This window comes from Danio rerio, chromosome 2, assembly GCF_052040795.2.
Source record: "Danio rerio strain M-AB ecotype USA chromosome 2, GRCz13ab, whole genome shotgun sequence".
NCBI classification, from domain to species: domain Eukaryota; kingdom Metazoa; phylum Chordata; class Actinopteri; order Cypriniformes; family Danionidae; genus Danio; species Danio rerio.
In genome coordinates this window covers 39,810,719-39,882,807 of record NC_141022.1, presented here as the reverse complement: position 1 = coordinate 39,882,807, position 72,089 = coordinate 39,810,719, and the positions used below count along the sequence as shown (strand labels likewise).

Genomic DNA, 72,089 nt, shown 5'->3' with positions numbered 1-72,089 from the left:
AGAGATTTCATGCAGCTTTCAGCAAAACTTCAGTTCCTCTGACAATCAAGGATCTGCGTGTGTCAGACTCTGCTGTGTATTACTGTGCTCTGAGGCCCACAGTGACTCAAACACACTCAACACTCACACAAAAACTGATGAGGCCTCAAGTTTCAAACACAGATTTATAAAACAACGTAATTGAGAAGAACCCAACATGACATGAACCTTTAAAACTTTCATGTAAGACTGCACTGAAAACTTACACGACTGAGGCTAACATCATTCATAATGAAAAGCTAGCTCAGTAAACAGATTTGTACTGCTAGTTTTAAACCCTTGTAAGGCAGAACATTTATTTCCCACCAGTTTTACTAAATCTTTACTCTTCATTAATTCTCCTGCTTTTCTTTTGCATGTGTTTGTTTATATTAGTTTATTGCCATTCTCGTCATTGCCATGAAAATAAAATTTGTGAATTCACAATGAACGTATATAAAGGTGTGAAATACTAGAAAATGGAAATAATATACACTCAAAATGAAAATGTAATGATCTATTCATTCTTCTATAAAGAGATAAATCATAAGTACATAACAGCTTGTATCAATGCTTCAGAGACTGCTGGTGGTGTTGTGGGATATTTTGCTGACACACTTGAAGCACTTTACAGCAAATATACTATAGCTGACCTTGTCCATCTCTAATGATCTCAGTGATGTACAGGGACAAAACTGCAAATAATCCATAACAACAATACAATAATAACTTCAGGAATATTTCATCTCATTGGATCAGCTTCAGTTGATATACACTACCTGACAAAAGTCTTGTTGCATATTCAAGTATTAGGGACAACAGATAATAACTTGACTTCTAGTTGATTATTTAGTATCAGAAGTGGCTTATATAAAGGGCAAAGGCCTCTATATTACGCTTATTTTACCAAAATAAAATATGATAATGCCTTTATTTTTAATTATTTAATTAGGACAGTAAGGTCTGACTTTGCTTAGACAAAAATTTTGTCACTGAACAGAAATAATGTACAGTATAGAATATAAAGTCATGGTGCAGTGGAAAAAAATATGACTGCCATGAGCTTGGAGGACTGCATCCATACATCTCTGCAATGACTCAAATAACTTATTAATAAAGTCATCTGGAATTACAAAGAAAGCAGGACTCCCAGAGTTCATCAAAATTCTTTGGATTTATCTCCTCCTACATTTTACCCCAGACATGCTCAATAATGTTCATATCTAGAGACTGGGCTGGCCAATCCTGAGGCTCCTTGACCTTCGTTGCTTTCAGGAACTTGGATGTGGAGGCTTTGACAAGGAGCACTGTCCTGCTGAAGAATTTGTCCTCTACTGTGGCTTGTAATGTAATGGGCAGCACAAATAACTTGATACCTCAGGCTCTTGCACGCCCCCATACTGAATGTAACCCCAAACCATGATTTTTCCTTCACATAGTTTGTGACTTCTGTAAGAAATTGGGTCCATGCAGGTTCCAGTAGGTATTTTGCAGTATTTGTGATGATTGGGAAGCAGTTCAACCGATGACTTTTGATACTTTTCCAAATGATCAACTAGAAGTCAAGGTATTATTTGTTGCTCTTACAACTGGCACCAACAAGACTTTTGTCAGGTAGTGTCTAACACATTGTGTAGGTATGAAGTGCCACAAGATGGCAGTGTTCGCATTGAGCTACAGCATTTAACAACATAACAGAAGCTATAATGTGTGAGAGAAGAGGAGGAACTCAGTGTTGACAGATCTGACATGATCTAATAGTGTCTGACAGACACTGTGAATCAAAGCATTCAGTCTGACTCTTCTCAGAGTTCAACACTTCAACAATGAAGCTTCATTCACTTATTCTCTTCTGTGCCTCAGTAGGTATGCCTATTTATTTAGTTAATTGTTACTTTTGATAACAAAGTTTGATTAACCTAAGTAATAATTTTTTTAACAAATATTTTCCTTTTTTTCAGCTTCTGTCTTTGGAAATGATATCAAAGCAAACATTAGAGATGTTGTTTATGAGGAGGGTTCAGATTTGACAATATTCTGCAATCATTATCCTGGAACTGGAGATTATATTCATTGGTACCGTCAGTATGACGGCTCAAAACCTGAATTTCTAGTTCTCATCTATGGTACTGCAAATAAAGCTGAAATATCAAAAGTAGACCCAAGATTCTCTGTTAAAGTTGAGAAAAAGGCACGAAACCATGCAGATCTGAAGATCTCCTCTGCTGCAGTGTCAGACTCTGCTGTGTATTACTGCGCTCTGCAGCCCACAGTCACAGGAAACACATGAGCTCTATACAAAAACCTGTTATGAGACACCAGATAGAAACACTGAAGCAGATGAAACGGACAGGGAAAATTAAGCTGTAACTGCCACTGGCAGTAATATAATCAGAACAGTGAAAAAAAACAAGTAAATCAGTTGACTCAAAATAAATAACACATTAAAGTAAGTAAATCTTAGCACAATATAGATGGAAATGGTTAAATCTCTACAATCCTGTGCTTTAGTTGATAAATCAAGTTGGAAGATTTAAAAAGCTGTCAAAGGTAACAAACAATAAAACATCTCTATTGATTCTAATGTTCAGTACTGTTAATGTCTGCCACTGGATGGCAGAGCTCACACATTGTACATACTGCTATTTTTTATAATGATATATAAAAACTAGATAATATTATTAGAAATCAAATATTTTTCATATTTGCATCAGTTAACTTTCCATGTAGCTGATAAATGAAATTAAGTTAAAGTGAACATTAAGCTGAATTTAAGCCACACCCATATGAATAAGGAAGTGTGTACTGTATGTCTATGTCTGTTTCTCTGTGTGTGTGTGTGTGTATGTGTGTGTGTATGTGTGTGTGTGTGTGTGAGATGTGCAGTAGAGGTCTGCATTCCGAAATAAAGAATAAAGCGTGGAAGCGGTCGGTAACTGGATTCATTTTGGACGGGCGCGGGCGGTCTCACAATATCGCTCCCGACTCCCGAGCGAGCAAGCACACGTATGTGTGTGAATGAGACAGCTGCTGCATTTAGCTTGTTTGTTGCTGTTTGTTTCTGTGAGAGTGTGTGTGTGTGTTTGTGTGTGTGTGTGTGTGTGTGTGTGTGTGTGCGCGAGAATGAGAGGTGTGTGTGTATTTGTGTGTGTGTGTGTGTGCGAATGAGAGAGAGAGCTTTGTGCTGTCTGTGTTTGTGGTGATGCCTATGTGTGTGTGTCACTTGCTTGGTGCGTGTGTGTATGTGTGTGTGTGTGTGTGTGTGTGTGTGTGTGTGTGTGTGTGTCCGCTAATTAGCGGAAACGGGTGCGGCGGGTAGAAAACGAGGCGGGGCGGGCGGCGGGACAACAAATGCTGAATATAAGCGGGAGAGGTCGGGTTCAGGCTAAAAGCTGGCTGAAGTGGGCGGGAGCGAGATTCAAAATTTAGTCCCATGCAGATATCTAATGTGCAGTGACTTACATCTCAGAGACTAAGAGTCTCAACAGAGAATTGAGCTGATCTTCAACATGAACACATGCTTTACACTGATTCTCACTCTGGCCACAGGTATACAGCATTTATTTAATGAAAACATTTCACAATGCGAAAAATGTATAATTTGTTGTATTTTGTTGACAGGTTTGGTGTGTGGAGACATCATTGAACCAAATAAACAGACAGAAAAAAATAAAGAAACAGAACCTGTCAAGCTGAGCTGCTCATATACTACAAGCAGTGAATATGTTAGGCTTTACTGGTACAGACGGTATCTCAATGGAGAACTGCAGTATCTACTACGCAAAGGTGCACGGACATATGGGTTTGAACACACGTCCAATAAACGGTTTCAGTCGGCTACATCACGTTTATCCACTGAACTCACTATTACTGATGTACTTCTGTCAGATTCAGCTCTCTATTATTGTGCTCTAAGAGTAAGAGCCCAGTGATACAAAACATGAAACATGTCATACAAAAACCTGAAGCTCTTTTCTCTCTAAACTCATGAAGAGAAAACCACAATCAAAATCTAACCAGCTCTGAATATAAAAAAATCTGTGGTCACACCTGTGAGAGGTTATATGTTGTGTCTTGTAAATAAAGACACTGGATTCTAACTTTGTTAACACCCGGCTGGCCCTTTCGTGTCGTAATTGCTCCCTTTTGTTGCATCGTATAGCCAGAGCCAGCCTACAGTTGCACAACAGTAACCCTACATCTCTATTTTCTAGAGAACAAAAAGTCTCAACGGATCTTAAAGAATTATTTTGCAACTTTTGTTGCTGAATCTGCTCCTATCTAACTCCTAGAACAAACAGGTAGTTACCATTGGTGCTTGCATTTTGAACATTCTTTCTCAATTATTTAAAATTAGTGGTAGGTACCTGTAACCACAACACACACAGTTCACAGGTTTAGTCTTACTGGTTTCACTATTCACCTTTCATACTTGGTTCTGGGAGGGGATGTCAAATCTTAAATGTCCTGCTTCTCTGACTCCTGAGTGGTAGGAAGTGACTCAGAGTTTGCAACAGAACTTGTTCTGCTGTTGTCCTCTGTAGCTTCTGTTTGCATTGGTACCAGATGGTGACAGTTACGTCTTACAGTCCCTTGCTGTGTTTACAAGGTAAGACCCCAGACCATTGTGACTGGCAACAGTTATTCCGGAATCCTTAGCATCAGATACCTGGACATGATCTCCTGGCTGCAGTATGCTAAGTTTTCTGGCTCTGTGATTTCTATTGAAATGCTCTGCATCTGCATCCCTCTTTTCCTTTACTTTTTATGAAACAACAGTTGTATCTGAGAGTAGTCCAAAGCCTCCTACCTATAAGAAGTTTAGCCGGGCTGTATCCATTCTGCAAGAGGATAGCTCTATAAGCTAAAAAAGCAAGGTATGGATCATTGGCTTTTTGAGAAGACCCTTCAACATCTTGACTGCCCGTTCTGCCTCACCATTGCACTGGGGAAATCTTGGGCTGCTAGTTATGTGAACAAATCCATACAATGCTGCAAAGAATGCAAATTAGTGCCCAGAGAATTGTGGCCCACTGTCAGTAATCAGTGTCTCTGCAACTCCATGATGCGTGAATATGGACTTCATGTGAACAATGACACCGGTAGACCTGGTAGGTGGAAATGTAAGTACTTCCACACATCTGGAGTAGTAGTCTACTACCAACAGGTCTTGTTTCATGTCTTGTTTTTCAGCATCACCAAATCTGCCCATAACATTTGCCATGGCCTCTTAGGGAATTGAGTGGCATTAGAGGTTCATTTGGATTTTGTCTCTCTTTAAGGCATGTCCTACAATTCAGCACTATCTCCTTTAGCTCATGACTTGATCCTGGCCACCACACCAACTGTCTTGCCGACCCTCTGCATTTCACAAGTCCCAAGTGTTCCTCATGCCATTTTTTAGAATGCTGCTTATCATGGCTGCTGGTATAACCAGCTTTGTGCCTCTAAGCAGCAGACCATCTTGCATAGTTAAGACCTTAGTTGTTCTAACCATTGTTTTAGTATTGGATCACTAATACTGTGCTCTGTCTACCCTTCAACACAGTTTCATCACTCTGGAACAGGCACTGTTTCTCTTTAATTTCCCTCTCAGCTGTCCTAGGTACGTTGTTGTACTTGCCGATAAATTTTCCAATAGTAAGTCTACATACATGTTTGTGTCTTCCAAAAACTCTCTTTTTGCGACTCTGTTTTACAGGAGTGCCTGACAGAGTCAGCTACCCACAAGCTTTTTCCTGGCACATGAACAACAGAGTAGAATTATCACATCAATCGCATTTTGAAACTCTAGAATAGTTTGTAATTGTTCTCCATTTTAAAATGCTTGTCAGTAAGAAAGTCTCTAAATTTTTGCATGCCCATGTAAAACCCAATGCCTCTTTATCCAATTGTGCATACCTCTGCTCAGTCTGAGTTAGAGATCTTGAGGCATAAGCTATAGGCTTCCATCCTTCTTACTACCTCTGCATAAGGACAGCCCCCAGTCCATAGGATGAAGCATCAGCAGACACTTTGCAGTCTCTATGTCTGAAATCGCTAAAACAGGTGAAGATGACATTGCATCCTTCTCCATGCCTCAGATCCAACAGTCTAACAGGGCTCAGTCATGTTTCTAATAGCAGCTGTCTTCATTAGGTCAAGACTAATTCCTTCGGCAGAAAATATGTGTCCTAAGAAATGTCCTTTCTACTTCGACAGCTCACACTTCTCAGCGTTGAAAAAAATGCCTGCCTTTTGCATTTTCCCCAACACCACATGCAATCTTGAGTCATGCTCCTACTCTGTTGTCCCCCACATCAGAACATCATCAATATGACAGCCCATCTGTGACCTCTGTAGCCATTCTATTCTGAAAATGTTCAGGACCGGAAGTTATTTCAAAGAAAAGCCTTCTCAAGAAATGGCGACTAAACAAGGTTAAAAACATTGTGTACCGTACAGACTCCTCTGACAACAGTATCTGCCAGAATCTCTTATTAGCATCTAGATTACTGAAAATTTGTGCACCAGCCAGCATTCCAAGTGTCAGTTCGACTGATGGCAGGATGTATTTCTCCCGGCAAAGAAAATCATTCAACTTGGAGAAGTCAACACATCAACGTACAGCTCTTGAAGTGTAGGAAGGGTAGTGCCAGTGATTTGTTCAGCAGTCCGGACTATTCGCTGTAGTCTACGGAGGTTGGTTTTGGCAGGTGAGCCGAACCAGATGGTGATTGAAGTGCAAAGGATGGATTGGATAACAGCTGAGTAGAACTGCACAAGCAGCTCCAGTGGCAGGTTGAACTTCCTCAGCTGACGATATATATATATATATATATATATATATATATATATATATATATATATATATATATATATATATATATGTGTGTGTGTGTGTGTGTATATACATATAATTTATGTTATTTATGTGTGTAATTTGTATATTAATTAATTTTGTCATAATTGTGTTACAGGATGTGATTCTCAGTATAAAGTTTATCAGCACAAAAAGACTCAATCTGCTTTTGAAGGTGATACTGTAACCATTGACTGCACATATCAGACATCTGTTACAAACCCGACTCTATTCTGGTACCAGCAGAAAGTCAATGAAGTCCCCAAACACATGCTCAATAAATTCTCTACAACTGGAAACAGTGAGGAAGAATATAAGAACAGATTTCATGCAGCTCTCAACAAAACTTCAGTTCCTCTGACAATTCAGGATCTGCGAGTGTCAGACTCTGCTGTGTATTACTGTGCCTCCGTCAATGAACAGCAAAAAGTACATCATTATCCAATTGCAGTTTTGATTAGTCTATTTTTTTATTCTCAAACTCTTTAAATAAAAAAATATATTCAAGTTACTTTATAAGGCTTCATTCACTTAACAGGACCTTACAGTTCACCTAAACATGACAATTCTGTGATTAATTACTAAATTAACAAAAGTCTTAGGAGTATGGAAACAACAGTTCATTTTTGGGTGAACCATCCATTTAATTGTTTACATGCTTTACATCATGTATTTAAATTTGCTGGTTTCAGTGGATTAATAATCACAACAAACTTCATTACCATTGAAATCAAATTGTGAATATGCATGCACTCAAAAGTGTGACAGGCCAAAAGAGGGCGATGTTTACCCAAAATTAACCTTAGTTCAATGATTTGTTCTTCATTCATTCCATTTTTTTTTTTTACATCAATAGTTCACCCCCAAAAAATAAATCTGCTGTGGATTTATTTACCCTCAGGCCATTTGTATATTTAGCATATTTAGAACATTAAAGAACATCTTAAACTTGGTGATTCATAATATATCCAAGAAACTGAACAATATTTTTTTTTAATTATATGTGTAATCTATAAGTAAACCCGCACGGAATCTGCCCATTATTTTAGCCCACCGTTAAGTCTATTTATTTACTTTAGTAAAAGTGTGAAATATATTTATTCAGTTTTTGATTCAATTTCAGTAATATTATTGACTAATATAAAAAATGGTAATATGAATTGCGTACACTACAGTTTGTAAAGTAACATTTTCTGTCTTTTAGTAGATATATCACTCAAAAAATGGTTACTGCTGCTTGTTTAAGCTACCTGTTTATAATGAGCTGAAACAACTACATTCTTATAATACCTTTGGCCAGTTTATTTATTTTACGCTCACCTAAATGTGTAAACCATAAAGTTAACCTAAGCGTTTTGTGTTGAGACAACATGTAGGAATTGTGTTGGTCCAACTACCAGGTTATTGCATTTGTAGTTTCCAGAATTAAGAGAGGGAAATGTTGACAATAAAAGTAATTTTAAGTGTTTAAAATTAATAGAAAGAGGTGTTAGAGTTTAATCTTCACCATTGAGTTTCATACAATGTTATGTTTATACAGAGTTATTTTTTAAGTGAATGAGAAACTTGCTTTGTTTACAAAATACATGGATCTAATTGGTTTTACACTGTATTAATATTATATAATATTAAATGAAAGTTAAAAAGTATTATTTTCTTTTTTATTTAAGTTTTTAGTAATGATACTGCCAAAATCATTCCATATAAATCCGCAGATTTTTTACAAAACTCTGCAGAAATTGCAAAAAATGTCCACAGATTTTGTCTGAACCATAAGACATGTCTTAATATTGCTTCATAAGTACATAATATAGTATAATATTGCGCATAATATAGGTTTGTTTTGCCTGTACGTGCTTTTGACTCTTAAAGACCAGCAGTCATATTTATAGCCATCGACTGCTGATTATGAATCACCAAATACTGTGGTTCCATTAAAAAAAAAAAAAAAGTATATGTATAGTTGAAGTCAGAATTATTAGCCGTCCTGAATTTTTGGCCCCCGTCTATTTTTCCCCCCAATTTCTGTTTAACGGAGAGACGTTTTTTTCAACACATTTCTAAACATAATAGTTTTAATAACTCATTTCTAATAATGAGGTTTTTTTTTCTCTTTGCCATGATGATGTACATAATATTTGACTAGATATTTTTCAAGACACTTCTATACAGCTTAAAGTGGCATTTAAAGGCTTAAAGGTTAATTAGGTTAACTAGGCAGGTTAGGGAAACTACAGTAGGCAAGTTATTGTATAATGAGGGTTTGTTTTGCAGACTATCAGGGAAAAAAGTGTAGCTTAAAGGGGCTAATAATTTTGCCCTTAAAATGGTGTTTAAAAAATTTAAAACTGCTTTTATTCTAGCCGAAATAAAACAAATAGTACTTTCTGCAAAAGAATAAATATTATCAGATATACTGTGAAAACTTCCTTGCTCTGTTGAACATCATTTGGGAAATATTTAAAAAAGAAAAAAATTCAAAGGGGGGCTAATAATTTTGACTTCAACTGTAAATAATCAAGTTTCAACTGGTTTTTTTTTCTTTTTCCTTTAGATCTTTAAAAAAAGAAAAAGTTAAAATCAAGCCAGTTAATATAGATTGCTATCCACTCTTATGAAAAAAGCACAAAAAAAATTTAATTATAAAATTCTGCAAAAAATCTTAGTGTAAAAGGGATGATTATTATATCTAAATACTTTGCAAACAATGTTCATCATAGCTCACACATATAAATGTTCTGTAAATATGAATTTGATGATGACAGAACAGACAGACGAAGCTCCACCTATAAACTGTTTGAGGTCTTGTAAATCAGAAATACAAAAACAACACATGACCTAGGACCGAGTGAGTTTGTATGTCTATTGTGATTTCAGCTGATTTGAAACACAACAGCTATAATGGCACACCAGATGAAGGTGGTTCTCATTCTATTCACATATTCGTGGGGTAGGTGGCTATTGGTTTCTAGATAAACTATTTCTCTTATTCAAAGATTTTGCTGTTTGAGAGTTTATCCTAAATTTTTTTTGTTTATTTTTTTATTTTTAGGATTTGTTTCCCCAGATAGCGTTGAACAGAAAACAAGAGTTCAAACTGCTGTAGAAGGTGAAAGTGTAACAATCAACTGCACTTATTCAACCACTGATACATTTCCATATCTCTTCTGGTACCAGCAACAAGTAAACGAAATCCCTCAATATATGCTGAAGAAATTTCCTGGTTCTGGTGAGATTGAGAAACAATTTAAAAAGAGATTTGATGCCGATCTCGACTCCTCTACAACATCAGTCCTGCTGAGGATCAAAGAGGTGCATGTGTCAGACTCTGCTGTGTATTACTGTGCTCTGAAGCCCACAGTGACTCAAACACATACAACACTCACACAAAAACACTGCAAACACATAGCCTGTCTGTCTGTGTTTGTATATACAGAAAGAGAATGAGAGAGAAAGAGAGAGAGAGAAATCATATCAGTTCACTCATTTCATATTTAAAAATGGTTATATTTTTGTATTTACATTAGAAACTGATTTATACTACTTTTTCACATGCAAGATTCCTTCAGGAAAGATGCAAGTCCTCTACAAGGAACATGCAGAAATCCTACAGATAAAAATGACTACTTGTCCACTACAGCATTCATACAGGGAACATGCAGGAATTCCATAGGAAGGATGCAAGAATCCTATAGGAATACAGGAAACATGAACAAATCCATCAGTGAACATGCAGGATAGGGAACACGCAGGAAATACCATAGGCAACATGCAGGAATCTGACAGAAAACAAGCAGGACTCCTACAGGAGATGTGTAGAAATCCTTCAAGATGCATGCAGGATTTCTACAGGGAACATGCAGGAATCCTGCAGGAAACATACAGGGAATGTGTAAGAATCCTACAGGAATCATACAGGGAATGTGTAGGTGTCATACAGGGAACATGCAGGAATCCTACAAATAAACAAGCAGGACACTCTTATATTGTAAATATTGTTTCATTGTTAGGTAAATATCACATTCATACTTGTAAGATATATCCTATTATAAGCCATCTTTTAGTATACTGTACAGTATATATGGGAGGTTGTGAAAATATTGCAGAACTTAAAAAAAAAAGATATGATGAAAATATTAAATATTTTTCAAACATATGATGAAAGCGTCTCAAATAGTTGGATGTCCCCTGTCTTGTGTTTTCAAAAAAAGGTAAGAAAGAAACAACTACTATATTATAGAGAAGAGGGTGATACTCAGCATTCACACATCAATCTGCTCTTCACCTAATCTATTCTTGAATTATTCCAAAAACACTCCTCAATGTTGTAAATATCTTAAATAAAATCATATGATTGATTTCATCTGTTCATTTAAAGGGTGATCACACAGTTCATATCATGTGACAGTGACTGCAGGAGGAGCCTGTGAAGCTTTAAAGAAAGGAAAAGTGATCATTCAACCTCACAGTGCAAACATGATGTTTCTTTACGCTCTTGTTCTCGTGTTACTGACAGCAGGTAAGTCAAATTTTACTGATGTCTTTTAGACATTTGTATTTAGACAAATAATGCTCTTGATATATTTTAGTCTGACTTTGCTGCAATGTTCCTAATACAAATTCAGTTTTTTGAAATGTTTTATATTTTACCATTTACAGCTGACACATTTGCACAGTCAATAACACCGCTGGAAAACAAGATAGTTAAATCTGAGGGAGAAACTGCCTCTCTGTCCTGTAAATATGAAGGGTCAGTAACTAACCTGCACTGGTATCGTCAGTATCCTGGATCCAGACCAGAGTTCCTCGCATACATTTATGAGCATGGAGCCACAAGTAAACCTCTTCCTCCTCGACTTTTACCTAAAGTTGATAAAAACAGCAAACGTGTGAGTCTGGAGATCTCTGAAGCTGAAGTGACTGACTCTGCGCTGTATTACTGTGCACTGATGCCCACAATGACAGGAAACTCATCTACACTCTACAAAAACCTCCTGAACAGTAACATCTTATGATCCTTGAGTTAAGTTCACACTTTCAGAATAACTCTAGTGAGTTATCAAGTGAAAAACAACACAGAAAACCCACATTATATGATTAATTAATAAAAAATTATAATCTGGATATGCTGATATTTTTCTATCCATGATTTTATTCTACATTTGTTCTTATTTTAGATCTTTCCCAACACAGTAAACCTTTAAAAAATACTTGTTTTCAGTTACCAAAATACACACAAAAATCAGGCCTTTATGCCAATGGATTTATTCATTCATTCATCTTCCTCCGCCTTAATCCCTTTATTAATCAGGAGTCACCAGAGTGAATGAACTGCCAACTTATCCAGCATATTTTTTACACAGCGGATACCTTTCCAGCTGCAACCCAGTACTGGGAAACATCAATACACTCTCAAATTCATACTCATAAACTATGGACAATTTAGTTTATTCAGTTCACCTATAGCGCATGTGTTTGGACGATGGGGGAAACCGAAGCAATAGGAAACCCAAAACAATAAGCAAACTCAGAACACAGAAATGCCAACTGACCCAGCCGGGGCGCAAAGCAGCAACCTTCTTGATATGAGGCGACAGTGCTAACCACTGAGCCACAGTGTCGCCTGGCGCTAGATTTATTGAGCTAAAATAAATTTAAGCCAAATCATTGTTATGTCTATGTTAAACTTGTAAATGTGTGTAGTTGTCCACTAGAGGGTGTTAAGGAGTTATCATTTCTGTTTTTTTCATTCTGAACTGAGCAGCTACTGTCTCCTTGACACACTTCTGTTTTTCCAGTTTGTGTCTTTTTGCTTTTTTTTTTTTTTTTTTTTTAAGAAGATATGCCACAGGAAGTACATTTTAAAGGTTGTAATATAAATAAATCAAGAGTCCACGAAACATTTCTCAATTATACACACTTGAGAAATCATATTTTAAAAATAACTATTTAGAAATGGCATTTATTAAAAATTAAAGGTTAAAAAAAACTCTTTTAAAGTATTTTTTTGCACAAAATACAGTAACAAAGAAATGTGCTATGTTTTCAGACATGATAATACTAAAACCGTATATAAAAAACCCAAAACTAGTGGAAAAAAAATTACAACAAACACAACAAATGTAAAATGTGCACTTAAAAAAAAAGATTTTTGCTAAATTAGTTAAATTTTTGCCCATTTATCTTGGCTTAATTTAAACAAATAAATTAAATGTAGGAATGTTCAACTTAAATAGTTTAAATTCAGCCAAATTAAATTGTCTGCAACCACTAAATAAAATTCAGTTCAATTCAATTAATCTTTATTTCTATAGCACTTTTACAATGTAGATTGTGTCATAGCAGCTTCATATAGAAGATTATAGTAAATTGAAACAGTGTCAGTTCAGTTCAGTTTAGTGTCTTTAATATTCACTGCTTAGAGTCCAAACACTGAAGAGCAAATCCATCAATGCACAGCTCTACAAGTCCCGAAGCATGCAACCCAGTGGCAACAACGGTGAGGAAAAACTTCACCAATTGGCAAAAGTGAAGAATAAAAAACCTCGAGAGAAACCAGGCTCAGTTGGACATGACAATTTCTCCAATGGCCAAACCTCATGTGCAGAGCTGCAGTCTAGGAATCCAAGGAATCATTTTTCATTTTCAGTGTATTGATATTTAACTCAAATCCACAGCAAAATGTAAAAAATCCATAAAAACTAAGAATATCCAAGTGACCTCCTCCTAAAATTTTGTACTTTTGGTCAATGTATTTGAAGAAATAGTTTTTGTTCCCTTTAAATTAATTATTCAGACAAAAGCATTTGCAAAACATTTTATTTAAATGTCTATTAACTTCATTTCAAAATTTAACAAAGTGCATAATTGATTTAGACAGTATAATTATATCCTTTAAGCTGCAGTGTTATCTAAACAAGGCGTCACAGTGGCACAGTGGGTTGGCATTTCTGTGTGGAGTTTGCATGTTCTCCCCGTGTTTGCGTGTTTTTCTTCCGGGTGTTCCCATTTCCCCCACAAGTCCAAAGACATGCGCTATAGGGGAATTGGGTAAGCTGAATTGTCTGTAGTTTATGTGTGTGAATGAGTGTGTATGGGTGTTTCCCAGTGATGGGTTGCAGCTGGAAGGGCATGTGCTGTGTGAAACATGCTGGATAAGTTGCCGGTTCATTCCGCTGTGGTGACCCCAGATTAATAAAGGGACTAAGGCGAAAAGTAAATGAATGAATGAATAAATGATATCTAAACAGTATTGTCATTGTTTTGCAAGGAAAAAAACACATACAGTACCTTTTGTTAGTGTTTTTGTCATTCATTCAATCATTTTCTTTTCGGCTTAGTCCCTTTATTGATCTGGGGTCACCACAGCAGAATGAACCCCAAACTCATCCAGCATATATTTTACGCAGCCCTTACAGCCATAACCCATCACTGGGAAAAGTTTTTGTCAATACTATGAAATACAGTACTATGATAATGGAAGGATAAGCTGATTTTTTTTTTATTAAATTGAGGTTGTTTATTTACCCTTTTCAAGTCTTTTAAAATGCTAGCTTAACTTGGACCGGAGGAGGAGGAGGGACTTCTGCTGAGCTCTTGTTAAACTCATTGAGATCCTGCTACAGAGCTCATTTAATCTGCATTAGTCAACACAGATGATGAGTCTCCTTATTGTTATTCTACTCTTTGTCTTTGCATGTAAGTAGTTCATATTTTACAGTGTATATTCTAATTAACTATACTGTGAAGAATTTCAATACAGGCTACAGTCACACCATAAAAAAGCTGTCAAAAAGACATTACATTTTAAATAGATAACAAAAAAAATGTAAAAGATTAAAAGTTTTTTTATTTATTTAGCAGGTGTTGCATATGGAAATGAAATTAAACCAGTCAAAACAGAGGAGTTTGCTAAGGAGGATTCAAGTGCTACTTTATCCTGCAGTTATTCATCTGCACGGACTTTATTCTGGTACCGTCAGTATCCTGGATCAGCTCCTCAATTCCTTGTGCTATTTATTCATGGCACAAGTGAAGCTAAAGAGTCTGGTGTAGATCCCAGATTCACTGCTAAACCCAATGGAGAAAAACAAAGCCATGTGGATCTGCTCCTCTCCTCTGCTGCTGTATCAGACTCTGCTCTCTACTACTGTGCCATGGAGCCCACAGTCACAGGAACACACAACAACACTGAACAAAAATCTGGCACAGTTAAACGGCAAAACTATTTACAGCAGCTTTTATACAAAAATAAGTCAGAATGTAAAAAAATAAGTGTGTTGCCACCATCAAACATACTATAAACTTCAAGTTTAATTTGAAAACACAATTAAAAGTTTTATTTGCAATACATTTTATTAGTAATAATAAGATTAAGAGTTTTCTTAAATATATACAGTATGTTGGTAACACTTTAGTTTAGGTCACAAATTAATGCCATCAACTACTGGCTTATTACCAGGACCAGACAGAACCTGCAAACATTTTTTGCTATTTCTGCTGAGAAGTAAAAAAAAAAATTTGGGGATTATGTGGAATGGAATTAGGAGTATCATAACTAGAAACTTAATTTATGAATAAATAATAATACATTTTTTTACTTTTATTTAATGTTTACAATACAAATCTAATTAGATCTACATATTTGGTAAACAAAGCAAGTCTCTCATAACATATCTACAAAGGAAAATACTAGTTTACAAACTATTGTACATAAATCATATGAACATTTTATTATTAATAATATTTATCACAATAATATTAGTGAAATGAATGTAAAAAACGTATTAAATATAAATGTACACACATTTATACAAGCAAATACATAGACTCAATAACAGGCTAAAATGTATATATTTGATTAAAAAAAAACAACAGGAATAAATTGAACGACAATGTAAAATTACCCTGAAATCATTAATGCTGAAAAAATACATAACTTTAGACAACTTTAGACAAAGCTTGATATGATTTAAACAGTTTCAGAATAAAATTTATATTTTCTGCGATGACCACACCCACACCTCTAATATTAATAATAATATTACCTTAATATTATTGGTATTATTATCATCATCATTATTTATATTAAACAGTTAAATCTAATAACAATAGAAAAAAGGTTGATTTGATGCAATTGTTATATAAAGTTGCATACAATTAGATAATAATTGGAATAAAATTTCAACTATATTAGTGGAGTGATGAAAGATCTTTAGTTGCATTCAACTCAGAATATTGCTTTTTATGTCCATCTTGGAAAAACAAGAAGTTGTTGCTTCGTTTTCCCACTAGAGGGTGTTTTGAAATAACCTTTTTTTGCACTAAACTGAGCAGCTCAGTAATGTTGACACACTGGCAAAGAAGATTAAAACCCTGTTTTTCTACATTTATTTATAACCAATATTATTGCAAAAAAAAGTTGAGGAATGAGCTATTAATTTGTTAAAATAGATGCTATAAAGACACCAGTTTTGTAGTAAAAATATATTGTGTAACTGTGATTTCGTTTAAAGAGTTCAAAATATTATTTAAATTAAAATTAAATTTTCAATTCAATGATTTTTTTTCCTATTTGCAATCATTTATATGTGAATTATATGTTTTATTTCTAAAAAACAATCTATATTATTAAAGGAATTTATGAATAAAGAGATGTGATTGTTGGGACAAAATTATTGTAATTGGGACAAAATGATGAATCCATTGTGAGTATATATTTTGTGATGTTTGCAGTATTAAGTTAAGGTTTGTTTTCATTTAAGGAAATATACAATTTGCTGCAAATAACATATAAAATGTAAAGACAAAAGAATAAATAATTTGAAGAGATACTTGAATGATGTGGAATAGGGGGTAATTGGGTGGGAAAATAATACCCGCTCCATTTCAAAGTGGTTAAAAAACTTATTTGTAGATGTTTTGCTGCTTATAATGAAATGTATCTGTGTTTGAACACTTGTGTTTAAAAGTTTAAGAGTATTTCAAACAGTGATTATACTGTTTGAAATAAATAAATTAAATACTTTAAGAAGAGCTAATGCTTTCCGTAAACTTACTAACATTACTTTTACCTAATTATTAACAAGATTATTAGGAAACGTTGGTGTTATTGATTGAGTTACAGTCAAATGCATCTTATACTTTAGCTGACATCCACTTCTTTCAAATCTAGCATTCTTAACAATAAATTGTTGCTGTAGCAGAATGCCTTACTCTCAAGTGGTTCCATATAAGTTTTCTTCTTCTGTTGAACACAAAACTCGTAACCATTGACTTCTATAGTAAGAAAAACAAATACTATTGAAATCAATAGTGACAAGTTTACATATTTTTTTTCTTTGCAACAGAAAAAAGAAGCTCAAACAGGTGTGTGACAAGTAAAGTAAAGAGTAAAGTTTTGGATGAACTATGCCTTTAACAACGCATGACAATAAGGAGAAATAAGGACTGACTGTAACTGGGTCTTCTTTCTGCTCCTCAGCTGTGAAATGTGGAAAGAGAGGAGGGACTGACACACATCTCATTTCTAGACAAGGGTAGAAACTATTCATTCTGAAACAGTGTAAACTGCACAATGGGAATGTATTCAGCTATTCTCTTCTGCTGTTTGGCAGGTATATATATATATTTGAATTATTTGTACTGAATTATGTATTGGTTTATTTTAAAAGACACAACATTTATACAATTTCTGATTATTTTTTTCAGTTTCGGTTTCTGGAAACCTCATCAAACCAATCCAAACTGATGTTTTTGCTGATGAGGGTTCAAATGTGACATTATCCTGCAGTTATTCATCTGCAGATTATCTATTCTGGTATCGTCAGTATCCCAGAGGAGCTCCTGAATTTCTTGTGTCCATCTTTGAGGGTGAAAGAAATAGCAAATCATCTGATGTAGATCCAAGACTCTCTGCTAAACTCACTAAAAGTGAGCATAACCATGCAGATTTGATGCTCTCCTGTGCTGCAGTATCAGACTCCGCTGTGTATTACTGCGCTCTGAGGCCCACAGTGACAGGAAACACATCAGCTCTATACAAAAACCCAAAATCCAGCTGATGAGAGCAAGAATACAAATCAGTGAATCTTTTAAACTGACAGTGATGTTACAGACATAGCAAACTGAAGTACTAACCCTCATTTGCATGTGCTTTCTATAATACACTCAGACAACAGAAACTATGTTATTGAAATGCTAAATTATATTCAGTTTTCAAGCACATTTTCACCACAGAGTTAGTGTTGGGCTGTTGGCAAATACTGTCAACAAAGCATACATAAACATTTTTCTTTCTTTCTATAAAGAGAAAACATACAGCAAATCTGATGTAAGATTTCATCTTAAAAGTATACAGTTTATGACTAATTTATCATTGCTTTGGTATAAAATTAAAGGTCTCCCACAAATAAAAGACAAATTCTCACAAACGTACCATCAAGTGGTTCCAAACTCAAGAATTTCTCTTCTCCGTTGAAAACAAAAGACAATATTTTGAAGAATGCTGTAAACCAGTAACCATTGACATCCATAGAAGGAAAAAAACAAATACTAAGGAAGTTAATGGTTACAGGTTGACTTCTTATCAATTAGAAATGATCAGACCAGAGGTTTTGAATATCAGAAAATAGACTTTATTCTCCATAATAAAGCCGAGAAAGAGCAGAGCAGACCCCAAAGCATTCTGAAGTCTCTCCTGGACACTTCCTGTCTTTTGTTCTCTCTTTCTAAAGTCTCTCCTGCTCCTTCTAAAGTTTCTGTGTTTTCCATAATCTTTAATCAGGTTATTTGACACACCCCTAGGTGTCTCTTTTTAACTCTTGACCATTTTTGAATAGGTTTCTAGTCTAAGGGGTCCTGCTATTCTTGGCTCTCAGCCCACTAGCTCATTTCAACAGAGATGTTACAGGTCTATGTCAGCAAAGTATAGATGCAACTTATGCAAAGGAACTAAGTGTTTAAATACATTGTCATGATAGGATAATAACTTGATAATATGTTACTCACTCTAAGCTTCATACAAGTATTTCACATATATAATCAGGGCTTTACATATTCAGTTATACACAATTAGTCATTCTGCACAGCCTTCTCCTAGTTTTGCTTCTGTACAGACATACTCATCTTACACAATATTTTTAATGCACAATATTTTTTTGCTGCAAACACTCCATTCATTTTGAGAAGAGAAAATTAACTGCTTTACACTTAGAAAATACTTCACACAGAGAGAATAATATCTTCTTCAGTTTTCAACTTGCCTTAAAATATCTTGTTATTTTATATAATATCAGAAGAAATAAAAGAAAACAATGGAAGTTTCATCTTTGGGTGAACTATCGCTTTAAATTAATTGTTTCTCTTTTCCAACCTTGTTTTGTACAGGGCCATTAACTTGATTTGAAAACACAATACACAACTGATTAAGACAGTAGAATTCTGATTTAAACTGCAGCAAATTCTAAACTGTACTGTCATTGTTTTGCAAATAAAATTAAAATACTGCTTTTTGTTAGTGTTATTTTGGTCTATGAAAACAATATATCTATGGAAGAATGAGCTGATTTGTGATCAGGAAGTTTCAGAGATTCTTCATGACCTTCAGAGTTTCCTTCACAGTTGCAGAACACTGAAAGGCTCAGTAAAGAACAGAGCTGGTCTTATTCAACATGGAAAGAGGCTTTCTACTCGTTGTTGTTGTTATTATGGCGACAGGTAATTATTCATGAACATGTTTCATTACAATCAAATCAAATCATGCGTACTATGATGAGAGAAAAGCTTAGGTGCTGGCTCCATGCAGACAGTACAAAATAAAGAAGTGCAAATACAACCACAAGTTTGAAAATACTTTAAAAATTGTTTTAACAATTTTTTTTGGTCATTTTAATGGTTTGCATTGTGTATGTTTGCAGTTTGGTTGATTTCTATTCTACTTACTGTTCACAGGTTTGGTGTTTGGGGACAATATTGAGCCAGAGGAGAAAGATGTTATGACAAAAGAAAGAGAAGCTGTCAAGCTGGCCTGCTCATACAGTACAACCAACAATAGAGTTCGGCTTTATTGGTACAGACAGAATCCAAATGCAGAACTTTTGCTTTTAACATACAAAGGTGCTCGATCTCTGAGTGCTAAACACTCCTCTAATGATCGGTTTCAATCCACAACATCAGACTCATCCACTGAACTCACTATTACTGATGTGCGTCTGTCAGATTCAGCTCTCTATTATTGTGCTCTAAGAGTAGGAGCCCAGTGATACAAAACATGAAACATGTCGTACAATAACCTGAAGCTCTTTTCTCTTTGAACTCATCAAGTGCACACCATAATCAAAACCTCAATCTGAATGCAATAAAATATGTGGTCACACCTGTGTAAACATTATTATTTAAGGCATCAAAAGAAACCTGAAACATTCAAAAGCAGCACAAAAAAATATTCGTTTTCTGCATGAATGCAGCTTCAGATTTATCTACATTTATTCAACAAATACACGTTTAACTTAAACGAAACTTTTTGAATGCACAGTAAATATTGCTAAATAAATAAATATATAGTAGTTATAAAAAAAAAAGTGTAATAGAATAAATCCACAAACAATACTGTTTTTCTGTTTAATTGGAGGTTATGTAATTGCACAAATTGGCCACCTTGTGGCAGAATTGCATCCTTAATGCATACAAGCAGCCCTAGTATGTGTTAAAAGCTCTAGTCACAGTCATTTACAGAGAAGCCAAAAGTGGCTCATGTTCATCATTATATTGAGAAATTGAATTCTATTGGTTATGATTTTAGGTAAAGTAATAAACTGAACAATTTATTTTTATACATGAACAATTACACACTGGAAACAATTACTGATTTATTTCCATTTTTATATCTCTATTTATATATCTATTTATTTCCATTTTTATAGAACAGAAACATGCAATCAGTCAATTAGTTAGCAAGACTTCATTCAGCTTGCGAACATGACATGGATTCATTTGACTTCCAGCACCAGAGATCAGTACACTTCTCTCTTCACATTTTACATGCTCTGCAAAAACTAGATGAAGCAGAGGTGAAAGAGAATTTGAGGAAAGATATCACACAAATCTCAACAAATCCTCAAACTGGTAAAGAATAATGAGTGGAGCAGTGGGTGGAGTTTATTCACACTGCTGAGAGTGAAAGAGTTCAGTCAAACACTGTTTCTGCATCACTGACTCTATGAAGACAACATGTTTCTCTTCACCTGCATAATAATACAGCTTTACATGGGTAAGATATCGGTTTAATCAGTATACATAATCAGTATATATACATATATATATATATATATATATATATATATATATATATATATATATATATATATATATATATATATATATATATATATACACATACACACACATATATATATATATGCCTAATTACTTTATTACTTTTGTTTTTTTTCGCAGGAAATTTATTTGGTGATACAATCGAACCGCTGTTTCCAGACAGGCATGGTTCTGAGGGTGAAAATGTGACTTTCTCCTGTAACTACAGTCTCACTAGTGGCACCAGTGTTAATCTCCAGTGGTATCGCCAGTATTCTGGAGCAAAACCAGAGTATTTACTTTCTGTCACTGAATATTCAAACAGCTCTGAGTCTGATCTTCGTCTGTTTTCAAACGCTGTAAAAGCACTGAAGCGTGTGGATCTGCTGATCTCCTCTGCTGCAGTATCAGACTCTGCTGTGTATTACTGTGCTCTGAGGCCCACAGTGACTCAAACACAACAAACATCCTGACAAGAACTATAAGAGCTCTGAAGAGTTTTACTCTTCCTTGACATCTATGTTATCAGTGACATGATGACATCAGTAAAAATATACAGTACTTTATGGTAAATATTATTATATATGATATATTTATACTATAATTACTTGTACTTTAGAACAATACTATGATAAAGTGGTTGATATAATCTGCTGTGGTTGAATTAATTTGCTGTGGTAATTCTACAGTTGCTGTGTTAGTGTACAGTGTACAAATAACTCTATACTACAAAATATTTACTGTATAATATGAAGTATACTACAGAATCTATTGCCAGTTCACTATAGCTAATACTACAGTGTGCTGTATCTTTTATCAACAAATACTGATGTTGTAAATAACAAATACAAAACAATACATTTTACTGCAGTATGGTTTAAAAACACAATAGTATTTACTATAAATTACTAATGTACCAATACCACTTTTTTTTTGCTTACAAAGTGCCACAATTAATGCGAAAAATATATATGACTATTCTCATATTGTAATTCAATTCTCAATAAAGATGATCACAAGCCTGAACATTGATACACATTGCTGTATTTAACTAAAACCCAGCCCCTATTCTGTGCATTTAACACTCATCAGATCAATATATATATATATATATATATATATATATATATATATATATATATATATATATATATATATATATATATATATATATATATAGTTGAAGTCAGAATTATTAGCCCTCCTGAACTATATAAAACAAAATAAAACAAATAAGACTTTCTCCAGAAGAAAAAAAATAGTACAGGAAATACTGTAAAAAAATTTATTGATCTGTTAAACAACATTTGGGAAATATAAAAAAATAAATAAAATAATGAAAATAATAAAAATCACAAGAGGGCTAATCATGGACTTCAACTGTATATCGCTAGTTTATTAAATGTAGACATATTTACTTTTTCCCAGCTGGTGAGGAAGGAGGGGCTTGAAACGCATTTAAAGGTTTTTCCAACCCGACGTGATCATTCAAACAGACTGAGCACATATACATAATGCTTCTCCATTCAGTTATTCTGCTCGCAACTTTAGCATGTAAGTACCAACAATTGAAATGTATTGGCTTAATGATTATAATAAATAATATTCTATTTTTTATTATTTTAGGACTATAATACTTAAAAGTGCACAAAAAATCTACTGAAATTCATTATCCTGTTAACGTTTTTCTTGCAGGTGCCAGTAGTGAAGATACTATTACAGCAGACAAAACAGAGGAGTTTGCTGATGATGGTTCAAATGTTACTATATCCTGCACTTTTTCATCTGCATGGTCTTTACTTTGGTACCGTCAGTATCCTGGATCAGCTCCCGAGTTCCTTGTAAACATTGCAGAAAGGTCTAAAAAGGTAGAGAAGTCGAATACTGATCACCGATTTACTACAAAGATCAGGATAGAGAAAGAAAAGCATGTGGATCTGCTCTTGTCCCATGCTGCAGTATCAGACTCTGCTGTGTATTACTGTGCTCTGACGTCCATGACCACAGTGACTGAAAACACACAAGCACTGAACAAGAACCTGCCTGTATAAAGAAACATGGTGCTACAGTATGTATCAGTAAATATGTTTTTTTGACTTAATAATAGGAGAACTACTGTAAATCTTGTTTTCCTAGAGTGTATAATGCCATATAGCACCTTTATCGCCCCAAATAACCACCGGAGAAACATTATGGTTCTTTATACCACTTAAATTCTATTATTTTCTATTTTATTATTCCTTTATGATTACAAGCTGGGGACCTCTTTTTAGAGTGTATTTATTTAGAATTACAAGTAATTACTTCTTGGAGAAAGAGAAGTAGCCAATCACAGCAGTGCTGTTTAGCTTTACAACAATAACAATGAAAACTGTTTCAGTGTGGTAATTACTTTTGAACTGTTGATTTTCTGTATTTCATTTTAAAATGTGTTTTGTATTACTTGTATTTCAAAAGATCCATCAGGTTAAGAAATTCCATTCTTTCTCACTGATTTTCAGATAAAAATAAAATAAAAGAAAATGTCAGTCTCATATTTAGAAGCTGATTTTAGAGATTTGTTTTTTCATACACTGACAGAACTACATCCGAGTTGAACTGTTTTACTCATGATGATAGTTTATTGTAAAAACCTTTTGTATACAAAAGAAAATATCAATTGTTTTTGCATTTATTTGATGAACCATTCGAAATACAAAAGAGGAAAAAAATTAAAAATAAATAAAAGAAAATAAGTGTTGATGCCAATTGGCAAATGCTGTACAATAGAAAAATGAGTAGTGTGGATCAAAAAGTTTCTAATCTGGTAATAAATGCTTTATGGTTGCCAAATACACAGCACATGTTAAGTAATTTTTAAATAGTATCCAGCAGGAGTCAGCATTGCTCTCAAGTAGATCAAGACAACTGACAGCATTAAAGCCTTAAAGTAGAGCTCAGTGAGAGAAACCTTCACAACAGAGAGCACATGTTGAGTCGACTGCTGTTCTTTACCTCAGAGATCAACTATGTGTAGATGGGCCTTCATTTCCTTGTGTTTCATTGTACATTATGATGGTAAGAACATTTCTGATTTTGTCTACTTTAACAAGAAAAGTTTGATTTACATTTAGATGAATAAATCTCTTTGATTTCCTATAAATGCAGGTTAATGATATACATTTCCTCTTATCTATTTCTCCAGTGTGCAGAGGACAAGACCGAGTTGAACAGCCTATAAGAGAAATGACTGAAAGTATAGGAGATAAAGTTGTTATCAGCTGTATTTATAGCACCACTTATACAAGTCTGACTCTCTTCTGGTACAAAAAGCTGCCAAACAGATCACCAACATACATTCTGAATCAATACAGCACTGAGGCTGACTTTAAGGAGAGATTTTCTGCAACACTGGACTCCAAAGAAAAATCATTTCCACTGACAATCAAGAATCTGCATGTGTCAGACTCTGCTGTGTATTACTGTGCTCTGAGGCCCACAGTGACTCAAACACACTCAACTCTCATACAGAAACTCAGGAAAACACATTACAGAGGAACAGTTAAAATCTAGTGCACAAAACTCAGCATAAAACCAGTAGAATGTTTTACTGTACCAAAAAAACAACACTACTAGTTCAACCTTACACATTTTATAAAGCTAAATACACTATTTTCCACATAGACTGTAAAAAAATTATAGTCAGTTTATAATTATAATAACTTATAACATTAAATGCATACCTGTAATCAAAGGCTTGAATACTGCATAAAAGGCAGAGACAGGCAGACCAGCAGCACGCTTAAACAGATTTCTGTATACTGTAAGTCTTAGGCCATTTATTCTCAGCAGAAAATAAAGTAAATGATTTTGTTTTGCTTTGGTATTTATTTTATTCTTCTTTTTCACTAGATTTATTTATTGATAAAAGTGTATTTATATTCATTTTCTTCCTGGAATGGTCATTGGCTTAATTCGCAGAACCCATCAAGATTCCTGTGGTAAGGTATGATTCTAATTATACCTTGAAAAACATACTAAAAGATGGTCTTAAACAAAACTCTAACTAAGAAATATATTGAAGAGAGAATCCTGGTTTCTTTATTTAATTAGGGTTTTAAATAAAGGCATCCAGCACACATCTTTATAGCGCATATCCAGCCCCCAAATCTGTAGTTAAACCCTTTCTGATCAAAAATAAATATTGTTATACAAGCTTACATATGTTTGTTACAACCCTTCAGTTACTTTTTATTGGTCGAGCGGAAATGAAAAGGAAAATATTAGGCCAGTTGTAAGGGTTGTCGTGTCATCTTTAGTTCATCTTACGATACTATACCAGTCGAATTACACGATACCAAATACCATTGCGATACTACTCAAATTATAAAGAAAATTGCCAAAAAATATTATATTTTAGATGTTATTATAGGTCTACTTGAATTTTATTCATAACTCCCTTTTTATATTGATTAAGTGCATGTCACTTTACCTAAAATGTATTAGTACTTTTTGCTTCTTTTGTAGAAAACTGACACACACACACACACACAAAAAAACCATTATTGGTCCCACTTTATATTAAGTGTCCTAAACTACTATGTACTTACATCAAAAAATAAATACAATGTACTTACCGTGTTCATAATGTATTTGAGAACACTTGTGCTTTTGAGTTGGGATAGAGGTTGGGTTATGGACAGGTTTGGTGGTGTGGGTAGGTTTAGGGTGGGTTAAGGTGTAAAGGATGGTCAACAGTGTATTTACAAATGTAATTACAAAAGTTAATTACAGACGTAAATACATATCTGTATTTAATCAAGCATAAGTACACAGTAAATACATGTATTTGCGCAATAAGTACATTGTAATAAACTATTAATTGCTGTGTAAGTAAATATTAGTTAAGGCCACTTAATATAAAGTGGGACCACATTATTAAAATATTATTGACCTTATTTTAAAATGCGGAAGTGCGCCTGTTTTCGCGATTGTCTTAGAACTTCCGATTCAGTCGCCTATGGGAGAAATGACTAGGAATAATAAACAGCAGAAAACGGTCAAACTACTTGCTCTACAAACAAATGTTTGCATGACTATGCAGACCAAGTAGAATAATATAATAAGAAAATATCAAATTACAACATCAAGCAGCGTAATGAGCCGTTTTTAACGTCAAAAAAATGAATGGAAGTGAATAAGACCGGAAGTCTCAAGCCAAAAAGATTCAAATGGCAGCGCCCACTTGTCGGCGGAGAATAAGGTGAATACCAGACAAAAATTGTTACAAAAATAGCACTTTTCCAACAAAATTAGGCAATATAAAGTTGTAATTTTTTAAAATATATTTCTTGTTGCTATTTTGGATTTTTCATCTATTGGGTATTTTCTGTCGTATCAGGTAACAATCCAAAGTAATTCAAAATTTCACTTTGTGAGTTGTTGTAGCTGCTAAATCATATTGACAGTAACAGAAATTAACGGATTCATTTTTCACATGCAACATTATCTATTTTAGATAGGTCGTTAATGACAATACTACTATTCACAAACTATAGTAGCACCACCATAATTTTGGAGCCATAGTATCACGATATACTATCATAGTACAGGTAAACCGTGCAACCCTAGTAGTAACTATTGTTGCCATTTATAATAGGAGAGGAACAACAAGACTTGAAAGTCCTATGTTGAAAGTGTGATGTTTAAATAGGGGAGGGACTGTGCCAAACAAAAGAAAAGATAAAAAAATATAATAATCAACTAACTAACCCATTTAACTATTCCCATAGAACTACAAAAAGTAAACCATCAACATCCATCACATCCTACCTACTACCTCCTTCCAAAGCAAAACTTACAAGTGTGGCACAAATCCAAAACTGTGTGTATAACTAAAAGAATGCTGCGTGTGCGCCATGTATATCACGTGACAGAGTTGACCTATTCCCTCTCCTCCATCTAGAATAATACAGATATGATGTTCACACTCCATTCATCAAAGGAGTTTGAAACAAAAACGTTTCAGTATTTACATGGCAAACAAAGCACACCAACAAAAGTTTATCAAACAATGGTAGACTAAAGCAAAAGAGGAAGAAGCACACACAATAGTCACCTTATGCCTAGTTCAGACTGCGTGATTTTAGCCCCGATTTTTGCTCGCCGACAGGTTTTGAGAAATCGCCGACAAATGCCTGAAATCACAGGCAAATCAGTGCTCGTGCACGTGAGTGACAATCACACAGTATGAACTATCAAAGACACGATCTGACAGAATCGCCGATGAGTCGCCGATGCCTGCTAGATATTTGGCATGCTAAATATCTGGAGCTGTCGGCGATTCAAATCATGCTGTGTAAAATGAGTTTTGACTGAAAATAACATCAGTGATCACCTACAGCCAATGAGAGAGCAGCATTCACTTGTGTGTGTGTGCGTGTGTGTATACCTGCTGCAGGCCAGCGGGAGGCTGGGGGAGAAGTTAAAAGCGCTCTGTTTCGGTTTATTTGGACCCACGAAATGGAGGAAAAACTAGTGGAGGTTTGACAGGACTCAGGAGCAACCGTGTCTGTTTGACGTTTCATACAGAAAGAAATTAGTTTATTATCAACGTTGAGGAGAAATGGCTAATTCCCTTTAAACCCAGGTGAGCAAACATGTACATGTTCTACCCCATTAAAGGCTTCTTTCTCATTATGTAGTTAATAACAAAAGATATACTACGTGTTTTTGGCTGTGAGACAAAGTTGTCGGCGATTCTTCCTATAGTAAAGTCATGCAATGTGAAAGTCCCTGTCGCCGATCCATCTTGCAGTGTAAACAAAGCAGCAACGAAACGCTAGCCCAGATAGTCTAGCAGTGTGAAAACATCTGTGACACGACTACTTTGAAAATCACGCAGTTATTTTGCAACTCGGCATTAGAATTATAAGGTTCTATATGATATTTTTATCAAAATTGAGTTATTGACAAATTCTTTTTAAATGACAACTTATTTACATTATGGGATGTTTATTTATAAGTTGTTTACATTTTAAAACTTTTAATTTAAATAAACAAATGTTACACACATACTGTTTGCTATGGAATGCAAAAGCTTTAAAGCTCAATATCTCACAATTATTAAGAACGCAGATAGAACCTTATAATTCCAAGATGACAAGAAATGCCGACTATCCCGAACTGATGTGGCATTTTCCTTTTATAGTGTCTCATCGTCCTGCAGCACAACAATTGCTCAAATGCGTCATCGTACATCAGTCCGTGTCCTGAATGATTGACATCCAACACAGCCACCCTGTGTATCCTATCAAAACAAAACAAAACCGGCAAAACCAAAACAACAGTCCCCAAACTGAATAACATCATATGGACGTAACAATGGTATATGTAGCTTTTTCTGAGGTGGTGAGAAAGGAGGAGCTTCAAGCTGATCTGTCTGCAGCTGATCATTTAAAGTCATTCAAGCTGAAGCTGTAAGCGCACACACACAATGATTCTCCATTCAGTTATTCTACTCTCTGCTTTAGCATGTAAGTACCATAGTTTGCATATGCATTATAGCTATGTATATTCATTATGATTATGTTAAAGTATATAGTAAGTACTGTTTAATTATGTAGAGACTTAAAAGTACAATTAAAGTTCCCTTCGATACTAAAAGAATAAAATAAGCATTTCATTTGCAGATGCCAGTAATGGAGATACTATTACACCAGACAAAACAGAGGAGTTTGCTGATGAGGATTCAAATCTTACTTTATCCTGCAGTTATTCCTCTGCCTGGAATTTACTTTGGTACCGCCAGTATCCTGGATCAGCTCTTGAATATCTTGTGCTTACTGTAGATACCGTAAACGAAGCTCGAACGTCTGATGTAGATGCCAGATTTGCTACTAAAACCAGAAAAGAAAATGGAAACCGTGTGGATCTGGAGATCTCCTCTGCTGCAGTATCAGACTCTGCTGTGTATTACTGTGCTCTGAAAGCCACAGTGACTGAAAACACACAAGCATTGAACAAAAACCTGACTGTGAAAGGAGACATTGGTCTACTATGGAAATGAAGAAATGTGATCCTTACAGTATATGTTTAATTATATACATAAATAAAATATTAAAACAGAAAAGACCCTTTTCATTTCATATTATTCACATAATTTCTTTTTAGAGTTTTTCTCTAAAGTTCATAAAGATTACAAAGTACTAAAGCATCAAAATATTCTAAAAAGAGTTTATAATATTTGCAAAAATATATATAATTTTTCATCCACATTTTCACATTTCATCAAGGAACATACTATACTACTTGCAGAAACATACTGCATGTACCAATTTTCAGCAGATGTCATTTAACTTAAAAACTGCAACAGTCTGTTTAACCATGCTAATTAATTTACGGTGGTTTATTTCAATAATTTTTAAATATACTTGATTATATTATTGTTAGTGCTAAAGATGCTGTTTAAGAATGTTCCAGAAATTTTGTTTCTTTAGCATCTACTAATGGTTAATCATTTATTTTGTTTGCAACTTTTATTCTTAGAGCCAACACACTTGTACAGATTTTATAACCAACACGCATTAACATTTATATATTTTTGTCTTTAGCATTAATCGCTGGCTTGCATATTTTTTTTAATAAATGTGTTTGCCTTAGAAAAGGCTCCTCAAACGATTTGAGTTACCTTAACTTATAATATTTTACAGTACTCAGTTGGTTTGAGTTCTCTTCATTTATTGGGTTTACTGTGCTGAAATTGCTTTGTTTACTCAAATGTAGTAAGTTCACAGTACTCATTAGGATTAGTTTTTGAACTTAAATGGTTTGTTGCTATCAGTTTCCTCAAATGATTTGAGTTACCTTAACTTTTTGGGTTTTACAGTGCTATGAACTAAACATTTAATATTATCTGCACAAAGTAACCACGCATTGTGAATGCATAAAACAACAAAAAAGAGAGAACTGCTGCTCATCAAGAGGCAGAGATGGATTTGTTTTTACAGTGCACTTTTAGCAGTGAACTTTATTTTCAGTGAAAGACTGTCCCAGCAAACTCACAAGCAGTGAAATGTGCCCAGATGTCGGCATTTAGTTGGAATTTTTTAATGACTTTTTTAATGAGATCTCTTTCTAGTGAAATACAAGGTGATTTATGAATGAACATTATATGTGTTTATTTATTCAAACTGTATTCTAAGATGTTATTAAAGAGCCCCTATTTTGCATTAAAAAGGGTCATATTTTGCTTTTAGGGGTCTCCAACAACATGCTGATATGTGTGCAAGGTCAAAAATCACTTTCATTGTCTTATATATGCAATTATTTTCACCTAATTATCCCAGCGACTCCCATATGAATCGTTAACCCTAACCCCAACTAATAACAACGACACACATTCAGTAATAATCCACACAGTGGCAAAAGCTGAACTATTCTGAAAGTTGACCACCGAGCCACTTGAGGAAAAACTGATGGCGGCCATAGCAAAGGCAAACAGCAGAGGATCGCCAATTCAGAAATGTATTTAAATTGGTAAAGGAAGAAGCATGCGTCACTTTTTTTTACGTGGTTTTGAACATTTTGCAAACTACACAAAAGAGGCAACATTTTTAATGACACTTACATGTTATGATCTGGAGAATATGTGATCCATATGAACTGTAAAAGTTACTGACCAGGTCAAAGTCTGATAAGTCCTATAATCTCTGCTGCTGCTTCAAAAGCAAACGGCCGGTGAATCCCAGTTTTGCAGCATAGGTTATTGTATTAAAAATCAGAAAAATGAGAGGAACAAACACAGCACCAGGTTGGCTATACTGTGGTATTGTTGTGAAAATAAATTTTAACCCTTTATTCCACACAGCCGAATCTTCATCTGTCAGTGATCGTCATCTTCGTATCCTGATCAGCACCCTGATCGGCCTCTGCTAGTATCTGAAGTGAAAGCGCGTTCACATTTTACTAAAACTGGAAGTACATATTTGGTGATGGACTGTGTCGACATCGATTCGATCAAACAAAACATCCGAACCCTACTCGATTCGTTTATTCGACTTCGGGTCAACTATTTCACTAAAGAATCAATAGTTTTAAACATGCTGCACTTTTATATTGAAACCTTGGCTGGATGTTTTTACTCACTTAGAGCTGTGTAACACACTGCATTGAAGCTCATTTTTAAAAACCCATAATAGGGGGTCTTTAAATTAACTACATGATGATTCAAATAAAGTTCAACTTGCTTTTTTGTCTAAGCTGTTTCAACTGTTCAAGTGTATTACCTAAATACCTGTTTCAGTTCTAAGAATACTACACCTTTAATACCAGTTAGTATGGATCCAGAAGAGGGCGCTGTGCTCTATATGATATGAACAGAAGAGCGTGTGCTCTATGAACATGAAACAGATCTGATCAGTCAAAGATCTCTCTGGAGGAGGAAGGCTTTAAAACACTGTCAGTCTGGTGTGCTCTTGTTCAACTTCAAGTCTGTTTGACAGCAGAGAAAACACAATGATTCTCCTTTCTGGCATTCTGATTTCTGCCTTAGCATGTAAGTATTGAAGGGTTTTGTGATTTTCAGCAGTAGTCCTTTATGCTGCGTGTTGAATTTATGTCAATAAAAATTTATTTAATTTATTTAATTTAAGCAGTTTTTAAAAAACAAGTTTTATTTTTGCAGATGCAACATATGCAGATGAAATTAAACCAGTCAAATCAGAGGAGTTTGCTGATGAGGGCTCAAATGTTACTTTATCCTGCACTTATTCATCTGCATATTATCTTTACTGGTACCGACAGTATCCTGGATCAGCTCCTCAACATATTGTGCTTATTCCAGAGAGTAGAAAAGATGATACGAAGTCTGATGTAGATCACAGATTCATAACCAGAGTCACTAAAGATAAAGAAAAGCGTGTGGATCTGCTGCTCTCCTCTGCTGCTGTATCGGACTCTGCTGTGTATTACTGTGCTTTGAGGCCCACAGTGACAGGAAACACAACAGCACTGAACAAAAACCTGACACAAAGCAACTTATTAGACCTATACCATATTCAGTCCTCATATATGCTATGTTTAACACAAGAGAACCCTCCTCTAATCAACAAAAACATTTGAACTGCTAATCCTAAACATTCACATCTCCAGCTCTTCAAAACATTTTTAAAGCATTTAACCACCGAGAAGCTAAAATCATATTTATACATTTTCTTTTTCCCAGGAGGCGAGGAAGGCTGTCAAAATATAATTTAATCAGATATCAAAAGCACACACCATATTCATGGGTATATTTAGTGAGTTAATATTTAACATAGAGAGAAATAAGTACAGTGTGACTCTGACATTTGTTCAAAAACACTGTTTATAGCAATTTTACCATTGGGGAAACTTTTCCAGTTTTCTCCAGCAGGGGACAGTATTGCTGTCTTCACGTAGAAGTAGATCATGTGACAGTAAAACAATTTCAGTTCAGTGAGAGAAACCTTCACAGAGTTTCTGAGAGCACAGCCGAGTTCATTTCTGTTCTTGTACCTCAGAGATCAACTATGTGTAGATGGGCTTTCATTTCCCTGTGTTTCATCACACATTATGAAGGTAAGCACATTTCTGTTTTCTGTGCACTATAACACGGAAGGTTTTACTTACATTTAAAATTACTGAATGATTAAGTTAACTTTAAAACAATAATGTTAAAGATATACTTTTTTCTATGTATTTCTCCAGTGTGCAGAGGACAAGACAAAGTTGAACAGCCTATAAGAGAAATAACTGAAGGTGAAGGAGCTCATGTTTTTGTCCAGTGTAATTATACTTCATCAAATCCAACACTCTTCTGGTACAAACAGCTGCCAAACAGATCACCAACATTAATTCTGAGTCAATACAGCGCTGAGGCTGATAAGAAGAGATTCTCAGCAACACTGAACTCCAAAGAAAAATCATTTCCACTGCTGATCCAGGATCTACAAGTATCAGACTCTGCTGTGTATTACTGTGCCCTGGAGCCCACAGTGAAAGGAAACACAACAACACTGAACAAAAACCTGACGCACAGAATATGATCTACATTACAGATATTCAGCCCTCAGAGTTATCACAACAGATTAATCAGCATACAACAGTATTATATTTGCACTGTTAATCACGAGCATTCACTTCTCCAGTTCTTCAAAACATTTTATAATATATTTACTGTAACCAAAGAGAAGACAAAGCCATATTTATGCATTTATTTTTCCCAGTGGTGACAAAGGCTGGAAACACTTTACAATAGAGGACACATAGTTGATTTTAGTTAATGTATTTACTAACATGAACAAACAATGAACAGCACAATACAGCATTTATTCATCTTTGTTAACATTTGGAGTGATGAATAATGACGATGTAGTTCATTTTAGCTCATGTTAACTCACAGTCCATTAACAAATGTTAACAAGCATGAATTGGTATTGTAATACTGCATAAGTAAATGTTGAACTATGTTTAATAAATGATGTACAAGTATTGTTTATTATTAGATCATGTTAGTAAATTAACTATGTGTCTCATATTGTAAAGTGCTAGCAGAAGGCTTTGTTAAAATATCATTTGACTCTGAGACTGTAAGTTTAGGAGAATTTCTGATACATATAGAGGAACTATTATTTATGAATTCATTATTATGTAATCACTATACAATCAGGAGACTGTAACCACTATTAAAATTTAGGTTACTATTAAAATATACTGTTAAAAACTGATGTTTAGCAGAGGAAACTCCCAGACATTTAGGGGATTATAACTGAAGCACAGCAGGTCATGAGCCTAAGGGCGTACTTACACTATGCACAGTTGCCTTGAACCGGGCTGAAGCACACTTGTCCCCCCTCCCGTCTCACCCGACGGACCACACTCACATCGCATTCGGGCCTGAGCACACTTACGTCATCGATGATGCACTGTTCAGTTTAAGAAGCGCTCTCGCTCTGCACAGTAGACATTTCTTTATATCGTTATATCGTTTTAAGTCGTTTGAGATCCAGTGACACGCAGTCAAATATTTCACAGAACAGATCAGCCACTTTTGACACTCAAAACCATGATACATACCACGTGCTGCAGGAGTGAAGGGGTTTGCTGAGGGTGCAGTTGTGATGCAGTGAGGGGTTTGCATCTTTAATAATCTACGACAGTTTGCGTTCATTGAACAGTAAGAATGATTAATAAATCCATATAAAACAGTCCCTTAAAAGTCACATCTCATCTTTAGTTTCGGTCTCGGGTGCACTTTGCACTCACACTATAAGCATACCGTACCTGAGGCCTGGTGAACCACGCTCTAACACACCACTTCCAACCGGGCCACGGCTGGCCAAGTGAACCAAGTCTGAGCCCAATTCAGAGCACTCACACTTCTCAAATGATCCTGGAAACAGGCCTGGGCACGGTTCGGATAGTATAGTGTGAGTACGCCCTTAGACAATATTCACACTTAGGAAATACATTTAGACAAATGTATGTATTGACCATTACAAAAACAACCCTCACTAAAAAGCATATAGTACATAAGGTTTTTCTAACTCCCAGTAAACAAAACAGAAAAACATACAGCCATCAATTAAAAAGTTAGAACTCGGAAACGGCGTGATGTTACATCATATCTCATCATAATTGTGGATAAGAAACCGTATATAAGCTGTGGGGTTTTGAACATTGAAGAGGAGAGAGCTCGAATGACCATCTCTGCTGTAACAATTGACTGCTTCAACTTAAGAACTTTGCAGACCTCAGCTTTTTTTTTTAAAAACTTAAAAGATGTTTGTTAAGATCCAGCGCAACTTTTCATTACATAAGAATACATACAATTCTACACCATTCAGTAATTCTAGAAATATGTTCACACATATCTAGTGAGTAAATATAAATTAAACATAGAGAGAAATAAGTACAGTGTGCCTCGGGAAATTGTTTAAAAACACTGTTTATACCAATCCTACAATTGCGGAAAATTATTTACAGCATGGGTCTCAAACTGCCTCCACCTTCTGGCCTGCAACTGACTTAAAAAATATAACAAAATTTAGCCTCCTAAATATATATATATATATATATATACTATCATTGTTGTGCAGTTGCATATATAGCCACTTGTGGTTTTTACCTGCCACCCACTGGACATTTAACATAGTGCTTTATTTATGCATTACATTTTACTAATATAATAATTTTGCTGTAATTATAATTACTTTCATAAATGTATCTCAAATGTGTATTAAGATTTGTATAAAAATTATGTACATTAGTAAACAATTAATGTCAAGCTGGTTGAATTCAACATGTTAAAATAAATGTAAATATACATACTCTTCACCCTCTTTGTTATATAGTTTATCAAAAAAGAAGATATTGTGAAGAACAATTGTCAGTAAAGTCACTGAAGTTACTTTCTTATCTGGAGTACGCTATCTGTTATACTTTTGGTTGTGCAACAATGGTTATGATAATGACTGGTGACAGATAATGCTTGTAATATGTTGCCCTAAGATGCATCAGTTACATCAGGTTTGCACTTTCTTATTGTTTTTGAATGTTAAAATGGCCCTCTTATGAGTTGTCAGTCACTGCAATTACTCCCCACTTAACTTAGAACATCTAAACATTAGAACTTTATTTTAGAACATCATGTTTAACCTTTTCCAGTTTTCTCCAGTAGGGGGCAGTAATGATCTCTTCACGTATAAGTAGTTCATGTGACAGTATTAAACATGTAAAGTAGAGCTCAGTGAGAGAAACCTTCACAGAGTTTCTGAGTACAGTTGAGTTCATTTCTGTTCTTGTACCTCAGAGATCAACTATGTGTAGATGGACTTTCATTTCCCTGTGTTTTATTGCACATCATGAAGGTAAGTTCATTGCTGATTCTGTCCACTTTAAAGAAAGAAAAAGGTTTACTTACTTATATATTACTGGACTTTTAAGCATGCTTTCATAATAATTCATGTTAATGATATCTACTTTTTTCTGTTATACTCTCCAGTGTGCAGAGGACAAGACAGAGTGGAACAGGCTGAGGGAGAAATGACTGAAAGTGAAGGAGCTCATGTTATTATAAGCTGTAATTACATTACAACTTCACCAACAGTGTATCTCTTCTGGTACAAAAAGCTGCCAAACAGATCACCAACATACATTCTGAGTCAATACAGCACTGAGGCTGATTTTACAAAGAGATTTTCTGCAACACTGGACTCCAAAGAAAAATCATTTCCACTGACAATCAAGAATCTGCGAGTATCAGACTCTGCTGTGTATTACTGTGCTCTGAGGCCCACAGTGACAGGAAACACAACAACACTGAACAAAAACCTGGCACACAGTGTTTGATCTACATCACACATGTTCAGCCTTCGTAGTTAACACTGTGAATCACTCCATTAATCAGCAAAAAAAACAATATCAGTATATTTGATATATATAATAATATATAACATAATATAACTTGCAATCACAAACATTCACTTCTTCAGTTCTTCAAAACATTTTATGACACATTTAAAACCAAAGAGAAGCTTTTTGCATATTATTTTTCCCAGGTGCTGATGAAAGCTGGAAACACTTTACAATATGAAACATGTACAGTAGTTAATATTAATTAATGTATTTACCAACATGGACAAACAATTAACAACTTGTTTATTACAGTATTTATTCATCTTTGTTAATGTTTGTTAATGAAAATACAGTTGTTCATTGTAAGGTCATGTTAAAGGTGCTGAATGTAAATTTTTAACTCTTCTAAAGCATAAAATAACGTAATATGTTTGCAGGTATTTAAGAAATATGCAGTGAACATTCTTGTTTATGTGAAAAACAATGCTGAAGTCAGATATTCTGCTTTGAAAATGTGAGTTACGTGCCGGAAAGCTGTCTTCGTTTTGGTTCCTTTAACCTGCCCAATGTCAGTTTGGCAAACTATATTTCAGCAGCAGCCCGGGTTGCCTTGGTGGAAAACTGCATATTTCATTCATTCATTCATTCATTCAAAAAGGCTCTCAAAGCATAGGTCCGTGACTGAATTTGAACTCTGGTGGACAGTAGCAGACTCTGAAATGAGACAGATTCAGTTTCACATAATTAGCAAATAATATAAATAGTACAAACGTAAACATTAAGTGAGCAGGTTACATTGTAACCCCAAGTCCTGACAACACGTTATGTGACGAGATTTGCAGTTATAAGCAATTTGGCTGTTTGCACAAGACAAAACACGACAGAAGTTTAAATACAGCCATACAGTATCACAGAATATCCACTTATTTAAAAAATGGTAATATTTACAATCTAATTAATACATATTGAGCCTCTTTAACACTATTAAATGTACATGCTGAATCACTGATATGTGTTGGTTTGCAATATTTCACAGCTATAAAGTTCAATTCAAATGGTTTATTTTATTTTTAAGCTCTGAGGTGAACTATCTGCTGCTGCTTTTAGTTTATGGCAATACATGTAATGTAAAATGGGATTCAAACTCACATTGTTAGCATTTAACACTGAATAAAGCACATGAGGTGTAAGTGGGATGATCATTGTGAGATTTCTGTTGTCCACCTGTGAGAAAAAGAACCCATTTCTAATATATTAATCCCAGGTGTTGGTATAGACTAAAATCTATTTAATATGAAAATATTCCTTCTATAGCGTGCCGTTGCTTTTATTTAGAACACGATTTAAATCAGCTGTTAGGCTCAATCGTCTGACTCACTCCTGTTGGTCCTCAATCTGGCAACCTGCACTTGTGTTTGTTTTGGTCCAGGAATGCAATACCTAGTTCAACCACTGGGTGTCAAACTTATGGCGAAACTAACTTAAAATGCATTATCTTATTTTAAAGTGTTACCACAAGGTTTAGTTAAAATGTTGTTTAATCTAAGACTAAGCACACATACAATAATTGAGTTATTCTAGAAATATATTCATGGGTATGTATAGTGAGTACATTTCAATGTAACCTAATGTGAAATGAGTACAGTGTGGTTCAGGCATTTGTTCAAAAACACTGTTAATACCAATCAGCAAGTTATTTTCAGCCATCAAAAAACTTCTGGTGAAAGGTTATTGTGATTCCTTTGAGCGTCGATAGTTGTTCAAGCATAAAATGAGACGAAAGGCCATTACAACGCAAGCTCTATCTTAAGTAGCAGATGAGCACAGACACTCTATTGAAAATACCCGGGTGAAATAAATTTCCATATTTTTAAGACATGGTGCAGAGCAATGGGATTTAATACAATTCTTCTTGTCCAGTGTGATACCCACTTTATATCGTATATCAATGAGGATCAATGATTTTTAATGAAACAAGATCTTATATGTGGTGATTTTATAATGGCATGACAGTTCACTAAAAGCACTTGAGCTGGTGTACTAAAAATGAAAAGTCCCTGTGCATATAGCTTATTATTTATGGATTTCAGAAAAGCATGCTTAGTCATTTCTAGTTTTCTCCAACAGGGGTCATTGTTGCTCTCTCCATATATGAGCAGATCTTGTGACAGTATTAAAACATTTAAAGTAGAGCTCAGCTCAGTGAGAAAAACCTTCACAAAGTTTCTGACAGCACAGTTGAGTCCAAATTCTGTTCTTTTACCTCAGAGATTAACTATGTGTACATGGGCTTTCATTTCCCTGTGTTTCTTTGCACATTATGACCGTAAGTACATTTAGATTTTCTGGGCACTTTAACAAAAAAAGTTTGACTGAACACTTAAGTACTGTATGCTTTCATAATAATTCATGTTAATGATATCTACTTTTTCTGTTATACTTTCCAGTGTGCAGAGGACAAGACAGAGTGGAACAGGTTGAAGAAGAAATGAGTGACAGTGAAGGAAATCATGTTATTATAAGCTGTAATTACAGCACTTCGCAAACTGCATATCTCTTCTGGTACAAACAGCTGCCAAACAGATCACCAACATTAATTCTGAGTCAATACAGCGCTGAGGCTGATTTTACAAAGAGATTTTCTGCAACACTGGACTCCAAAGAAAAATCATTTCCACTGACAATCAAGAATCTGCAAGTATCAGACTCTGCTGTGTATTACTGTGCTCTGAGGCCCACAGTGACAGGAAACACAACAACACTGAACAAAAACCCGACACAACTGATTACATTCCACAAATCTTCCTGTATTATAAACAGAATGTGAATTGTGAATAAAATAAGTATTAAACACATTATTATTTGTCCTGGTCAATATATTTCTGAAAGAGCTGAAGTCTTACTGAAGTTTCCACTCTAATTTCATCTTCATCATTCAGGTAATATAAGTGTTATGACTGAAGTACTGAATATTAATTTACACTGATGAGGGTAGCTTTCTAAATACTGAGAGATTCTAAATAAACTACATGATTCAATTCAAGCTGCGTACAAGCTGGCAAAATGAAAACTGCTGATAATCTGGTGCATGTGGTGAAAGTGTTAAAACAGGCAGTGTATATTTATCTGATGCGACATTTAGCAAGTAACCAAAAGAGGGTGCTGTGCACTATAGTATATGAGTAGTGACGACACTGTTTTGACAGATCTGATCCATCAAAGATCTCTCTGGAGGAGGAAGGCTTTAAAACACTGACATCTGGTGTGATCTTGTTCAACTTCAAGACTGTTTGACAGAAGAAACACACAATGATTCTCCTCTCTGGCATTCTGATTTCTGTCTTTGCATGTAAGTAATGAATCATTTTGTGATTTACATATAAATGATGTGCCGTCTATTCTTACTGTATATTGCCTTATGCTGACAAATCTAAACTGAATACAGATTCAATGTATTCACCAGTAAATAACACATTTGTTCTACTCTTGCAGATGCAACATATGCAGATGAAATTAAACCAGTCAAAACTGAGGTGTTTGCTGATGAGGGCTCAAATGTTACTTTATCCTGCACTTATTCATCTGCAAATAATCTTCAATGGTACCGTCAGTATCCTGGATCAGCTCCACAATATCTTGTGCTCATTCCAGACAGTTCTAAAGAAGATTGGAAGTCTAATGTTGATGACAGATTTACAGCCAGAGTCACTAAAAACAAAGAAAAGCGTGTGGATCTGCTGCTCTCCTCTGCTGCTGTATCGGACTCTGCTGTGTATTACTGTGCTCTGGAGCCCACATTGACAGGAAACACAACAACACTGAACAAAAACCTGACACACAGTATTAGATCTACATCACACATATACAGCCCTCAGAGTTAACACTACGGATCATTCCTTTTATCAGCAAAAAAACAAAACAAAACTGAATCATATTTGCATCACTAACATTCAAACATTCACTTCTCCAGTTCTTCAAAACATTTGATAAAGCATTTATTTTAACCAGAAGTAAAAGTCATATTTGTACATTTTATCTTTCCTAGATGGTAACACTTTACAATATGTATTTAATGTAAGTAAATGTATTTACTAACATGAACAAACAATGAACAGCACATTTATTCCAGTATGTTAGTTAATGAAAACCAGTGTTGGGTAAGTTACTTTAAAAATGTAATAGGTTACAAAATACTGATTACTACTAGAAAATTGTAATCTGATTACATTACTAATAACTTCATGTAAAAAAGTAATCAGATTACTAATTACTTTACTTTGAAGTTACTTTTAAAACACATACAATACACCTATAAAAACATATACAATATACCTACAAAAATACAAAATAAACCAGCTCTTTTGATACTTTATTATTCACTGAAAAACATTACAATGAGTTGATCAGATAGCAGCTTGACATATTCAAGACTTAAAGAGTTCAACCAAAACTTAAATTTCTCTCATCATTCACTTGTTCCAATCCTGTTTTTTTATTTTTATAACACAAAAGAAGAACAGAAAAGAAGAAAGAAGACATGAAGAAAACTTGAACCTCTTATTGACATCCGTAGTATGCAAAAGCACTCCAGTGTTTAGGTGTTCTGTCTTTGTATGAGGTAATTAGTCTACCAAAATGTGTATATTCCATACAAAGCCTGAAGCTGATCAGTCAGTTCTTGTCAGTTCTGGGAAATGCGAGTGCAATATGCAATATGCATGTGAAAGCCCACCATAAGCAGCTACAGTACGTTTCTCTTCACATTCAGAAGATACTTTCACTCCTGATCCTGCACAAAAATTCAATTTAGCCTGTTCAGGCTGAGTTGAGCCGCTCAGGGGTGTAGTGGACATTTTAAAAGTGGGGGGGACAACTGTATGAAATCCAAAGGATTACATTGTTAATCACCTGTTTCTAAATGATCTGTCTCTAAAAGTGCGGAGGACGTATCCCCCTCATCCCCCCGGTTGCTACGCCCCTGGAGCCAATGTGTTTTTGGGTGCCGGTGTCGTCCTTGCCTTGATAATAAATATTGTCATATAATGCTTTCTCAAAAACTTAAACCAGTTTTTGGTCGAGTTAAAAGAAGTGTAAAGGTCTTTAAAGACTGGACATAGGCTGAATTTCACTGCAGTATTTTTATTTTTCCATTTAATGAAATCAAAGTAATGTCAATATATATCCACTTGAAGAAGCAGACACTTTTGACAGCAGCTATTTCAGCTCGTGTTCTCCAGCTATTTAAAAGGGATACTTATTAACTGACATTGCAGAGGAAAACATAATTTAAACAAAGCATTTTTTTCTTTTAAAAACTATATTTGTAATGCAAGTAACACAATTACATAGATTTTAGTAACTCTGATCAAATTACACAAATTTAAAATGTAATTTGTTACATTACTGCGTTCTTCAATAATGTAATTAGAATACAGTAACGCATTACTGAGGGACGTGTTACACCCAGCTCTGATGAAAATAAAGTACCTCACTAACTCACAGTGCATTAACTATGTTCACTAATGTTAGTAAATACATTAACTACGTGCCTCATGTTGTAAAGGGTTACCTGAAGGCTTTGATACAATATCTTTTCAATACGAGACTGTAAGCACACATGTAATGATATTCCATTCAGTTAAATTAGAAGTAGGTTCATGGGTATATCTAGTGAGCAAGTAAAAATTTTAACTGAGAGAATCAAGTACAGTGTGGATTCATTACATTTGTCCTAACATGTGGGAATTATTCTTGCCTCTCAGAATATAATGTTTAGACTTTCCCGGTTTTCTCCAGCAGGGGTCAGTATTGCTCTCTTCATGTATGAGTAGTTCATGTGACAGTATTAAAACATTTAAAGTTCAGTGAGAGAAACCTTCACAGAGTTTCTGAGTACAGTTGAGTCCAATTCTGTTCTTTTACCTCAGAGATCAACTATGTGTAGATGGGCTTTCATTTCCCTGTGTTTGATTGCACATTATTATGGTAAGTGCATTTCTGTTTCTGTGCATTTCAACTGAAAAGTTTTTACTTACATTGTGATAACTGATTGATTAGGTTTGCTTTCATAAAAAATATGCTAATTGTGGAATTTATCTGTTCCTCCAGAGTGCAGAGGACAAGACAGAGTTGAACAGCCATCAATAAAAATGACTGAAAGTGAAGTGGAAGAAGTTATTATAAGATGTGATTACAGTACTCTTTCTACAAGTCCAGATCTCTTCTGGTACAAACAGCTGCCAAACACATCACCAACATACATTCTGAATCAATACAGCACTGAGGCTGACTTTAAAGAAAGATTTTCTGCAACACTGGACTCCAAAGAAAAATCATTTCCACTGACAATCAAGAATCTGCGAGTATCAGACTCTGCTGTGTATTACTGTGCTCTGAGGCCCACAGTGACAGGAAACACAACAACACTGAACAAAAACCTGACACAACTGATTTCATCCATAAACATATAAACAGATTGTGAATGTACAATTTTAGATTACATATAAATGACAATTTCAGCATCAGTGGAATTATAGATTTTTATTTGATCAGTATTATTATTTAATACAAACTCTAGGTTTTAATAAATGTGGAAGGAAGTGATGTGTGACAGAGAAAGGGAGACGATCCTTAGGGTTCCTCAATATCTTGTGATTATTTCAACTGCAACCCATCACTAAGAAACACCCATACACTCCCATTCACACACAAACACTATGGACAATTTAGCTTACCCAATTCACCTATATAGCGCATGACTGTGGGGGAAACCGGAGCACCCGGAGGAAACCCACGAGAACACGGGGATGACATGCAAACTCCACATAGAAATGCCAACTGACCCAGCCGGACTTGAACCAGTGACCTACTTGCTGTGAGGCAACAGCGATACCTGCTGCACCACCATGCCACCAAGATAAGATATATAAATGTTAATATTTAAATATTCATAATGATCAAAAAAAAAAAACAGCAGCTACTCTTAAATGACTGCTTTGTAAATAATGCAATAAATAGTGTAACAGCAAAAAAATAATAATAAACAATATGAAAAAACAATCAATAAGTATATTATACATGTACTTAATAGTCAAGAATGTAGCATTTGTAGCTGTAGTTCTAAATTGCACACTAATGCATTCATTAAGAGTTAATGCTTTTACAAATGATTAATAACTATTCACTAATGCTAAATAAATGATCCATGGTTGTTTCCTAAACATTTTGTACAAATTAAAGACAGAAATAATGACATGCCTCAATGCCTTGGAGAGTTTCCCGCCAGAGGAATCGTCCCCCCATCAGCAGTACTGTTCAGATTGTCAACCCTTGTAACTGATGTAGCAGAGTTTGTTTTTTGATATCATGGCAATTTCAAATAGAGAGACTCTTACTGATCAAGAGATAAAGTCTTACAAGGCTTCCTTGCAAAAAGATTTTATTCTTTGCAAAAAAAGGTCCGACCAGTGCTTCATTTGTAAATGAATAATTTCCGGAACAAAACCAGGAAATAAAAGTTACCGTGACCGATGTCCGCCACACAGTTTTAGTCTTCCTGGAACATGTTGCTATGAGGCTATAGCAAAAAAAGCATCACATTTTTGAAGTCTTTAGTTATTTTGTGCAATAAAACATTATGGGTCAACCATGGATTAAAAAAAGAAACAAACAAATATGTAGTTACAAACATAAATGGTATGAAACATCACTATTCAGTTTACTAACACCACTGACATTCAGTTTACTTCACTATTATGTGCCAAGCGAAGATGACCATAATCACCAACCAATGAGAGTGATTGTAAACGTAAAAAAGCTGATTGGTCAAAAGTGACTACTTTTATGTTTGTGCGCATGCAAATCACAGATATTTGACATTTCCCAAAACAGGATACAGGAAGATCCTGCTGAAATTAAGTGCTGGGTACGACATACAGGAACACCAGTTGCTGCAGAGTATGGCACAAAGGCTAATCAGACACCAAGTTTTATCTTCTTTCCCCTGCTTGATGACAGGGGATCAAGATATGGCTGCCAGGATTTACACTTAAAGCATGCATATGTTGGAATGCATGTGCATATGTATAAAATCAGATGACCACCTTCTAAATGACCCTTCTTGTAATATGTTTGTAATATGTTCTTGTAATTTGTACCATTTTTTCTTAGCAAGGCACATATTTTTTAATATATATTTGGTTTCTAGTAAGAAAGACAAGTTTTATAGAAATCAATGTTTTAGTAATAATTAAAATAATTTTTCCACCAAATTGAAAAATAACAAGTTTTATATTAGAGGTGCAAAACGTACGAAATGCAATTCTAAAATCACACATGTACTGTTAGTGAAAGGTACATTTTACAATGCAATTACTGCAAACATTTAAGTATTCATACAATGAATAAATGAATAGAAAAAATAAGAATAAAAGAAACACAATGTGGATTTTCAACTTTTTATTTTGGACAAAAAATGCACATTAATTCACATTATTAAGCCTTATTAAGATAATAAGTCTGCATACCTCACTTACAGATCTGCTGCCTTACATTTTTATTAATTTATTGAACAACCAAAGTGAATCTGCTTGAGAGTTCTGTTTATTATAATTGTTTTTGCTCATGACTTCTGGTAAAAAACTATTCAATGCCAGTGCTGGGAAAAATAGACAATAACATGTGATGAAGCTGAATTTAACATACAAGTTTTAGATGTACACAAATTACAGAATTTATATTTGCAGGTGTGACGAATGCAGATCAGATTGGATCAAATATTGGTGAAAATGTCTTCAGTATAGAACTTCAGCTACATTGAACTGTTCGTATGCTATAAGCAGCAGGAATGTTAGACTTTATTGGTTCAGACAATATCATAATAAAGAACCTCAATATTTAATATGGAAAGATTCTAGATCATATAGTGACACTGTGACCTCCGCTGATCCTCGCGTTGAGCCCAAAACATCAGAAACCACTGCTGAACTCATTATTCAGAGTGTAACTCTGTCAGATTCAGCTCTCTATTATTGTGCTCTACGAGTCCGTGGCCAATAATACAAAGTATATGAGAAGCCGTACAAAAACTCAAATACATTTTTCTCTTTGATGTCAAACCACATCAAACCCACAATCTATAGCTCACACAATATATTTACAAGTGTGGAAACACCTGTGTGGTTACTAAAAAAGAGTGATGAAAAGACATCTGTAATTTAATAACCACTTCTCTACTGTCATAGATACACCGGTGCTGTCAAATCCCTTTCTGTAATTTCTGGAATTGTAATCACCAATACCTGTCACAAGGGCATACATTTGCTCTTGATATTGGTTGGGACCTATGATCAAACATGCACCTATTCTCCAAGCCAAAAAAAAAAAAATGTTTATACATGTCCCTTTTCTGTTCAGAGAGTGCAACCACAGAACAGCACAAAATATTTTAACACTTAAAATAAAGGTCAGGTCACTCAGGTCAATCGGTGCTTTTGAAAACACTATTGGTTGGGTTAAGGGAAGGAGCATAGTGGGTCGGTCAGTCGATCGTTCAGTCAGTCATTCAGTCAGTCGACAGCAGCCTCTGGTTGATTTACGCAAAAACAGCAATCGTGAACAGCACTCGCGACAGAAATATAAAAATCTCAAAAAGCGTACACATCGGCCATTGGTGGATTTGCGAAAACAAAACGTATTTGTCGTTCTCCCTGAATGCGTTTGCACCCTGCTCTTTTTGTTTTGCGCATGGACCGTCAAAATAGAGCCCTGAGTGAAAGAATGAGTGGGCTTTGTGGAGGAATTATGTGGAATCTTGAAAATGAGGAAATGCACAGCCCTATTTACCATCCTTATGATTAACTCATTCAGTAGTGAATTTGACTTTAAGTGACTTACACTTGTCTTTAGAATGTAGCTTTTTATATTCCCTTTTTTTGTCAGCGAGTGATAATTTTGCCTAGTATAGGGCTTTTAAATTTTCCTTGCTGTTTAGGCACTGCAACATACAAACAAAGACACAGCCTCTCATGTGACATCATAGAAAGGCACAGCCAATCAAACAGTCCATATGTGTTTTGGGGACTGGAGTAGAGAATGTGATTGAACTCTTCTGGGTTATTGAGAGTTGACAGAGCATGGTTTTAATATTCATATCAATGTTGTTATCATTATTGGAGGGGATTTAATTATTGGTGGGGATAATTTAATAATTGTTAGATAGCGCTGGGGACACGTCGCCCGTGCCCATGCTAATTTTATACCCCTTGACCTAGTTGTCTCCTATAACATTATTTAAAGGGCACCTATGGTGAAAACTCTATTTTTCAAGCTGTTTGGACAGACGTGTGTGTATATATAGTGTATACACCATCATATTGGGGTGATATAAATACACCCAAGATCGACCGCAACTTTACATAGGAGTGCGTCCCCCCGCCCACCAATATTGATTGACAGGCGCGTGTCACCATATCCTCAGTTTGTCGTTTCACGTCTGCCATTTTCAGCGTGTGAGTCAAAGCGGTGTCACTAGAGGAACGCCCTTGCTCTATTTTTAGATGTAAGGCTCATTGGGCTCAACACAAGATCAGCATTCGGTAGGTTTGCAAACGTGTACTTTTCATTGCGTCTTCCTTAAACTTCAGCCGTTTGCATTCCTCGAGGTAACAGAAGCTCCCTGTGAGTGTGATCTTAACTAGGTGCAGCTGTAAAGTGCAAGCGCCTTTGCCTCACGTGAGTGTGCCTCACCTTTGTGCTGCTGTCTGTGTGTGTGTGTGTGTGTGAGAGAGAGAGAGAGAGAGAGAGAGAGAGAGAGAGAGAGAGAGAGAGAAAGAGCGTGCTTATGTGTGTGTGTGTGTGTGTGTTTATACAGACAGCTTGTTATAGGCTGTCTGAACTCTGTATAGCTCGGAGGTTTTCGGTTTTGTTCTCTCCCCCGCTCGTTAGCGGGAACGGGCGCGGCACGTAGAAAACGGGGCAAATCAGGCAGCGGGACAACAAATGCTGAATATTCGCGGGAGAGGTCGGATTCGGGCTAGAACCTGGCGGGATTCAATATTTAGTCCCGCGCAGATCTCTACCACAGAGTGTCATCTGAACATGCGAATGTCCGTGTCTGGTGTGCCATGCCATGCTCTAAGCGGGTCATCCGGTGCCTCAGTCAAAGTTAATTCAGTCTGCGTGATTATTAGTCTGTGTACAAGCTCTGCACTTTATGGGAATTTTAACTAATTTTCATGTGAAGCTACACGCTTCTAAAACAGCAAACTGTGTACACGCCCCCAAAATAACACTTTTGAACACATTATAATAAAAACATCTGAACTGTGTGTTGAACTGAAACTAAACTGGCACACTCAGAAAAACCTTAAAACTAATATTAAATCATAAAAAGGGGTAAACTACGTGCCCTTTAAGCCCAATCACGCACTCAATCAGCATCTGGACCTGTATTCACAAAACATTTCATCTTACCATTAAGAATTCTTCTAAATGGCAGTAAAAATGTTTAAGAGTTATTTTAAAACCTTTTCACAACAGTGCTGAGACAATATTTATATTATAATTACCTAGCCTTGTGAAAAAAAAGAATACTTATTCCTTTAAAGCACATTAGTAGTTGTTATGAGAGTTTATTTGGTTTATTTATCCAGCAAAAATGAATATATATTCTAGACTATTATTTTTTGTGTGCTTTGGTTAAATATGGTTATTAACATAAATATTTTGAGGTATAGTTGGCCTCTTAACATGTTTAATACATTTTAGACCATTTCTTATTCAGTTTCCAAAATAACACGTTTAATGATTTTCTCCAGCAGGGGTCAGTATTTCTCTCTTCATGTAAGGGTAGATCATGTGACAGTATTCAAACATGTAAAGTAGAGCTCAGTGAGAGAAACCTTCACAGAGCTTCTGACAGCACAGTTGAGTTCATTTCTGTTCTTTTACTTCAGAGATCAAAATGTGTAGATGGACTTTCATTTCCCTGTGTTTCATTGCACATTATTATTGTAAGTACTCTTTTTCTCTGTACTTTAGAAATGGTTTGCTTACATCCAGTTTACTAAATGATTAAGTGTGCTTTCTTACTAATTCATGTCAGTGTCATTATCTATGTATTTCTCCAGTGTGTAGAGGTCAAGACAAAGTTGAACAGCCTTTAAGAGACATAACTGCAAACGAAGGAGGTCAAGTTATTATACCCTGTAATTACAGCACTACTGATACAAATCCATATCTCTTCTGGTACAAACAGCTGCCAAACAGATCACCAACATTCATTCTGAATAAACTCACTTATGGTGAAGGAACTGTTGAGGCTGATTTTAAGGAAAGATTTTCTGCAACACTGAACTCCACGGCAAAATCGGTTCCTCTGATGATCAAGGATGCACAATTGTCAGATTCTGCTGTGTATTACTGTGCTCTGAGGCCCACAGTGACAGGAAACACAACAACACTGAACAAAAACCTGACACAACTGATTTCATTCAATAAATCTACCCAAATAAGATTATGAATGTACATTTAAAAAAAATCTCTAAATATTATGGTAAGACTAATGTGGAAGACATAAGCTGTTTTAAAACTATTATTTTTCTAGTCCTTTATCACTAGACAGTTGGGTGCACTTAATGATTTCTGGCAATGAATGAACATCCATGTGTAGCTTGATAAGTCATTTTTATTATATTATTTTAATAGCAAAGATAAACAACTTGCTTATTTACTTTAAGCCATTAAAAACTAAATTAGAAATCCAAATTGCCCCCCCCCCCCCCCTCATAAAACTATAATTATAACAACATGGTATAGAAATATAAAGTAGATGTTCATTTGAAAATAAATATAGAAATAAACACCAACAAACACTATTCAATCAATGCCATTGAACTAAAGTGAATTAAAATTAAAAATGGTAAAACGAAAAAAAAAAACTTTAATGTTTTTGGGCATGGTTATTAAACTTGTTAACAATAGTGTGGTTCTTCTCTAAACTAGTGCTCGAACTGAGGGGGGATGGCATTCCCCTTATGGAAAAAAATGACAAAAAGCATCCCCTTTGTAAAAGCACCATCCCCCCTTTACCATCCCCTTTAGATTAAAAACAGTGTGTGCACTGTAAAACTTATCATGCAAATTAAATATTAAAATGATCAATTTATGGTTATTTATGACTTATAAAAAACGATGATTGACAATTTAAAACGTGTAATTGTAATATAGTATTGTTTTGTAAGTATTGTAATAAGGCACTATGCATAAGCACATTACAGTTCATTGTGTCATTTTGCAGGATTTTCAAAATGTCTAAGAGAGCCGTTCAGACGCAACTGTCACGGTTTATGGATCTGTGTGTTCCTCCTGTATGTTATGTATCTTGCCTTGTGTGTTGTCATGTGTGAGGGTGTGTGTTTGTTTACCTTTTATGTTGACAGCGTGCTATAGGATCAGCTGATGTCATCAGCTGACTTAATCTTCTTCCAGCTGGTCCTTAGTTGCCTGGCTATATATTTCCTCATGTGGTATGTTCTGGTTATCAGTCTGTTGTTTGTCTTGTTTCTGTCTGTTGTTTTCCAGAATTCTTCGTTGTTCATTGAAGTCTTCATTGTGACCGTGGCTCTCTTGTTTTGAACTTTCTTGTCTCCAGTTCACTCCAGTGATATCCTTTGTTACATTTTTCCTTTAATTGAACACTTGCAATTGGATCTTTTTCGTCTAGTGTCGTGACAGCAACTTTTAAAAAGAAGAGAACAGAAGGTATGATATTTATTACATTGTTAGTTGTCCCTTTTAATTTCATAATTTTCATAAAAATGACATGCTTAAGATTGTTAATGGTCGGTGGTTATTTAAAAAAGCATTTCCCCAAATTAAAAAAAAACTTATTTAGATGTAATTTTTTATCATTGTGTGTATAGCTACAGGACACCACCCAAACCCCAATAACATACCCCCTTTAAAATCTATTTTTTTATTCAACCACTAGATAAAACTATGGTTACATTGAAGCACTTAACAAACAAAAGATTCACTTTCCTGGCCCTTCATCAAACTTTAATTCTCAGAGACTTGTTCCTAATTAAATGCAATAACTTACAAGCCCACCATCAAACATTTCTGAATAAAAATGTCCTTCATTAAAATATGCAATAAAAGGAAAAACATGATTTTCTTTTTCCCTAAAAATGTAACTTTATTTGTAATGTTTATGACAAACCATAAGATGGCGTTATGCATCATCTCACCAAGGCTCTTAACAGAATCATTCTGCTCAATATTTAACAGAATCAATTTGCAGAGCTGTTCATCTGTCTCTTTCTTTCGTATATTAAAAAGTATATAAGTGCTTATAAGTGCTTAAGGGTTTATAATTGCTTTTATTGAGCTTAATTTGACAGTCTTCAAATATCCTCTTCATTTTAACAGCATCATCATCATCAACAAAGCAGGAAGTTTCTGAGAGACTTTAGGACTATAACTCAGAGCATCACAATCATCACAAACCCAGAGAACAGAGGATCAACACAACTGATCTGACTTCATCAACATGAACACACACTTGCTTCTGATTTTACTCATGACTTCAGGCAAGTGTCTCCTGAGCTAGGAAAACACACAATTAAGTGTAATGTGACTGAATTGATCAAATATTAATGTTCATGTTTGCAGGTTTGATGAGTGTGGATAAAATTGGGCCAGATAAAGACACAAATGTCATCAGTAAAGAAGGAGAGACTGTGACACTGAGCTGTTCATATGATACACAGAGCAGCTATGTTAGACTTTACTGGTACAGACAATATGCTGACAGGGAACCGCAGTATTTAATTTGGAAAGAGGCTCGATCATTGAGGGGTGCTGGAAACTCTTTTGACAGCCGGTTTCAGTCGACCACATCTGAAAGCTCCACTGAACTCACTGTTACTGGTGTATCTCTGTCAGTTTCAGCTCTTTATTACTGTGCTCTATTTGTTGGAGCCCAGTGATACAAGGTATATGTGAAGCTGTACAAAAACTCAAATTCATTTTCTCCTTTGAAACAAAACCACATCAAACCCACAATCTGTTTTACACAGAAACTAATAAATTATGTGGAAACACCTGCATGTGAGCGTGATAAGAAATCGTTTCCGGATATGTAGGTTAAAAATATATATACTAAAAACTAAATTAATTTCTGCTAAGTAGCATATTTGTGAAAATTGTTTTTGTAAGGTTATTTATATTATTATTATTTTGTATTTATTAGTAGTATTATTATTCATTCATTCATTCATTCTTTTCGGCTTCTTCCCTTTATTAATCAGGGGTCGACACAGTGGAATGAACCGCCAACTTATCCAGCACATGTTTTACGCAGCGGATGCCCTTCCAGCTGCGGTCAAACACTGGGAAACAACCATACACTCCTGCATTCACACTCATACACTACAAACAGTTTAGCTTATTCAATTCATGTCTTTGGACTGTGCGGGAAACTGGAGCTTCTCTGGAACATGTTGACTGCTAGTGAAGGCATACAATTAGAATACAATTGAAAATGCTAAGTATGATTCACATTCCTAAAACACCAACACAGACCCTTAAAACTAAGTCCTTCAAAACCTTCAAAAACTCTTGACTTTGTAACTAAAAATATTTTTTTATTAAATTCTGAATATAAGAAAAAAAAATAATATAGATTTTTCTTTGGAGGAAACTACTTTAAAGATTAATCACCATTCAAATTTTTGTAATACATTTATGCAACTATAAGAGGGCGATATGCACAACATATTAATCAACATATTAATATTATCAAGATTTATTTGAAGGTAATAAGCTCCTTTTGTTTTACTTCTTACAAATAACAGATATCGTATTTATAGATCTGCTTCTCGACCTCCTTTTATTGTCTTAACAACGACAATAGTATAACTATAGCTCAATTAGTGATACTCTTCAAATATGGGGCATTGTTTCTATGTTATATTGCTGTTTTTGTTTTTTTTTCATCAGCAGACATCCGGAAGTTCCTGAGTGACAGAAACTCAGAGCATCACAATCATCACAAAGCAGAGAGACTCAACACAACTGATCTGACTTCATCAACATGAACACACACTTGCTTCTGCTTTTACTCATGACTTCAGGTAAACAAATCTCTAACATAATTAACAGCAGAAATGTTTCAGATGTAAGTGTATTTTCATGTTCATGTTTGCAGGTGTGACGAATGCAGATCAGATTGGACCAAATAAGGGTGAAAATGCCATCAGTAAAGAGGGAGAGACTGCTACAATGAGCTGCTCGTATGATACAAGCAGCAGATATGTTAGCCTTTACTGGTACAGACAATATACTAACAAAGAACTTCAATATTTAATATGGAAAGATGCTCGATCATGGAGTGGTGTGGCGACTCCTGATGATCCTCGCATTCGGGCTTCAACATCAGAAACCACCAATGAACTCATTATTACTGGTGTAACTCTGTCAGATTCAGCTCTCTATTATTGTGCTCTGATAGTTGGAGCCCAGTGATACAAATTATATGAGAAGCCGTACAAAAACTTAATTTAATAGTTCTCTTTGAAGTAGAACCACAACACAACCACAATCTGTCATACACAAAAGCTTATAAATTAGGTGGAAGCACCTGTGTGACTGTGGTAAGAAATTTTATCCGGATATTTAAAACATTTCGACAGACAATGCATGTACAAGTGTATGAATTTTGACACTTAGAGAGTACATTATAATGATGTAATATTAGATAATCAGCATGGCTTGTAGGATAAAAGCAGACAGGTATACAATAGGGGTGTCACGATTTTGATTTTTAATCGAAATCGATCAAAATTTATGCTCAATTTCGATTATCAAATCAAAAAATGTTGATGCTGCCACGCCCCCATGTCACGTCAGCTTGGCTTGTTGAAACAACCGGCTTGTTGAAGTGCTTGTTAAACTGCAGAAGCAGGAGACCTGTCGACAGAGCTTAAACCCTCTCTTCTTTCAATGAAGTCGCCGGTGTGGAAGCATTTTGGATTTCCAGTAAGTTATGTTGACAACGTTTGTGTTGTCGACAAAAAAAAAAACAGTTTTGCAAGCTCTGCTATGTACGTATTACGTACGGTTCGTCCGATAGACAACACCGGCATCGCAATCCTCCGCCCGCCCCCGTTGCAAATCCTCTCGCGAAAAGTACACACTCAGGCCCTGTTTACATTGTCTTTGTTTTTAAAAGGCATTTTAGAACGACAACGATTTGACATCCACAGTGGCGTGTAGCAATTCTGAGCAGCCCTCCTTCCTCTCTACCTCTGAAAATGCACATCATGTGACCACACAGACACAGACGCACACACAGCCATCTGAGCTTGAGACAGCAGGTCCAGGCAGTCAGAGGACTGCTTCAATCTTTCACTCACTTGTACTTTGTCATTTTAGCGCACACCTCAGATACTGTTGGCTGGTTCCTGTTGGTTGTGCGTCTTTTTTACCGACGCTATTATAACGACCCAGATCACTGCCTATTCACGAGTCCCGCAGAAAAAAGTGATTGACAGGTGGTAATTATGTGTGTATCTTGCCTTTATTCATTTACTATATGATTTGTTTATGGGTAAAACAAAGACCATGCAGGTCAGGTAGTTTAAACGGTAGGCTACAAATAATTAATTGGTCATTAATTAATTATTCATAATCGAAAATCTAATCGAATAGTGCCTTTAGAATCGAAAATGTAATCGAATCGAGGATTTGGAGGATCGTGACACCCTTAGTATACAAGGACAATCCAAAAGGGTAAACGAAGTAACAGGCGAAGCGGTCGAGGCAGATGGTAAACAATCTTAAAACGGTGTAAACAAACAACAGGTGAAAACACGGCTAGACAAGGCAGTGAAAATGCTTCATAATGATCACTACAAGGAAATAAGACTCAGCCCTGGATGTGTGTGAGTGGTGTATATTGTTCATGTAATCAGTGATGATGTCCTTCAGCTGTGTCTGTAATAAGGAAATGATGAACTGAAACCGGTGTGACAGCAGGCCATGATGGGATTTGTAGTTTGGCAGAATGACAGGGAGATCACAACACATACCAATTTCTGTGTAAAAACAAATTAAAATACTTTAAAGTAATTTTTACCCACATGTAATTTGACTCAATCTCAGATCAAATTTGTCATTTGGACTGGTTATTTAATAAATATACATCTGTGACAATTCACCACACAAAGACAAATGACTAAAATCAACATTTATGGTCGACACCTCTTGTTGTGTTAATACAGAATGAACTCTTAGTGAATAAAGATGCAAATACACAGCAGCATTTCACAGACAGCAGGAAGTTGTTTAATGCTAAAGACTGAATAGGAAATAGTTACAGTAAATGTGACCCACAGACTGGAAAAACAAGCACTGACAGCACTAACATAAACTCATGCCATTATTAAACATGATAGATAAGGTTTAATTTATGTCATGTCATATGGTAAAGCACCTAATCATATTGATGTTGACTAATCAAAAGCAAGTTTCATTACACAAAGCAGGAAGTTCAGTTAGTATGTGTGAAGCTGCAGAGACTACTACAGTACCACAGATCTACAACTCAGAGAACATCTATACACACACCTGATCTGAATGCAGACATGGAGAAACAACTGATGCTCATTTTAATTCTGACTCCAGGTACAATAGCACTCTTGATTCATCACAGTGGGGTTAATGAGATATGCTGAGATCATTTTGTTTGAAACAGTGAGAAATAACATTTCTTTGTTTCAGGTGTGATGACTGCAGACCAGATTAGGCCAAATAAAGATTCCACAGTCATAAAGGAAGGAGAGACTGTGGCCCTCAGCTGCTCGTATGAAAGCAGCAATTATGTTAGGCTTTACTGGTACAGACAGCATCTCAATGGAGAACCTCAGTATTTAATACATTCTGCAGGTTCAAATATTGGAAGGTTTCAAATCGCTAAATCGGACTCATCTACTGAACTCACTATTAACAGTGCATCTCTGTCAGATTCAGCTCTTTATTATTGTGCTCTACGAGTTGGTGCCCAGTGATACAAAGTATATGAGAAGCCGTACAAAAACTCTAATTTCATTTCCCCTTTTGATGTAAAACCACATCAAAACCACAATCTATAATTCACACAAATATGTGCACACTTGTTGAAACACCTGTATGTGGTTAGTGATTCAATGTATTTGCTGAAAGCTGCGGGAGAAAGGAGAGAAAAAAGTGAAAGACGAAAACAAACAAAATAAACAAAACCATCTTTGATGGATGAGGACATACTTTACTGTATATCACAGACAATATTATTGGACTATAAACAAAAATCGATCAAAGATAATTGATTTATGTCCAGAAAACAAAGAAAACAATAAAGTTAACATTATATTGTTTTATACAATTTCTTCTTTTAGAACACAAACATAGCACAATCATTTTAAGAGCATTTTGACATTGTCGTGGTTTTCGGTTTTTCTCTTAAATAACTCAAACTCAGTCTGGAGGTTATGAATATCAGAAGAGTATACTTTGCTGTCGACAACAAAGGAGATTTTTCAGGAGACCCCCAGTAGCATTCTCTGCCTGAAAATTCTGTCTCACTGATGTTCTGGCCTGCTTATATAGGGCCTACTCTTTTGCAGCTGTTTTTCCACATTGTTCTATATTTGTCACACAAGATCCCACCTAGTTTTAACCCCTGACCCAAACCTGATAACCATATATCTTATCCATCCATACTTAACTGTTTCCACATGTGTTGCTTTATTCTCATCCATTTCCTGTGACACCTAAGTTGTTTACTCAGGCTTTCTCCCGCTCTCTTCTCATCCATTTCTTATGACCCTTAGTTGTTTACTCAGGCCATCTCCCCTTTCTCACTCTATATAGTACCTTAATTCTTCTAATGGTATGCAAGTCCACAAGCAGACCACACACACACACAACCCGAAAATACAGATCAACCTCACACCCCAAAGAGCACAAAATCCACCTCAACTTCTAGAATTAGTTTAATAAGACTGAAAGCAGGGTTCAGAGCTTTAATCAACATTACTTTATACAGGCAAAAGTTTTGAGTCACCGCTCCAAATGATAACCAATGATACCACTAAGACGTCTATTAGATGTTGGCTTTTGGTTGCCATATACTGAACCTGATGAATAAACGTCATTATTAGATTTCACTATGATGTTGGTTTAAGATGTGGGCTCGACATTGGATTTGGGTCACTTTCCAACACAACCTGAAATCAACAAAATATTAACATCACTTCACGTCGCTATTGGGCATCAAAATAACATTGTTCTCAGATGCTGGTGACCTAAATCTAACCTAATATTAACGTCTTTTGAAGTTGTCTGTGTTTTTTAGAACATGTTGAGGGAAAACATTACAATATTACAACTATTACAATAAGTTTAAACTGCTGGTGAAGGTATACAACCAGAATACAGCTAGAAGATGCACAGAATGATTCACATTCACAAAACAACAACACGGACACTGAGAACTGTCTGATGGAAAACTTTCAAAGACTCTTGACTTTGTAACTAATGCTAATTTTTTATATATTCTGAAAGTTAAAGTGTAATTGCTGTAATAAGCATGCATAAATACAACTTTTAAACTAAAACATGCAAGAAAGAAAGAAAAAATCATGCCAATTGTTCTTAAGGAAACAACTTTTAAAGATTATCCATCATTCAAATTTTTGTAATACATTTACGCAACCAAAAGAGGGCGATATGCACAACATATTAATATTATCAAGGTTTATTAGCACATCATAAGCTCCTCCCTTCTTATTTATTTTGTACAAATAACAGGTATTGTATTTATGGATCTGCTTCTCGACCTCCTTTTATTGTCAATACAACAACTATAAGTTTGACTCATTGATTTATCGATAGTAACAGTTGTGCTCTGCAAGCTCAATTAGTGATACTCTTTAAATATGGGGCTTTATTTATATATTATATTGCTGTATTTTTCCATCAACAGACAGCAGGAAGTTCCTGAGTGACAGAAACTCAGAGCATCACAATCATCACAAAGCAGAGAGACTCAACACAACTGATCTGACTTCATCAACATGAACACACACTTGCTTCTGCTTTTACTCATGACTTCAGGTAAACAAATCTCTAACATAATTAACAGCAGAAATGTTTCAGATGTAAGTGTATTTTCATGTTCATGTTTGCAGGTGTGACGAATGCAGATCAGATTGGACCAAATAAGGGTGAAAATGCCATCAGTAAAGAGGGAGAGACTGCTACAATGAGCTGCTCGTATGATACAAGCAGCAGATATGTTAGCCTTTACTGGTACAGACAATATACTAACAAAGAACTTCAATATTTAATATGGAAAGATGCTCGATCATGGAGTGGTGTGGCGACTCCTGATGATCCTCGCATTCGGTCTACAACATCAGAAACGTCCACTGAACTCATTATTACTGGTGTAACTCTGTCAGATTCAGCTCTCTATTATTGTGCTCTGATAGTTGGAGCCCAGTGTTACAAAGTATATGAGAAGCCGTACAAAAACTTAATTTAATAGTTCTCTTTGAAGTAGAACCACAACACAACCACAATCTGTCATACACAGAAACTTATAAATTAAGTAGAAGCACCTGTGTGACTGTGGTAACAAATTTTATCTGCATATTTTAAAAAGTTCAACAGATGATGCATGTACAAGTGTATGAATTTTAAAACTAAGTACATTTTAATACAAAATAGTTCCAGCATTACTTGCCCATTTTATATGTGAAAAAGATGCTAAGTGTACAACACTTGATAATCACTGAAAATCTGTAAATTCTTAACAATTTACTCATCAAGCCACACTGAATTATTTATTTATTTTTTAGAGATTAACCATATACAGTAGGGTTATGTAAATGCAGAAAGAAAAGTTTAAAGCCGAAATATAAAGAGATATTAAGATTTAAAGCTAAATAAATGAATAAGCAAAAGCTAATAATTTAGGTGGAAGCAACTGTGTGACTGTAGTAGGGCATTTTATTTAACAGATGTTGATTTACTTCCAGAGTACATTAAAATGAATGTCAGTTAATCATCATGGCTCTTAGGATATAAGGCAACACAATACATAGTTCCAGCAGACTGAATATGTGAAAATTTATATGTGAAAAATTGTATGTGAACGTTTTATGTATATATGCCAACATTGGTTGCTAGTCACTGAAAATCAGAAATTTTAACAGTTGACTCCTGAGGCCACACTGAATTTTTATTCATGTATTTCGCTTTAGAAATGAACCATAGGGCCATGAAAATACAAGAAGAAAAGTTGAAAAGCTAAAATATAAAAAGATATGAATGAAGATATATTTATAGTCACCTAACTAGCAACAGAAATATAATACATTTAATTCAATAGAGTTCTCAAAAATAAAAATTGCAGAATTCATTTTAACCAAATGTTTCTTTAGATTTTTCCTGTTTATTAAAATTTATTTAATGTTTCTCCTAAAATTGGGTGTAAACATTTTTGGACCGTTATCTTTGTTAGATTAGTCATTTTTTTTCTTTGATGCTAACTAATCTAATATTTATACACAATGATTTTATTGTAAAGCATCATAAAATATTAATAATTTATTAATATAAACATATTAATTTAAATGAGAGATCAGTGAGGGGTGTACTTATTTATGCTAACAAACAGACAAATTTATGTGTAAAAACAAATTAAAACATCCACATGTAATGTGTCTCTCAGGTGGACGTTATCATTTTGACTCCTTTAATGAATATACACACATGACAATTCACCACACAAAGAAAAAAAAAAATCTGCATTTTTGGACAAAAAAATAGGCTTGTGGTGTTTCACAGAATAAACTCAATGTGGAAAAAAGTTGCACTCAGCACGTAAGCTTGCGCTGTAGAATAGAATGAGTGCAGATGTGATACAGACTGTGTACAACAGTTCAGTGAAGTTAATAATGTGACATATTATAGAAGTAATAAATTTCAGCTTTTGCTCAGTTTTGCTCGGTCTTGAAGCAATATAGGGCTGATTTACACATCTGCGTGGAGTGATTGTCGTATACTTCTACGTCCTGTTTGTGTAGCTTTGCAGTAACACTTCTGACACGCTAGCTGGCATGTAGATTCTTATGTTTCACTGTGTTGAGTTTCTTCGCAGGTGCTTTGTTTTTTCTAAATACTACAAATAGCTAGAACTCGCTCATTCAGTGACAGGACTCTTGTAAACACTTGCTCCATCGGGCTCGCAGCTCTCAGCACCACCCATGCTCATCACCGCTACCAAGCAGACTAATCACAGAGCTTGCACTACACATTGTTGTGATGTGTAGTAACATTTTTTGAGAGGCTGTGCCATTTTATTGAGTTTTAATGAGCATTTTTTTTCCCTTAAGTTGAAAAGTTTTTTATTATTATATTTTTGTACCTTTTTGGAAATTTTGACTCATGAAAATAAAAATTTATGAGAAATCAATAAATAGTCGAATGATTTAAAAAATGTATTAAATGTTTTTTTTAAACAAAGGAAAAAGGGTTAAGATCATATATTTCAGAATGTTTGAATGTTCACAACAGGTTTTTGTCTTCCCTTGTTCTGCATTAATGGTTATTGATCACCGCTGTGTTTTTGTCAATTAAGTAAAAAGATTTTGAAGGAGTGTTTGGAAACAGCATTGTTTCATTTACACCACTGCTATGAATGTAAGCATTTGCTGCTTCTCTGAGTCAAAGTCCCTTTTAAGGCAAGTCATTACACTCTGTGGCCATCTTTGAAACACCTCTCGTACTGTGTGCTCAGGCATTCTGTTTGAATGGGGAAACATCAAATTCTCCAAAATTGCTTGCCAAGCTTAAGATTGTATTTCATATTAGGAATCAGCAATACAAGTAAACAGAAGCAGCTGTGTCTTTAGTTTCATTTCTAAACATCCAAATCACGATCAAAATCTGCTGAAACTCACGTCTGGTCTGAACCCCTCCCCCAGAGTTTTGTCAGTCTGTAGCAATCGATAATTGGCTTCTGTAATAAAAGGCTGGGCTTTATGCATCATATTGACAGTTACACTTTTCCCCATTCAAAAAGATACAAGTGAAACGTCATGTGTATTCTGCAGTCAATTCAATTCAAAACAATATTGCTTCAATATGCTTTATCAGCATGACAAATGTTACAAATGCCAAAGCATTTATAAAGTTTACATAAAAAAGTAACATACATATATAATAAAAAATTATATTATAATTATTATATATGATATTTATATATAATAATCAAATAAAATATAAATAATATAACATATTATTCAATATATCATATTCTATAGTCATAGTTCAGAAGTGTCACTCAGAGGAGCTCAGCAGAATGTGTGATGTCATAAACAGAATTCTGTTCTGGAATACAGAAACTGCAGTTCACATTCTAAACTGTTGTTGGTGTTTGAGTGGTCGAGTGATTGAGAGCTACTTCTGTGACTTACTGACCAACTCATTTTCAGCCTTCAGTGTTCAGGATGGCTCTGTTCAGCAGTGCATTTAAAAAGCTGTTTGACTGTTTTATCCCTTTCTGGCATCGAAGGGAGACACAGCAATGTGCAGCTCAAGAACTGGCGGCAGTAAATAAATGTTCAGAGAGCGAGGCCTGCAACTTCACTGCTAATCCCAACAAGTGCAGGAAGAAACGCCGCAAGGGGGCTAAAAGAGAGGTCAAAGCCCTGCAGACTCCTGCCAGACCCTCTGTCTTAAAGCCCATAAAGAGAAAACCCCCAAAGCTTCCCAGTGACTCCGGAGACTTCATCCTTCCAGCCGCTCGATTCAAGCCCCTGCCGCCAGTGAAAAGACCACAGATGTGTGCTGTGGAAGGATCTGAGCAAGAGTTTGTCCTGCCTGGGTGTCCTTTTAATATGGACCCTCCCAAACTGCTGGCTGTTCCTCCACGTCCTGTTCCTGCACCAGATGAGCTGTTCTCTCACCAATCCTCCTCAGTGAGTCCTCTGAGACCCATTCCTGTGGGAGGACCTGAGCATGAGTTTGTCTTTCCTGGGTGTCCTATTCAAGTGCATCCTCCTAAACAGCTGGCTGTTTATCCACGTCCTGTTCCTGCACCAGATAAACTGTTCCTCACAGTGTGTCCTATTCCTCCTCCTCGTGCTCCTCTGAGATCAGTGTGTTCTCTCAGCTCACTGCAGTCTCAGTCTTCAGGTTCTGCCTGGTCTGTATCTGCTTCAGAGCTCATGTTTTCAGATACTGAGGATGAGGAAAGCGAGTTTGGGGAGACCATACAGACCTTCCTCGAGCCTGAAAGATGCCAAAGACAGATGATTGCCTGGAAAGAGGAGGAGGAGGAGGAGGAGGTGCTGGATGATGAATCATGGACGAGTGAAGTGTTTGAGTTTGAGGACCTCAGTGAAGCTGGACACTCTGAGGCTGAACATGATATGACCTCTCTGTTCTGCGTGTCTCCTGCTGATGGGGCTGAGAGCAAGCTCAGTGAAAACGTCCCGGAGCAGCCAAAGACCAAAAGAAAAGTGCAGATGAATCTGTTCACCTGGGCAGAGAGGAAGGTGAAGGGAATGTGGAGAGGAATCTCCAGAAGGAGAGGGAGAGGAGAGAAAGAGAGCTGCTGCACCAGCATAACAGAAATGATCCTAAACTGAAGCACCTGTGGATCAACAAACACAACCACAACAACAGATGGTGCTGATGCTGATCATCGTCCCTCCCCATAATATCCCACTCATCCTTTACCCACTGCACAATCCTGCCTGTAAATAAACATGTGCAATGGCTGAAAGATCTGTGTCTCTTCTTGTGTTTTATATAATATAAGATTAAAACATGATATAAAGAACATGTTCAGCATACACAGAATTATTTTAATCCTTTCCTAAATCTTTGTATTTACTCTGTGAAAGACACTAAAACCATGTAAATGCTAATGTTAACTTACAAACAGCAGTGTGTGTAATGAAACATGGTTTAAAAACAAACAGCGGCTAGTACGATAATGCAAGTCAGCGTTTGCGAGGGTGACGTCTCTTGTCAAAGGCAGATAGAATGACGATGGTAAAGAGAAACAAATATTTCACCTGAGTGGACACGATAATACTCATTGCAACAAATGCGACAAGTTGTTTTTTTTTGTAAAAGCAGAAAACAGAAGCAATCTGGCTACACATCTTTCAAAAGTGCATTAACTGAAGACAGACAAATGCAGAGTTTTCAACTCCCTACAGTAGCTACTAATGTTACATCCTCCACATCCTCAGTTATGTATGCTATCAGTCATGAAGAAATTAGTTTGATATTAATAGTTTAATAAACACACACTTTCTTTACGTTACATTGAAAATAGTATTTTTTTTTTCAGCAGTAGCCTAAATAAATCTTAAATAGGGATGCTCTGATCAGGATTTGTGCAGACGATACAGAGTACCAATTCTTTGTCATGGTGATCAGTCGATACAGAGTACCGATTCTGATATCGCCATTTACCTCCTCACGTGTTGTTTCTGCTGTAGGCTATATACAGGAGCGCGAGTGAGTCGTCCCCTGCTTGTAATCTCAAAAACACCTGCGATCAGTTTATGAAATCCACCATATTGGTGAGTACCAATCGAGTTATTAATTGTGACTATCAGCTGATACTGATGTTTGGACGATCGAACGGAGCATCCCTAATCTTAAACATTAAAAATGCCATTATATTCCTGTATTTACAAAGAAATTTTTAATAACAAACTGCTTATTTAGAATTATAAATTTAATTATTACATTGCAAGAGGTTCCAAAACTGCATTACTTTCAATCCCAAACAGTTAACGTATTTATGTGAATGTGTTAATGATAAATCATAAACTCTCCCAGAGATGGGTTGCAGCTGGAAGGGCATCCGCTGTGTAAAATGCAATGCTGGATAAGTTGGCGTTTCATTCCGCTGTGGTGACCCCAGATTAATAAGGGGACTAAGCCTAAAAGAAAATTAACAAATGAATGAATGAATGAATCATTACACATTCACATTAGCCACAGCTGATCATTTAACTGCATTTGCAACTCAAAGAGGGCATTTTCAACTGTAGGGAGCACAATAAGCCAAGAAAGGTCCGACTTCTGCCAGGAAAGGCAAACATGTTGATTTTTCTCCAGAACAATGGTCATTTGCAGCCTAACATGCTCCAACTATGTTCCTTTAAACCATTGTACATTCTTTTACAAAAAATAAAGATTTATTTGTTTTACAATTATTGCTTTTATGTCATTTTGCATTACAATAGTAATAATACAATTAATAATAATAAAATAAAAAGTTTTGTTAATTCTGTTTAATTTGTTTTGTTATGTTTTATTTTTTAAAAAGTACAAAAATTACTGTGAAGTACTGTTAAAGTACTAAACTGATAAGTAGTATTGATTAAAGTAGTAATAACATTCAAAGCTTAACAATACCCATACCTGTTGCTAATATTTAAACAAATTTAAAAATTTTGAAATCTCATCACCATTTCAACTGAACAATACTTAACTGAGCTCCCTCTACCAACCTTTATTATTTTTGTATGATGAAAAGCAACTATGTTAGGTGCTGTAATATTAAACTGAAAAAACTGTGGAAACCAAACATGTAAAATACCTTAAAGTTACTATCGTTACAGCTGATTCAATCATCCAGTTTCAGCAACAAACCATGTTCTATTACACACACTGAACAATAATAATGATAATTTCCTTTATTTTATGTGGTTGAAGTTTCTGAAACGTACCGTGTGTGTGTGTGTGTGTGTGTGTGTGTGTGTGTGTGTGTGTGTGTGTGTGTGTGTACACATACAGAATGATTTTTAATGTTAATTGGTTTCAAATGAATGACTGAACTATAGAAATGTACCACAGGAGGGCAGCATCTCTCAAAAGAGCAATAAACAGTCTGAAGCAGAGACCAACATGAAGACTTGATATATCAAGAAAACAGCAGCGGAGATGAAACTGAGCTACAGTAAATACCGACACATTTACTACAACAATTTCTACATCTCAGCAATGACAACACTGCTGATTATTATTCTTTTCTTCAAAGTACAGGACTTTGGTAAGAAAGGCATGGTTTCCGCTACATTCATTATTCCATGGTGGGGCGCCACATCAAAATTGATATTGATCCAGGATGATGTGTATACAGTTATAAAGTACACTGTTCCCTTTGAAGATTTACCTGACATATCCTCGGGAGTCTGTTTTCCATATCAAACTTGCGAAGTCTGAACTTACAAGGAGAGGATGCAGGACTGAACTGTGTGTGTTAGGCTACTAAATATTGAGGAAAAGCCACAATCAGAGAAGCGAATGTCTGCAGCCCCGCCTCCGTTTTCAGATGTCTTTGTTTTCCCCCATCCACAATGAGACGGAGCAGCAGCGTTTTAGAATGAAATGGCCTCTCAAGTGTTTCACCGTTTTCGGCGCTCAAAAACTTAGACGTAGTGTGGACGGATGGCGTAACGTAGCAAAACTTAAGCACTTTCAAACTATAACGCATTAGTGTCAACGGGAACTAAAAGAGACACAGAATGTGCTTAAATATCATATTCTCTTTGGTGATCCCCCCTTCCTCTTTTTTGTTTTTGTTTTACACAACCCGTTCTTCATATGTTTTAATTGATTTTCATCATACAATAAATATTAAAGGTCAGTAGAAGGAGATCTATAGCTTATGATCTATACAAAACAACTCAACAGTAGAATAAGTACAACTGTAAGTAAATGAAGTAAACGTCTTTAACTTAAACATTGACTTAATTGGACATCTTTAAATCATCATATATGAGCTATAATCATCAATAAAAAAATGAAACAATGGATTCTGCTGTATATGCTCACTTTACTGACAATAGTTCAAAAATAGGCAAGACATTAAATAGACAGAATTCACACAGGTAGTCATTCATTCCTTTCTGTTTGAAAAGAAGTCTAGTTTTTGTCTATTGTTTGATGTGACGTCTTTTAGATTTTCATTGATTTCCATACATGAACAATGTTGATCTGGATCAGAAATGCTCTTTTAATGCATTCTCAGTAAAATAAGTTAAACGGTTAAATGTAACTAATTAATACTGTATCTATAACAATATCTCCTGACATACTAAAGTACTCAAGATTCAGTTAATGAGCTGCACTGCACTTACAGCACCAGTGATCAATACACATCAATACACAAGTTTTTTCTCCCTGTTGTTATAAATTGAAATGAGTGGAGCAGTGGGTGGAGTTTATTCACACTGCTGAGAGAGAAAGAGTTCAGTCAAACACTGTTTCTGCATCACTGACTCTATGAAGACAACATGTTTCTCTTCACCTGCATAATAATACAGCTTTACATGGGTAAGAGATATTCAGTCAATCCATGTTTTTTATTAGAAAAAAGAACAACTAAAAAAACTGCAAAAATATTTGAGGCTTTGCATATCTATTTCTAATTAATTGAGACCTTTTTTCCTCACAGGAACTGCAATTGCAGATGAAATACAGCCCCTGTCTTCAGACAAACGTGTAGCTAAAGGCGAAAATGTGACTCTGTCCTGTAATTACAGCACCACTGTCACTGTTGACTCTCTCCAGTGGTATCGTCAGTATTCCGGAGCCAAACCTGAGTTTTTACTTTCTCTAAATGAATATTCAAACAGCTCTAAGCTTGATCTTCGTCTGGTTTCAAACGCTGTAAAAGCACTGAAGCGTGTGGATCTGCTGCTCTCCTCTGCTGCAGTATCAGACTCTGCTGTGTATTACTGTGCTCTGCAGCCCACAGTCACGGGAAACACACAAATACTGAACAAAAACCTAAACACAGAATTAAGTCTGTAATAAACAACGTGATCACATACTGTAGTAAACTGCTCTCAACATATGTTCAGGAGAAAACACGCAAAATGTTTGCTGGTACTTTTGTATTTAAGAGCACTTCATAATAATTGTATGAAAACATGATCCATTCATTTTCAGAAGCAGACCACTGGACAGCCCAATTTATGATGATGGTTTATAATGTTCCATCTGAATATGTGTTATGATCACCAGTAGGGCGGTAACGATACACGATATGAAATCGAAATTGCGACACTCAGATCTACGATCCTGTGTCGCGGTGTGATAAGGGAGAATCGCGACACACCCCATGACTTTCCGATAACGTCACGCGTGCCTGCAAAAGTTGAGCTAGTTGAAGAAGAACGTGAGGAAAACTTTTTTTTCCCGCTCGACATTACGAGCACTGCTCCGTTTAAGCCAGGGGTCTCAAACTCAATTTAACTGGGGGCCGCGGGAGGCAAAGTCTGGGTGAGGCTGGGCCACATAAGGGATTTCACAAAAAAAAGTCCTCAAATGTCATTATTAACAGTTTTAATTATTTCTTCTGAACATGAAGTGTCCTGAACATTAATAGAACATTGAGTGAAGATTATGAACAGTTCTTCTGAACATGGCATCTTTTGCCTACTCCTTACTGCCAGAGACTTGACAGCGCTTCTTCTCACAAATGTGAACCACATTTGCCTTTAGAGCGGAAGCAGTTGAGACCCTCAGTATGGCTTGAAGATGATCATCATTAAGTCTAGACCTGTACTTTGACTTATTGAAGTCCTAGGGAAAAAAGTGGGGGAACTTACTCAAAACTTCCATTCCCTCACCTAAAAAAAAGGCGTATATATGTATAAATAAAACACCCCCACCCCACTCCAGTCACATCAGTCTGTACCAGTCTGTATCTACCTATAATATATATAAGACAGGGCTCGAAATTAACTTTTTTACTTGGTAGCACCGGTGCTCCCAACTTCAAATATTTTGGAGCACCAAAATAAATTTAGGAGCACCAGAAAAAATTTAGGAGCACCCACCAAAAATGATTGAGCACCGCTGCAAATTGCTTTTTAAGGAATTTATTGTATTTTAAAACAACATCAATAGGACTGACAAAAACCAGAAACAACTATCTAACTAATGCTGCGAAGACATTGATATTTGTGTGCAATAATTCCAAAATGAATGTCTAATAATTAGGCTATAGAATATTAGTGATGATAAAAATGACAATAATAGTAACAATGAATTACATTTCTCATTATGATACTGCCTTGAATGTGCATGAATGTAGGTTATCTGCTATAAAAAGTCTGTTACTTTATGAAAAATAATTGTATAGTTTGCATCAAACAAAAATTAAGCATTGCAGTAAGAAATATTTATTTTGTACAGCTGTTTTATATGCATGTCAATTTAATAAATAATGTTTCTGCTACAAAACAAACAAAAGATTATAATAAATCATTCAATTCAATGATGAAAGCTGCAAAGCAGTCATCAGTAAATAAATAAAAAATAAAAATAATATACACCTCAAAAAAGAATAGACGAAAGAAAGTAAAGTCTCACTTCTATCACTCTTTAAAAGTTTTGGTTTCAGTTTGTGTCAATTTAAAGGTTCAGTCTGAGATGATCTTCATTTTTCTGTGTTAGTGGAAAGCAGGCGAGTCAGCCGACCCAATTTATGAGCAGGCAGCGCAAGATTCTTGCGATGACCACCGGCGCAATACCGCTGTTTGTTATGAGACGCAGTTTCAGTGTAAACTTAGTAAAGGCGAGCTTCTTTGGCGATGATATGTACAGTATTAGATTTGACTTTTAGCGGACATTTGCGCTGAACACGCAGTGAATGCAAGGCATGGAGATTCGGGCGCCTTCTCCAAGAAGCGCGTACTTGATTGATCTCAGCTGGTGGATCATTATTCACCACGTGACGTGTCATGATCGCTCTCATCTGCGCCTCAACTTTAGGTGGGATTTGCAAACCTGTGTGCTTTAAGTCTTTACTCTTTAGCCGTTTGCATTTCCCGTGGTCATAAAAGCTCCTTCCCTGTCATCTGACAGCGGAATACCTTGAGTGATTGACAGCTAATATGAACCAATATAGAGGCAGGGAAGAGCGATTCAGCACGTTTTTACAAAAGAGGTCGCACTACAACCATTATCAGCAGTTGCACTAATGCGCCCAAATATATTATGAGGTCACATAGATTAATTTTCGGGCGCATATGCGACCAAAATGGTCGCAATTTCGAGCCCTGTAAGATGCAGGCTGTAGCTAAGTGGCAGGCAGGGGCGGGAACAGCTTACCTTGGTTCTGGCCGGCGCGAGTTAACATTTCCCGCCCGTCACAGCGTCTAACAAAGGGGCGGGGTGCGTGGTGACGTCACCGGCATCCCCGCCCCTTTGTTTACACGGCGGGCGGGGAATGCCAGTGACCGCTGTGTACGGATAGAATCAGCGGAGCGGGGAGCGCTCTCTCTCCCCGCTCCGCTGATTCTGTCAGTGTACAGCGGTCGGCGCGGGCCACAAAATATTGCACTGAGGGCCGCAAATGGCCCGCGGGCCGCGAGTTTGAGACCCCTGGTTTAAGCCCTTGCAATAAGCGTTTAGCCAGGAGAGCTCGCACGGAGCTCTTAGTAAAGGACCGTCTGAATGTGTCAAAAATACCAAAAACAAAACCAACGTAACCCCACTTGACAACAGACAATGGCAGAAATATTGCCAATGCTGTCAAAGCATTGATGTTAATATGGCTGCGCAGAGAGGGATGGGCGTTCACCAGATGCCCTGACTTCTCTGCAGAGGAAACTTTTCTGTAACCTTGCTGTGCGCTTTCTGTTTAACCCTTTGGGAGTTAACGTTACGTGCTGACTGACAGGTGCGCGATGCGTGAGGCCAGGAAACAGGACGAAGCTTTTAGTTAAGATGAACACAGTTTCTATAGTTATACTTTATTTATAGATGAAGGTATATGGCTCTGTATATAATCACTCTATCTTGCTGGAGTTTATAGCCGTTTCGCTTTACTTCAGGACGCATTAATGCCGCTCTGAAGGTCTAATCGCTGTTTTAAGTTATCCAGAGCTGGATGAATGTACAAATCTTGAAGATCACAATGGTATTAAATATTAGAATTGTAACAACACAGACAGCAACACTTATGCACAATCGATACCCAGCTGATTCAGCCGTTTCATAAGAGGAGCGCGCTTCTTCTCTTCTTTTTTCCTTGTCAACATAAAGGCAGTGAGATGCGCCTTGTTTTCGGCTTATAAAGCATGTAAAGCATGAATGCACATTAATGCAATATCATATTTAAACAACAAAACTGTTTACAAAACGTCTACATATGCGCGCGTTGTTCTTGTCTTTTCATCACTCAGCACGCGCACTTGAACCGCGAGGGAGAGAGAGGAAACCATCAGGACATAAATAAAATAATGATTTCTATTAAAAATGAAAAAGGTTTTGTGATTATAATAATAACAGCGGTGCATTAAATAAATGCATATTTTCCGTGGAGCGGGCAATTTGAGGAAGTCTGCGATATTTATTTGACGGAAGAAAAAACATGATTGGAAAAAACAGCCTATGCCGGTTGTTAAAAAGAATCAGTATTTTCGTTTTGTAAAATAAATTGATTATTTAAGTGAAAATGATTTAGGGCAGTCCTATTTATTTTATTCATTTTATTTAGATTATTCTGCTCTTCTGTGCTACACTGCAGGTGCGTGAAGATGCTCTGTTGTTCTGTTATTAATATGCTAGCATTTAAAAATAAATCAGTAGCCTATTTTAAAATGCAATATTTAATGTGTCAGACACAAAATAGACATGTCAATTTGTTTAATATAAAATTAATAGTAATCTGACCAGTTAACCGTTAATAACCGATTAATGAGCGGCGGTTGTCGGTTAGCAAAATTAACCGAAATGAGCATCCCTAGTAGCCATTTAATTTACTTTTTCTATGTAAGAGAACTTGATTAAAAAAGAATTTTCAACATGCTTGAACCATCTACACAATGGAGTTTAGTTCTGTTTGGTTTTTCAACAGTATTTTGTTACAAAGAAAACAGAAGTGATATAGCTTTGGCTATTTATTTATTTTATATATGCTATTTATATTGTCTGATTCCAGCGACGCTCCAGGGACAGACGAGTCTTCATTGAGGCCATCTTCCAGCATAAACCACGGCGAATGAAGTTCTGCACAAGACTTTTGGCCAGCGGAGAAATTAAAATGGTCGTGCCCAACTGAGTCTGGTTCTCTCAAGGTTTTTTTTCTTCACTCCCATCAGGTGAAGTTTTTTTTCCCTCTCCGCTGTCGCCACTGCCTCGCATGGTTCAGGATTGGTAGAGCTACGCATCGATGAATTTGCTCTTCAGTGTTTGAACTTTCAGTAATGATTAAATCACACTGAACAGAGCTAAACTGAACTGAACTGAACTTAAACACTAAAACCTGAACCACACTGTTCCAGTTACTATGACCATTTATGTGAAGCTGCTTTGACACAATCTACATTGTAAAAGCGCTATACAAATAAAGCTGAATTGAATTGAATATTGTTAATAATTTGCATAGTTAATATTGTTCTTTGATGTTTAGTTTATAAAGATTTTTCAAATGTTATTTAATAAAATATAGTTTTAAAAATCTTTTTTTTTTCCACCCCACATGAAAAAAAAATCGTGATACGAACCGAATCGTGGGTCAAAAATCGTGATACGAACCGAATCGTGGGTTTGGTGTATCGTTATAGCCCTAATCACCAGCAGTGTTGCTCTTACAGGTTGCTGGAGAACATTCACATTCAGCTGGCATACTACTCCCAAAAGTCATTCCACCAATTAACTCCTGCCCTAGCTGACACTAATCTGGATACACACACAGCTAAACCTCATTATTATGTGTTCAATTCATCTTTATTTGTATAGCGCTTTTACAATGTAGATTGTGTCAAAGCAGCTTCACATGAAAGATCATAGCACATAGAAACAGTGTAGTTTAGTATTTAGTGTTCAGCTCAGTTCAGTGTGGTTTATTAGTCACTTTTGAGGGCCTAAACACTGAGCAGCAAATCCATAATTTATTACATGAACTATATACACACAACACACACTCACTTTTGGGCTGAGTCTTGTATACTGTAAGTGAGCATTACTAGGTGTTATTCTTGCCTTGTCTTGCCATGTTTTTAACCCTTGCTTTGTTTATTATTCACGTTGTTTTGCTGCCTGTCCAGACCATTTGCCTGTTTATTTCAAACATTCTCTGGATTAACTGTATGCTCCTTTTTGCAGACGTTTTGACCTTTGCCTGCCTGATGATTCTTAAATAAAGCTGAGTTTGGATCCACACCTCTGTTTCCACCTAAACACATTACAATATGCGTAATCTGTTATTTGTTGTGTGCTGGTAAACTTCACACCAACATTGCCCGATGTACATCAATGTTCATCTGGCTCAGAAAGAATTTGTTTTTTTATATCTTCTGACAGTGAAATACTCAAGATTCAGTTAATAAGCTTCGCTGCACTTACAGCACCAGTGATCAATACGATCAATACACAACGTTTTTCTCCCTGTTGTTATAAAATGAACTGAGTGGAGCAGTGGGTGGAGTTTATTCACACTGCTGAGAGTGAAAGAGTTCAGTCAAAC

General features: G+C 35.7%; 2 protein-coding genes, 1 long non-coding RNA gene and 3 gene segments (V, D, J or C); 5 read left to right on the top strand and 1 right to left on the bottom strand.

Annotated features, from left to right (window-relative positions):
- Positions 1-16,428: 16,428 nt before the first annotated feature.
- On the bottom strand, positions 16,429-60,823 carry LOC141378436 (uncharacterized). Its single transcript, XR_015478727.1, has 3 exons — positions 59,644-60,823; positions 49,951-50,263; positions 16,429-17,895 (listed from the first exon to the last, which is right to left on the bottom strand). It is a non-coding gene; the product is annotated as an uncharacterized LOC141378436 (long non-coding RNA).
- On the top strand, positions 32,673-35,052 carry LOC100331689 (IgV_TCR_alpha and Ig domain-containing protein). The gene is given in 2 exon segments (NM_001199372.2): positions 32,673-32,749; positions 32,879-35,052. Coding segments are annotated over 2 exon segments (387 nt in total). The 5' UTR covers positions 32,673-32,700; the 3' UTR covers positions 33,217-35,052.
- Positions 35,918-36,896, top strand: LOC147837171 (T cell receptor alpha variable 38-2/delta variable 8-like). The segment is given in 2 exon segments: positions 35,918-36,039; positions 36,174-36,896. Coding segments are annotated over 2 exon segments (396 nt in total).
- LOC147837170 (uncharacterized) lies at positions 38,726-40,407 on the top strand. Its single transcript, XM_087240190.1, has 3 exons — positions 38,726-38,852; positions 38,974-39,333; positions 40,019-40,407. The coding sequence occupies exons 1-3, from the start codon at positions 38,804-38,806 to the stop codon at positions 40,405-40,407; spliced, it is 798 nt and encodes a 265-aa protein (XP_087096316.1). The 5' UTR covers positions 38,726-38,803.
- On the top strand, positions 42,423-42,996 carry LOC147837169 (T cell receptor delta variable 3-like). The segment is given in 2 exon segments: positions 42,423-42,511; positions 42,635-42,996. Coding segments are annotated over 2 exon segments (411 nt in total).
- Positions 48,427-49,120, top strand: LOC147837168 (T cell receptor alpha variable 38-1-like). The segment is given in 2 exon segments: positions 48,427-48,537; positions 48,655-49,120. Coding segments are annotated over 2 exon segments (441 nt in total).
- Positions 60,824-72,089: the final 11,266 nt, after the last annotated feature.

Excerpts from the sequence above, each read along its gene's own strand:
- LOC147837170 (XM_087240190.1), top strand. The coding sequence starts at position 38,804 with ATGTGTACATGGGCTTTCATTTCCCTGTGTTTCTTTGCACATTATGAC. Across the intron at positions 38,853-38,973 it reads TTTCTTTGCACATTATGACC|TGTGCAGAGGACAAGACAGA; the intron begins GTAAGTACATTT and ends TATACTTTCCAG. Across the intron at positions 39,334-40,018 it reads TACATTCCACAAATCTTCCT|ATGCAACATATGCAGATGAA; the intron begins GTATTATAAACA and ends CTACTCTTGCAG.